Source organism: Lissotriton helveticus, chromosome 7 (genome assembly GCF_964261635.1).
Source record: "Lissotriton helveticus chromosome 7, aLisHel1.1, whole genome shotgun sequence".
NCBI lineage: Eukaryota > Metazoa > Chordata > Amphibia > Caudata > Salamandridae > Lissotriton > Lissotriton helveticus.
In genome coordinates, this window is record NC_136068.1 from 722586038 (window position 1) to 722658126 (window position 72089).

The following is a 72089-nucleotide window of genomic DNA, read 5'->3' on the forward strand; positions in this document are numbered from 1 at the left end:
TACACCCTTTAGATGTACTCAATGGACATGCCAGTTCATGACCCCCCTTACAGTCACATTGCATCATCCACCGTACACCGGCCGGAGCGGCCAGGCCTAGGACGGCCGTGCCCGGCCATGTCCACACCCGCCGTGCCCGGCCATGTCCACACCCGCCGTGCCCAGCCATGTCCACACCCGCCGTGCCCGGCCATGAACACAACCGCCGTGCCCGGCCATGAACACAACCGCCGTGCCCGCCATGCGGTTGTGTTCATGGCCGGGCACGGCGGTTGTGTTCATGGCCGGGCACGGCGGTTGTGTTCATGGCCGGGCACGGCGGTTGTGTTCATGGCCGGGCACGGCGGTTGTGTTCATGGCCGGGCACGGCGGTTGTGTACATGGCCGGGCACGGCGGGTGTGGACATGGCCAGGCACGGCGGGTGTGGACATGGCCGGGCACGGCGGGTGTGGACATGGCCGGGCACGGCCGTCCTAGGCCCGGCCTCTCCGGCCGGTGTACGGTGGATGATGCAATGTGACTGTAAGGGGGGTCATGAACTGGCATGTCCATTGAGTACATCTAAAGGGTGTCTAGGCCTGCACCTCCCCCGCTGAGTACGTGCACCGCCATGGAGGCGCCAGTGATAGAACATTGTTGCAACTGAAGCATCCGTGCCTGAGGCTTGCACGTGCGGTTGCCGATGTGTGCCCGTGACGGTCCCCGCACATGCAGCCAATGGGAAGAGGGCCGCTGGCCGCGTCTGGCCTTTGGGAAGTAGCGGAAGTTGAGCACCGCCATGGCGGCGCCAATTATGTTTCTTGTCAGACGCTGCACCGTGATGTGTTGTGTGCAGTTGCGTCATGAGGGATGTGAGCGTGATAGGGAAAGGTCATATGTCATACAATGTAGCATGTGTGTCCATGCAATGCCCATCGGTGGGCACACAGTGGGCAACAGATGTGCATTTGTACGTGTTGACGTCGGGTGTGACCCTACATACGTTCTTACATCTTCACAACTACACAGTACATCACGGCTGTGTGCCCAAATTATGCATCTGTTGCCTGTGTCTTGTTCTGGCGAGGTGACTACAGTGGTGGTGGTACACATGCATTCCGTGTATGTGTTTTGTACGTTGTGTCACCATGCATGTAATTACCGTATGTACATCATTCTTGGTGTTGGCATGTGTGCTTGATGACATGGCGTGTGTATAATTATCGTTTGTGTGCATGCAGTTGCATGTGTGTCTGTGATGTGGCAACTAAACATTAGGGTGCAGACTGAAGTATTGTCAGTAAGGTTCACATGTGATGGAGTTGTACACGTATGCGTCGTTTGCAAGTTGACCTAAGTTACATCTCTCTCCCACACAGGAGGGCTACAAATGTGCATCGGCCATACACTGTGCTGGAGGATATGGTTGACGAGGAGGTGATTCGGAAATTCAGGCTGGATCGACGTCGGTTGCTGGAGCTTGTGGCTCAATTGTCTCATCTGCAGCCACGTAGGACGTATCCTGGGTCGATTACACCCACTGCAAAGGTCATGGCGGTACTCCATTTCTTTGCTACTGGCACATTTCAGTATACAGTTGGACATGCCGGGGGGATGTCACAGGCCATGTTCAGCACGGTTCTTCGGGATGTCTTAACAGCTATGATGCTGTACAAGGATGACTACATCCATTTCCCACGTCCGGAAGAGTTGCCAGCTGTCAAAGCTGATTTCTATGCCCTGGGCCACATACCTCACGTTGTGGGCTCAATTGATGGCACACACATCGCAATCATTCCACCACGGGCACGGGAACAAGTGTTCAGGAATCGCAAATATTTCCATTCGCTGAACGTGCAGGTGGTGTGCCTGGCAAACAACATCATCTCACATGTGTGTGCAAGATTTCCTGGATCTGCACATGACGCCCACATCATGCGGAGCAGCAATGTCCCACGACTCATGGCTAATCTGCGACCCGGTCAAGCGTGGCTTGTTGGTGAGTGTGCAGTGGGGACTCTTGTGATCTCTGTGTTGCATGGGGTACCCACCATATCTTGTTGTGATGTTTGTCTCTGTCATCCCCCTACATAGGCGACTCGGCTTACCCAAACCGGCCCTGGCTCCTCAGTCCCCTACGTAATCCGAGAACAGCGGGTGAAATGCGGTACAATGATGCACATGGAAGGACACGGAGAGTCATCGAACGTACCTTTGGACTGCTAAAGTCTCGGTTTCGGTGCCTCGATAAGACCGGAGGGGCCCTGCCTTACTCACCAGGAAAAGTATGCAGGATCGTGATTGCCTGCTGCATGCTCCACAACCTGGCAGTACGCAATGACATAGAACTGCTGTTGGACCCTGAAGACGAAGGAGTTCCTCGGCCTCCCATCCCACCCATGTCGACTGATGAGGATAGTGGTGAGGAGGAAGGTGTGGACCAGAGGCGCCAGCTCATAGATCGCTACTTCCCTTGAATGTGAGTTACTACCTCTAGTGGCGGTTGACAATGCCTCATGTATGTTTGCTGGTGTTGTGTGGATGTGGGGTTAATCAGCTGGGTGTTCTTGTTTGTGATGGTTGCTTATGTGTGTCTTCATTTCTTTGGACATACAAGTCTCCATGATGTGTGTGCTCTCATCCCATGCTTTTGTGATGGTTGTCGTTTTTGTAATGTTGCTGTGCATTGTGTTGTGATGTGTGTGAATCTGTTTCCTGACGTGTGTTTGCTGTCTCTGATTTTCTCTAGGTCACTCCCGCAGCGCCATGATCATGTACGACTGTCATCCCTGAACCTGTTTACGTCTGTTTCTGAAGGCAATCATGTGAATAAACATGGAGGCAAAACATCATTGTGTGAGTAAGTGCTATTTATTTACAGGTTGTGCTTCTGTGCTGGTGAATATTTACAAGTAAGTGGGGTGGAGGGAGTTGGAGTTGAAGGTAATGGCAGATGAAATGTCCGTGCTGACACCACATTGGGGGGTGTCAGGGTAGTCCAGCAGACCAGTGGGAATGATTGTCTGTGGGACAGGATACTTAGCTGGGTGAATGTCTGGCACAGGCAGTGACATAGTCATGGTCGTCCCCTCTTGGAGCGTGTGGATGGCGCTCCAACACTGCTCTCAGCCACTTCCTGCCTCGGCCGGCCCCTCCGTCTCTGAGGTGGTACAGAGTCAGCTGGGAGGGCAGGTTGTTGAAGGGCCACATCCGTCGCCAGGGGCACAGGTGGTGGTGGCGGCGGTGGAGGCGGAGGTGACGGTGGCGGTGGAGGCGGAGGTGGCGGTGGAGGCGGAGGTGATGGTGGCGGTGGCGCTACGACACTTGGTGGAGGGGGGGGGGTTGTTCCGGGCAACCCATTCCCTCCACATCGTTGCCTGCTGGCCCATGATCTGCAACATCTGGCCAAGGATGCCACAGATTTCGCGCTGGATGTTGTTGTTGTCCACCGAGTCCTGGTGCGCACGATCTGCGTTTGCCTGGGACCGGTCGTATGACGCCTGGCACCTGGCAAGGGCTTGTAGGGACTGTGCCACTGGCTGGGGTAGCTGTCCTTCCTCTGCACGGCGGTGTGTGGCTCGCCTGATTGGCTGATGTCCCGTTGCCTGTGGCCCACTCACCCTGCTTGTGTGTGGGGCCGATGGACCAGCGTTGTGTGCTGGGTTATGCTGGGTGGCACCGGCAGGAGTGGTGGTGCTGGTGGTGCTGGTGGTACTGGTGGTACTGGTGGTACTGGTGGTGGTGGGGACTGTGCAGATCACAGAGACAGGTGTCGCTGGTGTGACACTTGCGACGTTGGTCGGTCCCGGGAGTCCCTGTGAGCCAGATGGCCCTGGCTGCGTGCTTGGTCCCGCTCCATCCTCCGCACCGGAGCTGCCTGTGTCCTCGTCAGCAGAGAGTCCTGTAGGTGTGGGAGGCGAGGCTGGCAGCCGGGTACTGGTTTCCCCAGTCAGTTGACGATCACCTGAGGGACAAGATAGAGCTGGTCAGTGATGTGGACATTACATGGTTATGTAGATTTTTAGACATTTCTGTTTCCTGTCGCACACACCCCACCCTCCACCACCACCACCACCACCACCCTCCCCGTGTGCATGGGGGCCTGTTGGGAGTTGTAGTTTGGGCCTCTCACACACCCCAACCTCCACCACCACCACCACCCTCCCCGTGAGCATGGGGGCCTGTTGGGAGTTGTAGTTTGGGCCTCTCACACACCCCGCCCTCCACCACCACCACCACCACCCTCCCCGTGTGCATGGGGGCCTGTTGGGAGTTGTAGTTTGGGCCTCTCACACACCCCACCCTCCACCACCACCACCACCACCACCCTCCCCGTGAGCATGGGGGCCTGTTGGGAGTTGTAGTTTGGGCCTCTCACACACCCCGCCCTCCACCACCACCACCACCACCCTCCCCGTGTGCATGGGGGCCTGTTGGGAGTTGTAGTTTGGGCCTCTCACACACCCCATCCTCCACCACCACCACCACCCTCCCCGTGAGCATGGGGGCCTGTTGGGAGTTGTAGTTTGGGCCTCTCACACACCCCGCCCTCCACCACCACCACCACCCACCCCGTGAGCATGGGGGCCTGTTGGGAGCCATGGACATGTTAGTGAGTTGGTGTCCAACCTGCATGGGTTGGGGCATAGGAGATGTTTCTTCTCAGTTGTGTTAGCCTGACCATGTCGTGCTGATCGTGGTGCTTGGTTTGTACTCACCAGTCTCTTCTCCTTCGTCAAGTCCGTCTAGGCTCTCTGGGTGTAGTATCACCAGCACCTTCTCCTCCCAATCGGTGTAGGGTATGGGCTCCGGGGGTGTGCCACCGCCAGTATGATTGGCTCGGGCAAAGTTTTTGGCTCGGATGCCCTTGACCCTGGTCTTCAGGTCATGCCACCGCCTCTGGATGTCATGCTTCGTCCTCGGCACAGTCCCCGAGGCATTCACCCGAGTGACGATCCTGTCCCACATGTGGTTCTTTTGCGCCACGGACGTCTGCTGGACTTGGGCCCCGAAGATGTGGGGCTCAACACGGAGTATTTCATCTACCATTACCCTCAACTCTGTCTCCGTGAATTTGGTTTTTTTTTTGGGTGCCATGGTGTGTGGTGCTCAGTGTGTGAGTTGAGTGAGTTGGGGGGTGCAGGTGTGTGGTGTGTGATGTGTAGGATTTGTGTGGTGGGTGTTTGTGTGGTGGGTGTGGTAGGGTGGTGGTTGTGTGTCTTCTATGTGAGTTTGCAGTATCTCGATTTTGGCCTCTTGCTAGCAGCAATGCTGTGATGCAAAGGATTGTGGTAGCGTGTGTGTGTCATTTTATAGTCGTGTCTCAATGGTTGTTGGCAGTCAGGTGGTAGGTGGGCGTGTTGACTAGTGTGCATAATTGGATAATTGGGACGTGTCATGGCGGCTTGTGCTTGATGTTGGGGGGGGGCCTTGTCAATGTTGGTATGTTTGCTTTGGACTAGCGGTAGGCTTCCTGACATTTGTGTGCCGCTAGGGATGTTGTGCGTGTTGGCCTTCCGCAGTGATGCTGTGGTTATCGTAGCATTCTTTCCGCCGCGGGCGTGGATTGCTGTGAGTTCCGTGGACCGGGCGGATTAATCCTAATTGCGGCCACGGAGTATTCACAGGTATGGCGGTACATGTGTTATTTTCCGCGGTCATTTCCGTCCGCGGCAGTGGTTTTTCATTGGACTCCGTCCGCCGCGGACGGAGTTGGATGTGTTCCGTCCGCCGCGGACGGTGTTGGTTATGATCCGTCCGCCGCGGTCGGAGTTTCGTGACATGAATATCCTAATCCCAAACGCGGAATCTCCGCGGCGCGGCCGGGAGTAAAATTTCCCCCACCATGGCGGACTGTAGCCATTTCCGTCCGCCATCCTAATCGACCCCTATGTGTACCTGCAAATAGTTTATATAACTGGCTTTTCGCATCATATTAAGCTAGCAGATGACAATGCAAAACCAATATGTAATTAGATCTATGACTATGAGCTGTTGTTTAAAGAATTAAGCCACAGTATTAAGGTATGCTTAAATGAAAAGTGCCGACAGTAAACCTATGCAAACAGCAGAGCCCTAGGTAGGGGTGGGTAGAGATGAGGTATCAGCACACTACAGAAGTACTGCCTAGAGGAATTAAAATGTAGGAATTGCCACTGGGGCCAGTTCCCTCAGTTTGCGCAGGCACACGCCAGACATGGACCATGGCACACACGGGCCGTGCACACTTCTCACTCAACACGGAAAGCTCTCATACCCCAACACGCACATTACACCCTACTCCCGCCAGTGCACCACTGAAAGGGGAAGCAGCAGGCAGCAGGACCTGTCCTCTGCAACTCTCCCTGGCCAGGCTCCAACTTCACTTTGCTGGCTGCGCGCACCAAACATACTTCGTGTATCTATCATGGTATTTAGGGTACTTTACCACTTTCTTCGTAATTCTGCACTTTTTTTAAGCATAAAACCAAACGACAATCAGTCGCGGCTGGGGGGAGAGAGGGTGATGTCGCGGGGGAGGGGACGGGGGTGGGAGAGAATTAAATATTAAATATTTTTTTTAAAACTTACCTAAGTCACCGCCGGTCCTGGTCCACGCCACCTCTGCTCACCGACCTCTTGGCGCCTCACGTCACGCACGAATGGGGACTGGCAGCCCCTCGCAGCCAATCCTGGCGCTTGGGGCACAGGTTTCTCTTCGCCCGGAGCACGCCCATTAGGAGCCCAAAGGGCTCCTAATGGGCATGCACAAAAAAGTACAAACGCAAGTGCGCATGAGCGGACACGGGTAAAATATTCACCCTCCGTCCCCACTCATGCGCACTTGTGTTGCTTGCCCTGGTGACATGACATCATAATGTCAGTCAACATGACGCCACCCCGCCCACCCCCTTCAGACTCTGAAGGGGGTGGGCGGGGTGGCGTCATGCTGACTGACATGATTGGAATGTCAGTTCTACCGAGTCCCGCCAGCCTTTACTTTGAACTTAACGCCGAGGGGGTGCTGCGCGCGGCTGCGGGCGGGTGTGGGGGCTACGCCCCCATGCCCCAATGAACGTACCGTGCCTGCATGTAGAAGGTAGATAAATGTGCAAATGGAAAAGCACCCTTGCAAGGGAGCTCAAAGCTATGTTTAAATTTGAAGGTACCGAATGTGAAAACAAAGTATTACGTCCTTATATAAAACATTTTATCTCATGAGCCAATAATGCAGAAGGAGGTAAAATGTGGATGAGTGTCACTATGCCATTGGAAGCCAGGATTAAGGGTCTATGGCATGAGAAGACCACAGCCACACTCTCTGTGTGCCATTAAGGACTAAGGGCTCATTTCCTCCATGACCCCCTTGCTTTAGTGACTTACGTTGTGAGGCAATCCTGCCTCTTTAGACAGCCAACTGTTAACTCCGCAAAAAAGGGCTGCTCCACCCAACAATCCTCCTGTTTTATCCTCTCTCCATAATGAAGACAATTTCACCCGTGCACAGAGCTGTGGACACCTCAAATATTTTATTAATAATCAAGTTTTTTTGTTAAAGTTTCGTTGATGGCAGTGTTCCTGACGCTCCAGCTCTGATGTGGTCTGGTTGGCTCACTGTGGCAGGGTGTGTGTTTCCAGATAGGGAGCATCACGGAGTGACTTAGAGAAGCGGCAATGGCAAGCCCTGTCAATAGTGGAGGATGAGAAAGTCAGTGGGTTGCACACAGGGGCCACACACTCCTTCTTTTTATATTATTTGCCAGTCTTCAGTTATCATTTTAATTGGATACTTTTACATGGGGGAATCTCTGCACACTCATTTGTATTTGTATTTGTGGGTATTTATTAAGCGCAGCCTTTCGCTCCGAAGGGAGCATCTTGGCGCTTAGCGAGCGTGTGTAAGATTGGATGATAGAGGATCTAGATGGCTGCCATTACATAGGTATCGGATTGCTGATAGACCCAAGTCTTCAGTTGTTTCCTGAAAAGACTCTCAGTCTCAATCAGTCTGAGGTTTACGGGCAGGTTGTTCCAAGCCCTTGCTGCAAAGACTGTGAAAGTTTTTCCACCCCAGGTTTTGTATTTGTACCTGGGGATCTTGGTGAGGTTGGTCCCTGAGGATCTCAGACAGCGTACGGGGTCATAGTGGATGAAACGGTTGGCGAGGTATTTAGGACCTATGTTTTTCAGGGCTTTAAAAACTGTTAGTAAGAGTTTGAAAAGGATTCTCTTATGCAGAGGCAACCAGTGGAGACAATTTAATGCTGCTGAGGCTGAAGATTTCCTGGGTAGTTTTAACACTAATCTTGCAGCAGCGTGCTGTACACTTTGCAACTTCTTCAGAGTGGACTTATTCACTCCGGCCATCAACCCATTGCAGTAATCGAGTCGGGAGAGTATTAATGCAACCACGACCGATTTCCTAGAAGCAATGGGGAGGAAGTCAAATTTTTTTTTAGAGATTTGATGAGTCCAAAACAGCAACCGGCCGTAATCCTGACGTGATCGTCGAAGGAGAGGGTTGCATCAAATTGCACGCCCAGGTTGCGAGCAGAAGTCACTGCACTAGGCGGGGCCTCTGAATCTTTGGGCCACCAATCCTTAGGGCAAAAGAGTAAATCTTTCCCTAATGGTATGATTTCAGTTTTACCGCTGTTGCACTTCAAGTGGTTTGTATTCAACCACTGAAATACCTCCGTGAGACAATTCTGAAACCGCAGCTCTGTATCCGTGCAGTTTTTGTCGATAGAGACGACGAGTTGGGTGTCGTCAGCATATGACGTGACAAGGATCCCATGAGACTCTATCACAGCCAGGAGGGGTGCCATATAGATATTAAAAAGTAATGGGCTTAATATGGACCCCTGCGGTACTCCCGATGTAATGGTTTTTTCGTTGGATAGGTGGGGACCCAAAGACACAGATTGGGACCTATTGGTCAGGAAAGATTTTACCCATGCCAAAGCTGTGTCTGTCACGCCAATCTCACGCATCCTATCAATCAGGATGACATGAGAGATTGTATCGAACGCTGCTGTGAGATCGAGCAGGATGAGGACGGCTTTCCTTCCCTCATCCTGCAGGAACTTGATAGAATCGGAGAGTTCTATCAGGGCCGTTTCGGTAGAGTGGCTGGGGCGAAAGCCAGATTGCTGTGGGTGCAGAATGTTATGGTTCTCCACAAATGCTTTTAGCTCCCAGTGCACTATCTGTTCCGTGATCTTTCCTAGAACAGGCAGGAGTGAGATGGGGCGCATGTTCGTCAGATCTGAAGGGGATTTATTCAGCTTTTTCATCAGGGGTTTCACGATGGCCTTTTTCCATTCGTTAGGCACTACTGATGAAGCAAAGCTTCGCATATTTTGCGGCTTGCCGAAATCAAGAACCTCGTTTATGTGTAACAAGGTAACCCGTGTATGTTTTACTAACATTTTTATTTAGTTTGGAGAAAGACCGTGAAGCTTGCACATGTGTTTTACTAAAATAATTACTCGTGTCCCCTAAAATGGCCGCTGCTTGTATTTTAGTTACTGCGCATGCGTCAGCCACACTCACGTGTCCTGACGCGTCTGCAGAAGTGGAGGGAAAGTTATGCGCATGCGTAATTCATAGCTGTGCTTATCATGTGGTACAGCTCGTGCCACTGCTCTTGTGTCCGTCTCAATGTAGCTAACATTTAATTGCATAAGTTTATTTCTTGATGATGAGTTAAAAGTACAAACCCTGTGATGTGTTTTCCTAATGACATTATTATGTATTAATTTGTTTTCGCTTACTTTTCATGTACCGCGGGAAATGGGGGTCTGAGTGAGAGGAGAGCCATATTGGAGGTCCCTTCTGCGCCTGTGCGACATTCGGCAGCACGAGGGACCTTGGCTGATGGAACATAGCCAGCTGGCAGTGATGGGCGAGATGCTCCTGAGAAAGTCACCTCTGCCCTGCGAGAACAGCGAATGTGGCTCCTTATGTGATACAATGTAATGTTGCGCTACTGTTAGCTCATGGGAACCCCAAATCTGCTAGGCGGTACCCAAATATGTTAATGAAGGCTACAATTCGCGTATTGTGATTGGTGTGTTACCCAAACCCTACCTTAGGACCAATTGAAATTGAGGGATTCTGACACTTTGCAACATTGGGGGGTGGTACACTGTCCCCAAACTGTATATCTACCCTGGGTTCACCTAGGGAATCGTCCGACTTGTCTGGTTTAGCTGACCTGTCACTGACCCAACGCACTCCAATTGGAGACCAGAAGATACAGAGCGCTGCGGAGCACTCTGTCCGAATTTGACCATAGACTGAGGTTCTACTGAACCTTAAAGTGCTGGCAAAGCACTTAGCTGGGAGTTCGCTGACCCAATCGGGGTCTTGATCGATAGCTGCAGAGCGGGTGGAGCGCAGGCGTTGCTTCCGAACTGTGGGTTCCGGTCCTGTCCTGAAGAGGGTCCTGTCCTGAGGGTTTGCTGTCCTGTCCTGAGGTCCTGTCCTGATTCCTTTTTCCGAGGGTATCCTGTCCTGTCCTGGGTGTCCATTCTGCACCTGCTGTCCTTTGAGGGGTATCTTCCTTGAGGGTTTCCTGTCCTTAACTGACCCGTGGCCAGGGTTTGGTTTCCACACCTTTTCTAGGTAAATATTACTCTGAACCTCTTGAAATTCTTGCACCTTCTGAATTTCTAACTTTTGCTTTAATAAAGTTAAACATTGCATATGTTATATTTCCATGCCTTTTCCGCAACTATTGAACTATCATTTATAATTTTGCAAAGTTATTCCTATGTCTTCTCATTTGTTAGAAATTATATTTTGCATAGCAGTGTGTCATTTTCTGATATGGTCTAGAACTTCGTTGCCTAGGTTGTTCAAAGGCCCCTTCACCTTAAGTGAAGCGTGTTATTCATTATAAACTCTTCTATAGTCACACACACTTAGTCTATCCTTGTCTAGATAAAACTGACTTACATAGTATTTTCTCGTTACATTTATTTTGTACCTTGATGATTACTCTGTCATTATTTCTTTCTGCCTATGTGATTTACGTTATCTTGGTTATTGATTGCCTTATTTTACTGTACCTCATGCAAGAAAATATTGAACTTTAGATAAACATTTTAAAAAAACTTCCAGTTGTCCGTGGTCATTTAAACAGTATTTGAATGTTATTGGTTGGGTTTGTATTTTGCTGCCTTTCCTTTACAGCTAGCTCTCTGATTCATTGTGGTCATTAGGCACCCGCATCGGTGGATGGTAAGTCGGGTGCACTGAAAATTGGTAGCAGGGAACACACACACCAACTTGATAGAGCTCGTGAAGTCACCCGATCGATGTATATGGTGATTTGAAAAGTATATGGGCCCTGAAGCCGGAAACGGCGAAAACTATTGGCCGGGTGGCCTCGCGCGCTCTATCAGTTTTCTGGTAGCTAGAGGATGGTTAGGGACTAGTTGAGAGTACGGCAGGGATTAGTTGGACTAGTTAAGTCGGAAGCTGCTATTATATTAATGCTGCTATAAGAGCGGCTGTTCTGAGGGAACTGATCACTCTCTTGTGAATACGCTGCTGAAATTCATGAATTACTGTATTGTTATTATTCTTGTTCTTATATTGTTATATGTACTAATCCATGCAATTGTCAACCGTCTTGTTTCTTGTTGTCCGAACTCCCCGGGGAATTGAAAGGGCAAGTGGTGAATAGAATCCATTGTCCTGAGGTCACAGGTTCGAGGAAAGTTAGGTGCAGGTTAGGATAACCGGGAAGCACTAACTAGGGTCTTCTGAATACATGTGTGAATAAATGACAGTAACGGGGTTCATTGTCAAAATTCCCATAGTGGCGTAACCTAGTAAGGGTCACATCGGAAAAGTAGCAGGTTCCTCGGAGCTAGCGTGAAAGCAGAGGGGTCCGCTGAGAAACCTTAAACTCGGAATATATCCCGGAAAGAAGTGGATGAGTTTAGGGGAATAACAGGTTCACCGATGCTAGAGTGAAGGGTAGGCGGAAGAGATCTGCCCGCAGCGAGTGAAAAGTAAATGGAAGTAGTTTACTTGCTGTAAAAGAATTCTTTCTCTGTCTAGACACTTGAGCACTGTGGCGAATGTGTATTTGTTGTAAAATAACCAAGCACTGAGCACTTTAAAAGAAAGAAAGTTTCCGTTACCTTGTGAAGGGAGGGAGTCAGTCGCGAAGCACCTCTGACGTCACTCTGTGCCGCGCTGGGATTGGTAGAAGCAGCGGGCGGGTAGCGGAGCTGAAATTGTAAAGGAGGGGTGAGCGCCGGAGCGTGGGAACTGTCTCACGAAGGGGCCGCGCACCCATTGGCGGAGCTTATTTTGTGTCGCGCACCCATTGGTTGCACGAATTTTCTGAAGCGCGTTCTGATTGGAGGTAGTTTGTAAACAAAGTTAGCGCAGAAGTCGTATGTGGCACTCGCGGACTACAGAGACTCGACCTGATCCAAGGCATCTAGGGTTTGGAAGGGATCAGTGGAAGGCTAATAGATACGATATTATGTACGGAACCAAGAGAAAAATGTCCCTTGTAAATAAGGTGAAAAATTATTTTAAAACGGACAAACCGATTAAATCTAGGGAAGGTGTTCTTGTCCCAGCACCCAATACTCCCGCCTCATTCATGATGTTTGACCGAGGGTACAATACCTGTGTGTGGTTGGAGAATTGGGTGAAGTACACAAAAGATGACGGAGTATTGGCTTTTCCGTTAGATGGTACTTTCAATGGTAGGATCTTATTTAATTTAAGAACCCGAATGAATGAACTGCATCCCAGACCGAGACTAACGCAGTATGAGGCATTAGAGGAATGGGAAATTGAGGCTTTTGAAAGAGAAAGACCCCGAATGGACAAGGGTTTGACCAAGTGGTACCCCAGGCAGAAACAGGAATCCAGGGATAAAAGGATGAAACAGTGGAGGCAGAGCATGATTGTTGAGGGTCTGTTTCCCATGATGCCGGCATGTCATAACATTGGAGCGGGGGAGAAAAGTACTGAAAAATGTAAGCATTGGGGGGCCCTGGGGGATTCAGATGATGAATTAATAGATGACATCTGTACCAGAAGTCCGCCACCTTACAATGAGGGAACCCGACCTTCCAGTGTAGGAGATGTTCCCCGACGCCCCTTCCTAAAGGAAGAAGACAGGTCCCTGGGACTGGGAGGGGGTGGTCAAGTATTACCCTATCCTGAGAAACCCGAACTGGCGGAAACAAGGGATATATATCCCAAAGTGCCCGCAAGTCAGGAAGAAAAATATCCATGTACGAAAACCTTTTTTCCCAGACCCTTGTATGAAAGCGAAGAGAAACCATCGAATTCAGGACTGCCTTTTGTTCAACCTCCATATGGGGAAGAGCGCAAGTCCTTTAATACTGGAACTTTATTCCCGAAACCTAATTATGGGGGAGGACCAAGTGAAACGCATCCTACTGCCCCGAGTTTTACTCCTCCATTGACCCCCCAGATATTACATGACACAACTCTAAGAAGGGTACTAGTGGAAAAGGAGCAAGAGGCTCTAGCTAGACAAAGAACAGAAATAATTCAGAAAATTTCTCAGATAAATACCAGTCCTGAGGCATTGACTATTCCAGTAACTATTGGACCGGTGGTCCCGTTATACGGAAATGGTAAGGGAAATCCGATTACTCCAGTTATGACCCCAGTCATGGCAACCCCGAGACAGGAACCGATCATTATAGATGATCAGTCCAGTGAGTGCGAGTCTGAAGTTGCGTTTTTGGAATTGCCAAACAAACAGACTGGAAAGGGAACACAGCAGAGGTATAACCCTTTTAATACAAAAGAAATTAAATTAGAAACAGCAACAGGTACTAGGAATGTCTCTCTGGTAACTCCGGATGAAATTGAGAATTGGAGTCGTGAATTAGAGAAGCAGACTCCGCAAACAAAGCCTTTAGACCTCTACAAGCTGAGGGTTGAAATAGAAGAATTAATGGCAGGAAATGTGGGGTTGGATCGATTGAATACCTACTCTGAGGAAGAATTGTCGTTCATATGTAAAAGCTTTACAAGGAACACCAGAGTGCTCCATGAAAAACTGACCGAAACAGCAGTTAGTATGGGGGTAGATATCTCAAAATCCAAGCCCTTACAGAAACCGTACAGAGCAGACTTCTCAGACAAAGATATAGAACACCTGAATGTGGCAGGGAAGAAGTTGCAGATTAAAGAATTAATGGGGGTACTGCAGAAATGGGGAGATGTGGAAAAATGGAGAAGCAGGTGGGCGAAAAAGAGGGAAGAGGTTCGCTCCCGACAAGTGACTCCCGAGTTTGCTTTAAGAGAGGTAGAAAAACCTGAGCAGTTATGCCCCATGCGCGAAGTTCCAGGGGGAAAATATGTGCATGTCCCCTGGTCTAGGCAGGATATTGTGTCCTTCACGAACGATTTTCCAAAGTTACGAGAGAAACCAGTTGACTGGTACAGGCAGGTGGAGAGGTTCGTGAAGGTACAGAAATGTCTGTGGAAAGACCTGGATGGGTTTTTCGACATTGTGGTTCCAGTAGACTTATGGACCCAGTGTAAAATAAACATAGATTGGCCCAGTGAAGAGTATCCCAGAAACAAGGAAACAGGGGAGCCATCAAAGGAAGTCATGCGAAAATATGAGCAGGTAATTCAGCACTTGAAAGAAAAGGTGCCCGCCAAGGAAACTGATTGGACAAAAATAGATAGAACAACACAGGAAAGGGACGAAACAGTGCACTCCTTCTATGAGAGGTTATTGCAGGTATTTAAAACATACAGTGGTATTGATAACATCGACCTGAAGGATATGACGCACTTTATTTACAGGTTTGTAAATGGTTTAAGACCTGAAATTTGTCAGTGGATAAAAGATAATAAAATCTGTTGGCATACTAAGAAAATGGATGAGGTCCTGCGGTACGCTAAGTACTGCGAGGATGAGATGGCAGAAAAGAAAAAGGCCCTCAAGGAAAAGGTGATGTGGGCTCAGGTGAAGCTCGCAGAACAGCAGGAAAAACAATTGAGTAACATGGTTAAAAATGCTGAGAACAAAGGTCCTGGGGGAGGGGGTGGAGGAAAGCCCCGGCCCAAATTTAGCAGGGAAGAGGCTATGAAAAAATTTCCCTGCCATCAGTGCGGCGAAATTGGACACTGGCGAAACGAGTGTCCCCAATTAGTCGATGTTAATGAGAAAACTCCTGATTTAACTCCACAGACGCAGAAAGAAAGACCAAGAAAGACTCAACCCCAGGTAAAAACAGTTCAGGTGCCTCGAGCACCCAAGCAGGTATACAGGGGAAGACAGGCAGAAAACGAAGAGATAGAGGTTTGGGAAAGCGGGGAGAACAGAAATACAGCAACTTCGCAGTATCTGCTGAATGATACCTTCCTTTGTAATGATCAGGACTGACGGGGCCTGAGAGGGGAGGACGAGGAGTGCGTACTTGGCGCTTCCTTGCCGGTAGACCAGTCTGGACCATATATTGAAGGAAAGGTTGACGGAAATGATGTCACTTTTCTGTTGGACACTGGCGCTACCCGTTCTACTGTAAGAACAGTGGACGTTCCAAACCTACCCCTCTCGGGAGAAAATATCCAAGTAGTAGGTGTATCTAATCAATTGATTAGTACTCCTGTTACCGAACCAATGGAGATTTCAATCGGAAATTTTAAACAGATGCATAGATTTGTCGTCTGTGACACCAGTCCAGTAAATTTACTGGGACGTGATTTGCTGTGCAAAATGAACTGTACCATCTTTTGCACACCAAAAGGTGTTGAAATACAGACCCCAGATGAAGACGGCATTTATAAATTATTATTGCTTAGACCTGACTCAGAAATTAAAAGATTGACCCTGCAGGACTTGCCCCAAGAATTACAGGAAGCCGTAAACCCAGAGGTGTGGGATTTCACTGGAAAAGATGTGGGTTTGATGAAAGATGTGGACCCCATACAAATAGCCATCAAGGACAATGCAGTATATCCTAACACTAGGCCCTACCGAATGAATGCTGAAGTGAAAGCAGGTGTCACTCTGGAAATACAAAAACTATTGGAAGGAAACATCATACAGGAAGTGATGAGCAGCCCATGCAACTCACCGATTATGGGCATTAAAAAGCCTAGTGGCAAGTATAGGGTAGTGCAGGACCTGAGAAAGGTTAACAAAATTGTAGTTCCTTGCTGCCCTATTGTCCCGAACCCTGCTGTAATTCTGTACCAAATTCCTTGGGATGCTGAATGGTTCACTGTGATTGATTTGTGTCATGCATTCTTTTCGATACCCCTGCACCCCGACAGCAAATTTCTTTTCTCATTTGCCTTCGAGGGTCACGTGTATTGTTGGAACAGGGTCCCTCAGGGGTATACAGAGAGCCCCTCTATCTTTAATCAGATCTTGAAAAAATGTCTAGAGACTTTGATCTTACCTGGGAACTCTGTGTTAGTCCAGTACATAGACGACCTTCTACTGGCGTCTAAAAGTCATCGGGACTGTGTAGTTGACACCATTGCCCTCCTAAATCACCTGTGTGAGAAAGGGCATAAAGTGGCCCCTGACAAACTACAGTTCTGTGCAAAATCAGTGAAATATCTAGGACACCAGATAGAAAAGGGTGTCAGAAAAGTCACTTCAGAAAGAGTGAGAATAATTCAAAAAATGCAGTTGCCCCGTACTCAAAAAGATGTCAGAATGTTCCTGGGTGTATTAGGGTACTGCAGGCAGTGGATTCTGGGATTTGCAGCCTTAGCCAGGCCCTTGATAAAAATGACCACGAGAGGAATGCCAGATGTTGTACAGTGGGACGATGAAAGTCTAATGGCTTTCACAAGATTGAAAAACTGTCTGTGTACAGCCCCTGCGTTGGGAATGCCAGATTATTCCAAAGAGTTTGCCCTTTTCTGTGACACTCGCGATAATTGCGCATTGTCTGTCCTGACTCAAGAACATGGCACGACCAGAAGGCCTGTGGCTTATTTCTCTGCCACACTGGACCCAGTAGCTGCTGGGTTACCAGGCTGTCTAAAAGCAGTAGCTGCTACCTGTGCAAGTTTGGAACAGAGTGAGTCCATTGTCATGGGACATCCTGTGACTGTGTATGTTTCACATGGAGTGGTAATTCTATTGACCAGAACTAAAACACAGTATCTCACCCCTAGTCGGCTGACTAAATACGAGAGGATTCTTGTGGGTGCAGCAAATGTAAGCATTGTTAGGTGCGGTATTCTGAACCCTGCCACCTTACTCCCCGACCCCTTGGAAATGGAAGGTGGGGATGATGATGAACATGATTGTATTGATCTGACAGAGTTCAGTACTAAGCCACGCCCTGACATAAAAGAAGTACCATTGCCTGAGCATGATAAAGAACTATTTGTGGATGGTTCCTGCCTAAGACATAAATTAGGAGGCTTGAGTGCTGCTTATGCAGTAGTGTCTTTCGCAAAAATTGAACAAGCAGGTTACCTATATAACATCAAGTCTGCACAAGTAGCCGAATTGATAGCCATGATAATGGCTTGCAAAATTGGGAAGGATTTACGCATAACAGTGTATACTGACAGTCAGTACTGTTATGGCGTTGTGCATGACTTTGGCCAATTATGGCTACAAAGGGAATTCATGACTTCCTCAGGTACTCCCATTCGGAATGCAAAAGTTGTTCATGACCTTTTAGAGGCCATCCAGTTACCCAAAGAACTGGCAGTGGTAAAATGTACTGCTCATCAAAGGAGCATGGACAGAGTATCTCTGGGAAACGATTATGCTGATCGAGTGGCTCAATGGTGTGCCAAAGATCGGTATATTGTAAATCCAAAACGAGGGGGGCCAGGAACCAGCTGCCAGCTTCAGGTGTTTGAGGAAGTGCCTACATGGGATGAGGTGAGAGAGTGGCAGGAGTCGGCTCCTTGGCAAGAAAGAGAGAAATGGAAAGAGGATGGATGTAGACCGAGACGTGTGGATGGTGTCATCATAGGTCCAACTGGTATGCCTGTGTTACCCCGACACTTGCTTGGCACAATGGCAAGATTAATACATGAAGGATCACACATTGGTAGGGATGCCATGATTCTGGTATTTCAACAGACTTGGTACAGCAAGAAGTTCAGGAAGGTAGCAGAGTCCCTCTGCCAGAGGTGCCTGTCATGTCAACAGATGAACCCAGGCAAGAGGACAATGGTTGAACTGAGCAAGATTGGGAGGTCAGGGGGTCCCTTTATAAAAATACAGATTGATTTCATCACCATGCCCCATTGTGAAGGAAAGCGATATGTCCTTGTCATTGTGTGCGTATTTTCGAAATGGGTAGAAGCTTACCCTACTCCCAAAAGTGACGCACTGACAGTAGCGAAGTGTTTACTAAAAGAACTGATACCTAGGTTCGGAATACCATGCATTATTGAATCAGATAAGGGTGGACATTTCCAGAATGACATACTGGCTGAACTCTGTAAGGCCTTTGGAATAAGGCAGAAACTCCATTGTGCATACCACCCAGAGGCTTCTGGAATAGTGGAACAAGTAAATGGAACTATCAAAAACAGACTAGCAAAGCTGACAGATGCTACTGGCATGAACTGGGTGAAGGCCCTGCCTCTGGTCCTGATGGGGCTGAGAAGTGTTCCAGACCGCAAGACAGGCCTAAGTCCCCATGAAATCATTATGGGAAGAGTGATGAGACAAGCATGGGTGCCAGGAAGCAAACTGTTGAGTATTACTGATGATTTGGTGCTTGAATACTGCAGAAGATTGGGTGACCAAGTGCGTTCTATCTCTCGCCAGATTGGAGACGACGGCATCCTCAATCCAACGACTCCTCTCCACAACTTGGTTCCAGGAGACTGGGTCAAAATAAAGAAGCACACTCGATCAAGCTGTCTGGCACCAAGGTGGGGAAAGAAACGCCAAGTAATCCTGGTGACAACCACTGCAGTGAAAGTCGCAGGTGTTCCCCAGTGGATCCACGCCGGACACACCCAGAAGGTATTGCCAGACAAAGGATTTGAAGAACCAGGGCAACCAGCAGAGGACCCTGAAGAAGCCAGACCAGTAGCAACTGACAACGAGCAGCCCAGCACCAGTCAGGTTGCAGGAACAGCAGACGTTGGCCCAGGAGTAGTTGACTGCGAACTGCCAAGAAACCAGCCTGCTGAAGAGGTCCAGGAAACTGAGCCAGGAGTAGCTGAAGACGAGCTGCCAAGCATATGGCCAGAAGAATGGATACCGATGATTGATCTGACCGAAGATCCTATCAGAACAAGAGAACGACTTAGTGAAGGTAGAGAGTGGACTAGTCAGGAAAAGCAAGGCACAGGCGAAGAACCTCAGCCACTTGAGATTCAAATCAAAACTGAGGAAGGAGAAGGTCAGACAGGGACAGAGCACGTGATTGATACAGATCAAGTGAATAAGACTGAACAAGTACCCGATACTGAACAAGTGCAGGATACAGAGCAAGTGTTTGATACTCCTCCACTAACTCCTGATGTGGATAAGGGACAGACTAGACATAGAGTAATAGTTCGAGCAGAAGAAAATCAAGAGATCGAAGTGCTTGAACAGGATCAGATAGGGTTAAAAGAACGGGTTCAGGAAACAGAAACAGAAACAGAGACAATCGAAAGCCAAAAACAAAATATTTCTGAACAAGGCCAGATTAGCAACCAGGCAGAAGAATTTGATGTTAGCCCTGGAACTAGTCAGATAAGGGAAGTAGGAGAAGAAAGTGGAGAAGAATTACCACAAGACAAAGAGAACAAGAGAAGAAGAAAAGAAAGTGAAGTCAAAGTACCGACTAAGAGACTAAAGAAAAGAAACAACCTTGAGCCTAGGTTCGTAAAAAGACTGAGACTAAGGATAAAGACAGTGGAAGAAAAACGTGCAGAAGCAAGAAGAAGTGCTCGAATAGCAGAGCAAGAAGAAGACTCTTCCAAAAGAAGGAGTGAGCGAATAAAAAGACAAAACAAAAAGTACAAGTCTCCTGAATGGACACTGGTTTTGGAAGAACTTGAAGATCTTGATATAACTGACGTGAGCGACGGAGAACCTGTCCCAGAGTACTCAGCTGAAGAGGAAGACGAGCCACCGTGAATTTGCACAAAGTAAGCTAGTTGTGTAAAAAGTAAAAAAGAGGGGTGAGAACACTCCTACTGAGCTAAAATGTCTGATTCAACAGTGAATGGTAGACCTAGTTGCAGCCGTTTTAAGACGTGTTGCAAGGTGTGTATATGTAGTGTAGTAGTACTGATAGTTATCTGGATAGGATTAACAATTTTCATTCCCTTTGCTGTAAGTAAAGATACTAACATTGTCCCTACTGAAGTTGTAAATACTGACAATGAGGAGCTGACAACACAGAGTGTAGAAAGACATGAGAGAGCATTGAGACAAACTAAACGAGACTTAGAAGCATCAGATGAGAAAGGACTACATTATCATGGAATGAAAAACAGGACACATTTGAATGTTTTCGCAAACTTGTTAATACATTATGTAGAGACTATGGAAATTGAAGATTGCTATGTCTGCATGAAGCTACCTACTTCGGTGGCTGAAGGCGTGACATACCATCATCTGCCATTGACATATGGAATTTCCTGTAGCATTTTAGCTAGTTTATTTTACAAAAGGGGACCGTTACAGTATTATTACTCTAACAATGACGTGATCTTTTCTGAACTTCCTATACGTGGGAACCTGAATCCTGTACATACCAAAACTGACACCATAAGATATATGGGAGACTACTTTCTGACTATAGGGAACATTGACATAGCAGACGCACACAGAGATAACTTGACTTGTTCTTTGCGTGAGCAGGAAAAGATGTTCCTGAACATGGCAGAGAAAAGGAGAATTAAAATTCAGAAGAAGGCTAATGACGAAAGTCAGAAAAAGCCAAAGTGGGCAGAAAACATGGAAGGCACCTCATCTGGTGGAGCGGGTCCTGCTCTGTTGCTGGATTTTGAAAAGAAAGGCAAGCTATGTCTTCACCGCGAGAAGACTAGCTACTATAATAATGTTTTCATTGGTTCCAGTGAATGCGAACATAATTACAAGGTAATTGGAGGTTGGGGTTTCAAAAATGGGTCAGAGCCTGTGTTTCCTGGAATTTATTACATTTGTGGGGACAAGGCTTATTTCAAATTGCCGGATCACTGGTATGGGAGCTGCTACTTTGGCATTGTTTTCCCGAAAATATACCATGTGAATGGAAAAACTGGAAGCAATGAAGATACTAATGGCTTAGTGCGTAGTAAAAGAGAAAGTATAGGTGAAATTATGGGTAGTATTTTCAGTGCACTGATACCTGGAGTGGGAGTGGTTCTGAACACTCACAGAATTTGCAAATTGTCTACTATAGTGGATGTGCTGTCTACTGAAACAGCTCATGGATTTCTGCTGGTCAATACCGAAATGGTTGCGATCAGATCAATGGTTTTACAAAATCGACTTGCTCTTGACACCTTATTAGCGAAAGAGGGCGGAGTCTGCCGGATGTTGAAGGCGCAACATTGTTGCACTTATATTCCGGATAAAAGTGTGCAGATCAAAAGATATGTGAAAAACATTACTAATTTGGCAAAGGAACTCAAACCACTCGAGGTTGATAGTGCCTGGAAGAGACTGGTAGATGGTCTCTCAAATGTAGGTCATTGGCTTGCTAGCATAGGTAAAAGCTTATTATTCAAAATTCTGATGCCAATTGGTATTATAGGTCTTATTATACTTTCCATTTTCTTATGCTGTAAATACCGCAAGCGCACCAAAAAGCACGAGGTTAATGCAAGAGGAGTGAAACGAAGTGTGGATGAGATTGAATTAGAGGAAGTGAATGATCAGATATACAAAAAGGTGAAGACTTCTCACCCTGCTAAAACTGAAAGAGAAAAGCTAGAACGGTTGCTGGAAGAAATAGAACTTTATAAAGTGTGAAAGAAAGTTGGCATCTGGTTCCATTATAATTTGTGATGATAGTAGATATCATCAAAGAGGGGATTGATGAAGCAAAGCTTCGCATATTTTGCGGCTTGCCGAAATCAAGAACCTCGTTTATGTGTAACAAGGTAACCCGTGTATGTTTTACTAACATTTTTATTTAGTTTGGAGAAAGACCGTGAAGCTTGCACATGTGTTTTACTAAAATAATTACTCGTGTCCCCTAAAATGGCCGCTGCTTGTATTTTAGTTACTGCGCATGCGTCAGCCACACTCACGTGTCCTGACGCGTCTGCAGAAGTGGAGGGAAAGTTATGCGCATGCGTAATTCATAGCTGTGCTTATCATGTGGTACAGCTCGTGCCACTGCTCTTGTGTCCGTCTCAATGTAGCTAACATTTAATTGCATAAGTTTATTTCTTGATGATGAGTTAAAAGTACAAACCCTGTGATGTGTTTTCCTAATGACATTATTATGTATTAATTTGTTTTCGCTTACTTTTCATGTACCGCGGGAAATGGGGGTCTGAGTGAGAGGAGAGCCATATTGGAGGTCCCTTCTGCGCCTGTGCGACATTCGGCAGCACGAGGGACCTTGGCTGATGGAACATAGCCAGCTGGCAGTGATGGGCGAGATGCTCCTGAGAAAGTCACCTCTGCCCTGCGAGAACAGCGAATGTGGCTCCTTATGTGATACAATGTAATGTTGCGCTACTGTTAGCTCATGGGAACCCCAAATCTGCTAGGCGGTACCCAAATATGTTAATGAAGGCTACAATTCGCGTATTGTGATTGGTGTGTTACCCAAACCCTACCTTAGGACCAATTGAAATTGAGGGATTCTGACACTTTGCAACATTGGGGGGTGGTACACTGTCCCCAAACTGTATATCTACCCTGGGTTCACCTAGGGAATCGTCCGACTTGTCTGGTTTAGCTGACCTGTCACTGACCCAACGCACTCCAATTGGAGACCAGAAGATACAGAGCGCTGCGGAGCACTCTGTCCGAATTTGACCATAGACTGAGGTTCTACTGAACCTTAAAGTGCTGGCAAAGCACTTAGCTGGGAGTTCGCTGACCCAATCGGGGTCTTGATCGATAGCTGCAGAGCGGGTGGAGCGCAGGCGTTGCTTCCGAACTGTGGGTTCCGGTCCTGTCCTGAAGAGGGTCCTGTCCTGAGGGTTTGCTGTCCTGTCCTGAGGTCCTGTCCTGATTCCTTTTTCCGAGGGTATCCTGTCCTGTCCTGGGTGTCCATTCTGCACCTGCTGTCCTTTGAGGGGTATCTTCCTTGAGGGTTTCCTGTCCTTAACTGACCCGTGGCCAGGGTTTGGTTTCCACACCTTTTCTAGGTAAATATTACTCTGAACCTCTTGAAATTCTTGCACCTTCTGAATTTCTAACTTTTGCTTTAATAAAGTTAAACATTGCATATGTTATATTTCCATGCCTTTTCCGCAACTATTGAACTATCATTTATAATTTTGCAAAGTTATTCCTATGTCTTCTCATTTGTTAGAAATTATATTTTGCATAGCAGTGTGTCATTTTCTGATATGGTCTAGAACTTCGTTGCCTAGGTTGTTCAAAGGCCCCTTCACCTTAAGTGAAGCGTGTTATTCATTATAAACTCTTCTATAGTCACACACACTTAGTCTATCCCTGTCTAGATAAAACTGACTTACATAGTATTTTCTCGTTACATTTATTTTGTACCTTGATGATTACTCTGTCATTATTTCTTTCTGCCTATGTGATTTACGTTATCTTGGTTATTGATTGCCTTATTTTACTGTACCTCATGCAAGAAAATATTGAACTTTAGATAAACATTTTAAAAAAACTTCCAGTTGTCCGTGGTCATTTAAACAGTATTTGAATGTTATTGGTTGGGTTTGTATTTTGCTGCCTTTCCTTTACAGCTAGCTCTCTGATTCATTGTGGTCATTAGGCACCCGCATCGGTGGATGGTAAGTCGGGTGCACTGAAAATTGGTAGCAGGGAACACACACACCAACTTGATAGAGCTCGTGAAGTCACCCGATCGATGTATATGGTGATTTGAAAAGTATATGGGCCCTGAAGCCGGAAACGGCGAAAACTATTGGCCGGGTGGCCTCGCGCGCTCTATCACTACCCCTGAGTCCAAGGAAGCATTTATGATAGCGTTGATGTTAGGATTGACTACCTCAATTAGATGATGCAGTATACGAGGGGGACAGGAGTCAGTTGGTGCTCCTGATTTGCAGGCCAGAATCGCCTTGCGGGTCTTTTGGAGGGAGACAGGTTGGAAGCCGCGAAGGGAATGATGGTGATCGCCTACCTGTTTCTGGGGTCCAAGAGTGGGAATGGTCAGAGAGGGCGGGAAATCCTTTTGAATGATTGCAACTTTTTCCCCAAAGAAATCTGCAATTTGGTTGCACAGAGTTAGAGAGGGGGGATTTCGGGCTGAAGAGCTTTGGGGTGAGTGAAGGATTTGACGATAGAGAAAACCGTTTTTTGCTTCTGATGGGCGTCGTTGATAGCTTTTGTGCAATACTCTTTTTTGGCAGACTTTATGCTTGAGAGGTATAATTTCCTCTGCTGAACATAGAGGGCTCTTGAAGCCTCATCGTATGTTTTCCTCCACTTCCTTTCTTTTATTGTACAAAGAAGGTGGATCTCAGTTAAGGCCTGGGTGTACCATGGGGGCTCAGTTTCTTTCTGGGACACTTCACACGGTCGCCTTTGGAATTAGAGTTTTCAGAGATAATTTGATCCATCCAGACGTGGAAGTTGCGAGAATCAACCGATACGTCTCCCACCAACTTAGGGGCCTGGGCCAGTTGCTGGGAATCCAGCTTAATACGGTCGGTCACCTTTCTCCAGCTTACCGAGAAGGAGGGTTGGGAGCGCTTTATTGTTGATGAAACTGGGACTTGTTGCTCAATGTCAAAGGGAATGAAACAATGGTCGGTCCAGATTTGTGGAATGGGAGGGGACGTAGTCATTGTACTTAAGTTGGAACAGATACCGTCCAAAATGTGGCCGGCTTGATGGGTAGGAGCGGTCACTAATTGAGCCAGTCCAAAGATATTTAGGGTATGTTGGAAACAAGTGGCATGTGGGTCGACGCACGATTCCAGTTGCATATTCATGTCTCCTAATAGAGTAAAGTGGGGGTAGCGTAACATGAGTGACCCAAGTACTTCATCTAGGGAGTCCAGAAAGGAGGTGGCATTGCCTGGAGGGCGATAGATTAGGCCTCCCGAGACAGAGGTAGAGGCATTGAGTTTGATCGAGAAGCCGATACTCTCGCTACCCTTAAGAGGGCCTAAATCAAATGTGTGGCACGAGGAAGACTTTTTTACAATGAGAGCAACCCCACCTCCACGCCCGATTGGTCTGTCCTGCCTGAAGATGGTGAAATCAGGGGGAAGGGCAGTAGCCAAATCGGGATTAGAGGAGTCGTTGAGCCATGTTTCTGTTATAAAAAGAGCATCAAGATCATAACACATGATTAAATCGTGTATATCTTGGCTGTGGCAGCACAGTGAGCGGGCATTGATAAGACCTCCCTTGAAATTATTGCAGCCATGCTTAGGGGGAGCGGAGCGATTGGGCATTTCTGTGGATGTCCAGGGAGACGTCCATTTACAATGTGAACATGAAAAGGGGCCCCAAATTTGATCAGTGGGGAGACAACCCGCACATAGATCACCTATCCTAGGGCGAAGTGCCAACAATTCCCTACTGTCATACCTGGTAGTGGATAGATATTGCCCAGCATGCCCCGCGCCCTGCGCGATCCTGGCGCGGACGGGCGCAGACGGGCTTGGCTTAGGCGCGGCTTCGGCGCGCATCCAGCGCGCCCGCTGCGCCAGCCCGCTGCGACGTCTGGCCGGTCTACACATTATATAGGGAGAGAGGAGGGTGGGAGGACGGCGCGACTAGAGCGCTCCCCTAGCCTCACCAAAGATGGCGCCCACCGCCGCCGAGTATCGGCTGGAAAGCGGCTGGGCGAGGAGGAAGGAAATTAAGAAATGGGTAAGGGTGTCAGTGTGCCTGGCTAGTAATTCCCACTTAACACTGTTAAAAGCCCCCAAGTTAAAAGCAGTACAATATTAAAAAAACCCTAAAGTGCATTCAAGATCGGCACCACGTTCTGATACAGGCAGCTCGCAGCCCCAGTCACCCTCACTAGGGAGAGCTCCGTTGACTAGTCGGTATCTAGGCACTTCTCATTTATTTAAGGTGTCCAGATATTTGGTTGATCTGTCTGTGTGTGTGTTCAGTATGTTGGTGAAGTGTGTGTGTAAAAGGAGGCGTATCTCTTCTTATGATGATGATGAAGGGCATATTCCAGCAAAATTCATCAGGTCTCCTGAATTGCTTCAGCCCGCACTAATGGCTGCAGTGGAGGTGTGCGCTATGTTTAATACTGCAGTGGCTGATTGTCTCAGGTAAAGAGAAAAACAAAAGCATTCAAAGAAGGGGGTGGAGCAGGATTCCTCTACTTCAGATGAGGAATTACCATCACCATCCTCAGGGAAATAAATATGGAGAAAAGAGGAACCTGATATTTTAGGTCATATTCAGCATAATTTCTGGATTGGAGTCTGTGTCTCAGATTCTGCAAAAGCTCTGTAAGCTGGAAGAATCCAATGAGTCTTTACCATAAGGTAGCAGCTAGATGAAGCATATGGATGCAGGATTGGAAAACGGATCACTCAGAAAAGTATTTATTGAAAATGTAATCCGATGGCCAGAAACTGTTTAGAGATAAGCTGGATGAGATGATCACAAGGGCATTCAAGGATCAGAAACACGCCCTTCTTTAGGGTGAGGCTTCTACATCCACTTCTTCTCAAAAAGCAAGGGATCAGTCGTTCCAATCTCTTCCTAAGAAGGATTGCAAATCTTCATACCGCAGCAAGATATTCTAGCCTAAAATTTCACTGACCAACCGGGATCTTCTTAAAAGAAACCCTGACTATTGAGACAATTCAGTATCTTCAGCTCCGTTGGGGGCTGGGTTTGTCTTTTTGCAGATCTTTGGTATCAGGATGTCAGCGACAAATGGGTTAAATATGTAGTCAAACATGGCTACCAAAGAGAGTTCATGAACACCCCGCTTTAATCAAAGTTTATGCCTGCCCCAATTCCCAAAGTTATAGACAAACACAATTCTCCTTTTTCCAGAATTCTGTAACTCTTTGAAAAGAAGGCAATTGTAAGAGTGCTCCCCCCCAGGCCATAAGCTGGAATCCTACTCCATTCCCTTCTTGGTTCAGAAACCTTCAGGGATGTTTTGTCCAGTGTTGAATTTGAAAAGAGTACACAAAATGATAAAGACAATACATTTCAGAATGGTCACATTGCAGACTGTCATTTATATGGCCAAGAAGACAGCCTTTCTCACAACAATCGATTTGAGAGGTGCCTAGCTCTACCTTCCTAATGCTTTGGCAGACAAAAAGCATTTGTGGTTGTGGTAGGAGATAAACGGTTTCAGTTTGTGGCCTTTCCTTTTGGGCTGAAGACTGCCCCAAGGGTCTTTACAAATGTCATTGCACCTTTAATCGACTTATTACATCTTTGTACACCCTTTTGTAGACAATCTACTCATTCATGTTTCCTCTGGAAAATTGTGTCAAGCCCACAGGAAGTCCTCAGGTTGTTGTAACTTCACGAATTTCTAATACTTGGAAAATGAGATCCTTCCATCTCAAGATAATATTTTATAAGCGCTCAGTTTCTTATGGATCTGGGAATAGTGACTCTTCCTCTAACAATGCTGGTGAAGATTCAGTCACGCTTGAGAAACCTCCCGGCACAAGAACAGGCCACTATTTTTTCCAGCCTCCAGGTTAAGTGAGATTTATTGGACATCATTTCCCTGGTTCCATGAGCAAGATTCCATCTACAAACGTGTGTGAGATTTCTCCTGGCAATGTGGAACTCCCCTCTCACTCAACTTGGCTTTGAGAATTTCTTCCTCGTCACAATCCGGAATCAGCTGCAGATATGGCTGTTGCCAGTGAATCTTTTGACAGGAGTTCCTCTTTCTCCTTCTACTCCCATCATCATCACGACAGATGCCAGTCTCCTGGGCTGGGGGGCAAGGCATGATCTTCACCAGGTCCAAAGAGCTTGGTCTTTGGAACAAAGCAGGAAGTCTTCAAATTGAAGGGAGTTGGAGGTGGTGTATTAAGCTCTCAGAGCTTTTTACTCTCAAATATCAGGTTGGTGGTGTTAATCCATACAGACATCACTGCCAAAGTATATCTGAAAAAACAAGGAGGGACAAGATCTCCTTCTCTGGTACAGATTTCGTGCAAGCTATTCCAATGGTCAGAGATATCGCTCTCTCAATTTCAGCAATTCACATTCCAGGGTCCACCAATGTCATGGCAGATTCTCTGGGCCGAAAGATTCCTTTGTCAATTAAGTTCTAGCTTCATCCAGTTGTCTTCGCCCAGATTGTGCTGAGCTGAGGAGCTCTAGTGATCGACCTGTTTGCAACCAGGGCAAATGTGATGGTAGACAGGTACTGCTCCAGGGGAAAAGAAAATCATGCCTGTGCAGAAGATGTATTGACTTGCAGATGACCTCCGGGTCTTCTGTTTTGCCTCCCCCTCCCTTCCTCTTCTTCAGAAGTTTCTGCTTTGGGCAGGACAGAGAATTACAGTTTTTCTGTCCAGACAAGGGCACACTCATGTCTATTTCCTCTCCTGGCCTCCCTGAAGACGGTGCAGAAATGGCAGCTCCATCACCTCATCCCTCTTGGTTTTTCCTGTTCTCCAGCAAGAGGTCCTTCTTATGGTAAGACTAACGGTCTGGAAACTGAGAGGTGTTCCCGAATCTCTGATGGACACTTTGCAAGCTTCTAAATGTTCATCCACCCTGAGGTCCTACTCCAGACATTGAGCTTTATTTAGTAACTGGTGTAAATTTCGACATTTGGAACCCTCTCAGGTGGATCTGTTTCAGGTAGTGTCTTTCATTGCAGGATGGGGTGACATTGGGCCAGAGAATTTTTAATCTTGGATTGCAGTGTGCATCAATTAGAGAGTGTAGGACATCATGGGGAAACCTCCTTAATCCTTCTTGTCTTATTCCTAGGTTTTTTAAGGGGCTGCTCCCTCTGCATCTAGTTTCACAACATCAGTTTCCATCACTGAATCTTCTTTTGGTAATGGAGGCGCTACAGTCACCCCCTTTGAACGAATAGACAAAGTCCCCCTCAAACTTTTGACACTAAAAATTTTCCTTTTAGTGGCACTTACTTCGGCAAGGAGGCTGAGTGTATTGGCTGCCCTGTCAAACAAAGACCCATTGTGCAACATTTTGAGGGGAGAGTTGTCTTGTATCTTCTCCCTTCCTTTTGCTCTAAGATTAATTTACCTTTTTATAAGGAGCAGGGGGTCATTCTTCTACAGTTCTGTTCTTCTCCAGCCTCCAAGGAAGAGGAAAATCTTTATACATTGGATGTTAGGTGAGGCCTTCTAATTTATTTGGATTGAGTTGCCTTCTTTAGGTCTTCAGAATCTTTATTTGTTAATTTTGGCCCCTCACTTAAGGGTTGCAAACCAGCAGTGGCATCCTTAATTGGCTGGGTCAGGACCTTGATTTTCATGGCTCATGCCTTAAGGGGTAAGTTTCTCCTGAAGGGAGTGCAACGTAGACCTACCTGCGCTATGTCAACTTCTGTGGCAGGGGGTAAACAATTTCGGAAATTTTTAGGGCAGTGACCTGGGTCACTCCATGTACTTTCTGATTATATTGGTGTCCTATCTGAAGCATCACACTACAGTTTTCCTGACTTTCTTGGCTTGGTACATCTTAGAACGTAAGTCAGGAAAGCAAGGGGGACATGGAAGTAATGCATCTATTACCGGTAATCGCATTACTCTTTGTCCTTCCTTGCCTTCTTGACTGATGCCTCTGCCTCCCTTCTGTGTGTCCAAGCTAGCTGCAGACAGATGCAAATGATGTGCTTGGGACTCACAGGAGGATTGTTGGGGGTTAACATTTGGCTGTCCAAGGAGGCAGGACTGACTCACAATGTAAGGACAGAAATTGAGGAAGAACCTAGAGTAATGCAATTACCAGTAAGTAACAGATACATACATGGCTATGTGGCTCTGTCTCCTGCATTCACCTCGAGCTAGAGTACTGGAAGCACTAGTTTTTCCACTAAAATCGGTGTATCACTTACATTTACTATGTTGGGCAATGGAAAGACTGCTGTTCCAACATGACATCGTCATATAAGACAAAGCATCATGCTGTCATTCTCCAATTGACTCTTTATCGTTCATGCAGAGCAACAGAAGCCGTTCTACGGTAAAGGAAGGACATGTGACGGATCAAGGTACTTTCTGATAAGTAGTGCATTTTTTGCTTACACCACTACAATAGTTTTCGACGGGTCAATTTAAAGCTTCACTATGCTGAAACATAATGGATGATGGGTCTAGACTTGATTTATCATGCCAGTAAAAGCTGCACATGTCTAGAAAAACATACGCTTGCCATCAAGTAAGGAAGTGAACTCACAAAAAGGTGAACATATCTAGGCCCCCTTACAAGTCTAGTGGAGCAGTATCACAGGAGGGATACTACTCCGCTATATGATATGCTCCTGGAACATCAACGAATTTGGGCAGGAAAAACAATCTCCCGCCTACATGGACTTTCTAAAAAAATATGACATCCGCCTTTTACAGGAGATATGGGCAGGAGAAAGTATCCTAATAGTGGGCTTCCTGGAGTTTATGACAACCGCCACCAGGCAGTCCAAGTTCGGTAGACCAAGTGACGGTCTCTCGATCTACGTATCAACGAAATTATCCAAATGCATTAAACAGATTCAATTTGAGGAGGATTGGCTGTGTGGAATAATTCTGGGAAGTTCACTCACGGACCCTCAGCTGCTCATCCTCAATGTCTATATCTCCCCTTGCACCACCAAGAAAAAACCCAAAATGGACATCTTTGCTGATTAACTCCATTTGTGACCTAATTGGCAAGTATGGCAGCATACCAAGTATCATTGCAGGTGATTTCAATACTAATCTCTACTGCAATCTTGCAACCGACACAGGACCAGACCCTCCAAGAATCTCTTCACACTTTGCATCCCTGTCAATTCCTGTCGGAAACAAATCTTCAACATTGGGTGAATATGTGGCAATGCAGTTCAGCAGCTTAGGATTTACCTTATTGAATGGGCGCTTCCCCACCGACATCCCACCCGCATCGACCCGGTCAGATGGTAGATTCTTCTTGTTTTTGGAATTTGCTCTTGGAAGTTGAGAAATACTGCCCTGGATCAAGAGTTATCAAATTGCTCCACAAGGAGAGAGTGATCACCGGGCACAAATAATAACACTATCCATCGGCACTTCACACCATCAAGAACTGGCCCATACCCACTCAGGCAGCCACACAGAGGACCTAAAGGGGATGAAGTGATCAGATTCCACGGCCCCATTCTTGATGGAAAAAAACAGAGCCCTATTACATCAATCCTTAGAGCTAAACACTCATGTTGTTAGTGGCTGGAACTCTCTTACAAACCGCCTTCTTAACAAACTGCCAATCAGGAGGGGCCCGAGAAAACAAATCCCTCAATTTTACATCTCAAAAGCCACAAGGAAATTAAGAACCGAGAGGAATCGAGCACTCCGTCTATCAAGAAAGAACCCCAGCAATAAAATGAACTTCAATAACTACAAGCAAGTCCAAGCAGCTTTCAGAATCGCTACACAAAAGGAAAAACTAGCGACCTCGGATCAATTCTGGCTGAAGCTCATCTATGAAAGTAAAAATCCTAACCCAAAGCAATTCTGGTCTCTTGTAAATAGAGACAAACAAAGTGCAAGTGGGTATGGCAGTGCAAATATAAGCGAAGCAGGCTGGAGTAAGTTTCTATCTCTTCACTTTGGAGACACCAACAAAAGCGAAGCTTGCACCAATTCCTCCAGCCCTGTAAACCTTATGATCTCTTCCCCGGGACTGGAGAGTCCGAGGCGAGCCCGGCCAGTAAACACCTCACCTGATGATCCAACACATAATGAATCAATGAAAAGGAACGATACCTCACCAGAGCCCACGGCGACGCCGGATGTCTTAAAAAACAAGATCTCACTCTTCATGAGGAAAGCCAGAGCCGAAGGAGCCCCAGGCCCGAACGGCCTCCCTCAAGCAATGTTCAAATCCGATGTCAGCCTATGGTCAAAATACCTGATCCCCTTGCTTTTCCATTGTAGTCTAAATAAACGGTCCCAGAGTCCTGTTGAGGTGCAATCATTTACCCAATCCTCAAAAGTGGGAAGAGAAATGAGCCAAAAAATGACCGAATGGTTGCACTTCTCGACGTGGAGTCTAAGTACTGTGCAAATATTCTATTGGAGGGGCTACAGGCCTGGGCCGAAAGAATCGCGCGCCTTCCTTTTAACCAGACGGGCTTTGTGGCTAACACTGGTACTACAACCAATCTGTTAACGCTAACCGTCTTGATGGAGAAAGCGACAGTCTAACATATCCAGCTGCACTTTTGCTTTGTAGACTTCAAAGCGGCCTTTGATCGTGTGCCCAGGGGTCTGTTATGGCAGAAACTAAAATCGTGGTGCATACCCCAGCCTCTTCTTCAAGCAATAATCGAACTCCATACGGAAACGTGGATAAGAATCAAGCTGGGTGAAGGCTGCCATGTCTCCAGGAAGATCCGAAATTGGCGTCAAACAAGGTTGTGTATTGGCCTCACTCCTTTTTAATTTGTTTATATCTGACCTTTCTCCAGTTCTCGACAGTGTAAACTGCCACCCTCCTCAACTAGACGGGACCCGCATCACCAATTTGCTTTACGCCGATGATTTGGTGTTGTTAAGTCACACAAAATTGGGTCTCCAGAGGCTACTGGATGAATTGCTGCCTTACACGATAAGAACCATCTAGAGCTTAACCTGTTAAAAACCAAAACTATTTCTTTTGGGAAGCAAAAAAGGTCAATAGAAAGCTAGATTCAACCCCAAGTTATAAATACTTGGGCATCTTTCTTTACACAAGTGGTTCTTTTATCAAGCACAAAGAAGCATTGAAAACTAAAGCTCTGTCGTTAGAGGTGGCCGCTGCAAAATTGGCAAAACAGCTACTAGGTCCCAGCCTAACTCCCATGTTGAAAGTAATGAAAGCTAAAGTAATCAACTCCCTGACGTTTGGACACGAGATCACCAAGGGCATAACCAGTATATTAATAAACAAGTTAACAACACAAATCTTTACAAGAGCCTTTCGGTTGTCAAAATCTGCCTCGCCAGCCCAAGTGAGACTCGAATTGAGACTCCAAGATCACCATGGAGAGGAGGCAGGCGCATTCATTAAACTATGTCACAGGCCTCGCCACACCCACGCCACGCCCGGGAGGGTTCCTTGGAGGCCCGACTCTGGCAGGAAATACACAAAAACCAGACCAGCCACAAGCATCTGCAACTCTTGGATTGCAGTTTACAGCTACTAGGTTTAAAAGACCACTGGGATATAAATCCCTCTCACCCGGTGTTAAAGTCCGCCATTAAAAAAAACGTTAGATTGTGATCCTTTCACTCGGACAGAGCAATACTGTCAAAGAGGAGACACGCTTGGGCCTTAATCGCCAATTTTAAAGTGGATGTTCAGCCGCTTTACCTGTCAAGCACATACGCACTTTATTGGAAGCACAAGTTTTTAGCCTTGAGGATGGGTGAATGGCCCTTTCTGAAGAACCTTTCAGAATGGCGCCGGCCGGGTAGTAGCACTGAATGCAGGTTGTGTGGCTACCATTCTGAAACAATGGAACACTTCGTCTATGCATGCCCTGCACTGCTTATGGCCAGACGGTCACTGCTGCAAGGCCAATGTATTACGTTGGGAGTTCGATCTTGCCACCAAGCAATAATGGCCCCTCTTAACCATGACAACACCATGCTAAACATTGGGCTTATGAAATTCGTCCATAAAGTGTTAAAACTACTTGAAGCCACAATCACATCCAAACCCTCCTCACCATAGCAAGGCGGCCAAGTTAATAGACTCAACAACCAAATCAGAGACTACAAGAAATCCAGAGCGATGTCTTTCATCAGAACATTATTAGACCTTAACGGCTCCCCGAATTTTAAATGATTTTAAATCCACAGTTTTTAACATTTATCACAGTCATTTTTATCATTCAATTTTGTCATGTTTTAAATTGTAAATGGTTTTTTACAACCAATCAATAAAGAGTATATACCAGTTACTCCACTAAACTGTAAGTTGCCTTGTGTTCCTTCACCTGAGGTATGGGAACACCAGACCTGGTTTCAGCTGGTAAGATTCAATAGCGGCCGCTATTAAGCACAAGTGGTGAGGCGGGGGGATCTGAGAGGTGATTGAAACAAAAAAAAATAAACAAATTAAACTCATTTACCTGAATGCCCCCAGGTGCTGCCGCCTCTGGGCCGTCACCGCAACAGGAAGCTCTCAACCTCCCAGAAGCCCCTGTCCAGTCACAACGCTACCGTAAGCAGCGATGTGATTGGGCTGAGCGCCGTGTTTCGGTGCTCAGACAGGGTCTTGCAGGCTCTGCATTTCCCTCACCAGGCTGTGTAATGAAACCTGGTGGAGAAGATGAAAAGTGCACATGACGGTTTGACCGACCCTCTTGGGCCGGTCAAACCTCCATGTGCACTTTAGAATGAGCTTTACACTTGTCCCCTGCCCCCTGCACTGGCCAGCCCGGCTTGCCCACCCTGCCCCACACCCGAGCTGAAAGGAAAACGATACTAACGTTAGTTATTATCATTTTCCTTTTACTTTTTACACTGCTCGCAGAGCAGTGAGGCGACACTCCTCCGCCTTAGTGGAGGAGCCGCCACTGGTAAGGATATGTACCCGGTCAAAATGAAGGAAGTCTGTGGAAGGCATTGCAGGACAAGGCACTGATCAGCTCCCACTTGATCCCTGCAATACCACAGGGGGAGCATGCAACACTCTCCCCTAGTACACCAGGAGCGGCCCTGCCATTTTCTCAATCAGTTGGCAAGCATAAATGACCTTCCGTACCTTTACCTAGTGACAGGCCAGCTACTGCACATTACACAGTGAATATTACCAGTACAAAACACCCAGCACACTTCTGCTTTCACAGTCTCTGCGAGACATTTCTGCTCAAACAAACGCTCCCATGAGAGAAAGCTATGTGGTCAGTGTAAGTGTGAGGAACACAGGAAGTAAAGAACACTATTAGTAGCCTATAGCTGCGTAATAAAATTATATACAGGCCTTCTCATCTCTAAGATGTTTTGCTGCTCAGTTAGAAAAGTCACCTATATAAAGGTACATCAGAGTGCAGAAGCAGACTGGATATGGTCTTCCCTGCTTATTTAAAGCGAAGAGCCAACTAGCTGGTCAAGGCCCAGGCTCCACCATTAATGCCGTAAATTCTTGATCACAGACTAGTAAAGTAAAGTAAGTAAAGTCCACATTTGTAAAGCGCACAATCACCCGTAAGGGTCTCTAGGCGCTGGGGGCCGTTGGGAAGATTAAGCGAGCTATTGCCCAGAGTCACGGAGCCGGGGATCGAACCGTGGTCCCCAGATTCCAGCGTCAGTCGCCCTGGCCGCGGCGCCACACCTCTCCCTTGGAACTGGAACGCCCTGCTGTAGGAAAGACCTGTAACATATTCTAACATATAAGGTTAACTCTTCACATTGGAGACAACTATCTTAAATTAGAGAAATCTTTATTTGGTCTTCATTACAGTTGACTGAATTTGTTCCAGTAAAAGTCAATATGTACACACATATATATATATGTGAGCTCGGCAACTCTAGGGCCATTACCTGACAATCCCACAGACGTTCTTCATGTGTACATATTTCACGGTCTTAGGTGAAGAGGATTTAAATGCATGTTTGATTTATGGGAGTGTAATTTGTGGATTTGCTGGCGTTAGTATGAAAAAGCGCATTTCTAGACTTGATAAACGCCCATCAAGAGAGGGGAGGGGATGCGGAGATTCAGCGGCTTCCACACACCTTTCAGTTCATGGCGCTCGTGTTCCCTCTGACAATGCGGTGTTTTCAGACGAAGCACCTGTTCTCACAGCGCCCCGGGAAGAGCACGGTGATGATGAGGTGACTGTCGAGAGCGCGAGGACGAGGCAGTAATCGGCGCTCTGGCGACCTCCCTGCCGCGAGAAGCTGCACGTGACGAACACCAGGACGCCGATGAGGCGAGGGCGCACCTGCTTCCTTCAGAAAATCAGCCCCATTGTGCGCAGCGCAGGGGCCTCTGGCAGCCATTAGCGCACAGCCGCTGAAGGGAATCGGCAAACACCTACGCCACATTTATGGATTGTTTAAGGATGTCCGTAGACAGCCGTTTTAATAAGCTATCCAGCTTTTCATATATATAAACCGTTATTCGAGACTTGAGGTTCGTTCGCCGTCTCAGTATTTGAAGATAAGGGAACTAAGGCCTTGTGAGAAGAATCGACTCGAGCCTTGTACCCAAAGACTCCTGGTACAACAAGGAGAAGACATTATGAAAAACAAGGGGGGGCTGAACTAAAGGGCTTCTCAGGGTCCCACTGATAATTGCTTGGTATAGTTTGGAGTTATGAGTACCCCGTTTTCAGTAACCTACAATGGAGCTACCTCCGCCAGGCTGGCTCCAAGTTGTTTGCTGAATTAGGGAGTGGGTGTTAATGTGTGGTGGCAGGGGATGAGAGACAGATGGGAGGGCAAGGAAGGGGGCTGATAGGGTGCTAAAACTCGGGGGTGGGTAATAAACTCCACTCCGCCGACGGAGTTTGCAGAGTTTTGCACATTCTGCCCTCTGCTTGGAGAACAGAGTTGTGAAAGCTGCTGCTCGAGTAGAAAATCTGCTCGAGTGGCAGAAAGAAGCTGCGCCTTCTGGCATGCCAGGTGGTGCTGTTTATGCAGATTTTACAGCACAAGTCAACGCCTAGACCATAAAACAGTTGTGGCCGATGCAGGTAGACGCAGTGGAGCGGGCGGTGGATTGGGGTGCGAGGAAGTCGACAGATTACTGCATTGGTTTGATTTAAATTTGACCTTTTCTATCATCTGTCAACTTCCCTCCTCCTACCCTGCCTCACCGCACATACCTGCGCCAGCCGCTGCTGACAAAAAACTCAGCATGAGCAGCGCAACTTATTGAACTTTGCCACTTGGGGGGACCCAGGGAGAGCCGTGCGCGAGCCGGTCTCTCCCTGGGCAGGTTTGCGCAGACGAGGTTGCCACAGGTGGAATGATTAGTGAGGGACAGAGGCTACATATAGGGCTAGCGCAGGGATTCTGAAGGGCGATTACCAGCGGGAGGTGGCGTTTGTTTTGCGGTGAGTGAGGGGTCGAGTGCCAGCTGGTTGGTATTGCCCCAGCGTCGCTGGGCAATACTCCGTAGGTCTGATCTGCCCCCCCGATGGGGCGGGTGGCCGCTGGGGAGCGTCTGGTGGGAGGTGGGGGTGGTCCTTTGGGCGGGCTGCTCTGTCCAGGGGTGGGGGCTCTTGGTGGTGTGTCCTAAGCTTTTCCGGAGCTCGGGGGAGGTGGGGGTGGACCCATGCCAGTGTGAGCAGCTTTCAGTTAACTGTTTCCCCACCCCCAATGTCTCTGCTTCACCGGTATGTGTTGGTGCTGGACAGGTTTTTGCTCAGGCCATTCAGTGTCATGTCAGGACTTCTGTATTGTCTCCTTCACCACAGCAGGCTCAGTCCTTGGTTTTTGGTCCTAATTATCTGTAGGAAGACCCTTTCGTATAGAAAATTTCTATTTTCCATGACTATGGAAGTGCCTTCCCAGTGTGTTCGTGTGGTTTGAGAGACTGCCATTTATTGCAGTAATGCCCCCTTTTACCTGTGTTTGGTACTCTTTTGTAATGTGCACTCGCCTCTGTTCTCTTGTAACACACTGTTTGCTACCTCTTATTATTTTGTTTGCTTTAGATACTTGCACAAGTGCCACCATTGCCTAAGTAACGTTTGTTGTTGTGTTTGAGTGTCTTCCATTTAATGCAGTATTATACTTCTACTTGTACTTTGTACGCTTTTGGTAACCTGCACACGTCACTTTTCTTCCTGTAATGCACCGTTTGCTCTTCTTGTATTTTGTTTGCCCACGATTGTCACTTTCGCCTCATGTGATGTAACTTTTGTTTTTGTGATTTGTTTTTGTAATGTTCTAATTTTTCAGTTCTGTTCCTATGGTGAGGTGCTCTGACACCCTCGGGTGGAGTCCGCGCTATAGAACCACGCATAAATAAATGAATAAAAACTCTGTTTCCCCAGCTGGCTTGGATGTGGGGCATGGGGGGGGGGAGTTTTGCCGCTTCAGGGTGAGCCTATTCCTTTGGGAGGGGTGGTAGGGGCTGCCTTTTTACCGCCTGCGGTGACGTTGTCAGTTGGTTCTATGCACAATTCTGAGCCCCCAGCTGTGCTCACTCCCTCCGCCCGAGTCATACCCAGGTGCCACAGTTTTTTGGAGGGTGTTGGGACTCCTGTAGAAGTGCAGCTGTTGTCCCCCGGCGTTTTTCCTTGGTTCTCCTGGTGCGGGCCGGGACCTGGCTGTTCAAGGGGCAAGCGTTGCGCAGGAGGGTGGAAAATGGGTGGGGGCACGGGTCCAGTGCGGTTTCAGCGGCTGATGTTTCTGGCGCAGCGGGGGGCTTGCGGGTCTCTATTTCGGGTGCGGTCTGGCTCGTGCGGCTCTACAGGAAAGGTCATCAGCTATGGTGAGACGGTCCTCGGCTGCCAAGAAGAAATTGCGGACTGCACATGAGGCTGTTCAGTCTGGGGAGCGGGCACAGGAGGGGGATCTGGAGCGGATTTTTCTTCTGGGGTGTGAGGCGCAGTGTGCAATGACGATTTTATGGCACTTTTACGATGGTGGAATTGATGGAAAATGGTCCAGTTGCAGTGGGGTTTCTGCTGGGCATGAAGATGAACTGCTTATGGATGTTTATGATGGTGATCTGGAGGAGGGTGCATTATGAGATGTGGAAGTTCCACTTGTGACAGTCATGACTCTGAGGGGAGTTTTGGGGCAATCTGGTTCACTTAGTCTTTTGCAGGAGTCAAGTGCGGACCACGCAAAAGCTCATGTTTCATCGTTCTCTTCGACCAGCAAGCCGCGACAAGGGGACCCTGTGGTGTTTCGACAGAAATTGTTTGACAAGGGAAGAGTCTCCCAGTTAAGTGTACTAGATCTATTGGTATTGGGGATGGGTATGTTGGGGAGCAAGTTGCTATTAAACCACTGCTGTGCGGCAAGCTGATGTGAATGATAAGCCGGACGATGCCGCCGTTTCAAATGGGCGGACAGGGGACTCTGATCAACCCAAGGCCCAGGAGAAAGAGGATACGAGCGTACATAAGAAATGGCCTTATTCAGGTATTGGTATGCCTCTGGGTTCTCAATTGTCAGTCAAACTAAATCTAGGATTTGGAATAATGAAGTTGTTGCTGTGGCACCCTCTCACACACTGCTTCCTGGGACAGCGTTTGGAGGTCAAGGGAGGGGACAAGGGGGCAGAGGCCAGTCCTTTTGGTTTGTCCCAAAGGGCTCCTACTCCTTTTAAGGTGACGGTCTTGGAACAGTGGTTTCAGGATTATCCGGACTCTGATGCAGCAAAGCGCTTGTTATGGGGCTTCACGGTGGGTTTATTGATTGCTTACAGGGGACTCGGCAGGGTAGGTGGTCAGATAACTTGCAGTCCGCGACAGAGAGTCCCCAGGTTGTCGGGAATAAATTGGAAGCTGAACTTGATGCGGGCAGGATTTGTTGGTCCTTTTGTGCACTGTCCGTTGCCTGATTTGATTGTTTCACCTCTGGGTATGGTACCTCAAAGGCAGTTGGTGATTTCTGACTTATTGCGGATGAGGACACGATTTGGCAGGTACGAATCTACACGGATGCGTCTGGTGCTCTGGGATTTGGCATCTTCTGGGTGGGGCGCTGGTGCGCTGCAAGCTGGCCTGTGCACTGCAACGTCAGGGTAGCAGTATTGCATTTTTGGAGTTGTTCCATTTGCTGGTGGCCCTGTACACCTGGGGCAAGGAATTCAAGAACAGGACCGTGTTATTCCAGGTAGATAATTTGGCAGTTGTGGAATTGGTTAACAGGCAAAGAGCAAGGGATTTGCGTGTGCTGAAGCTGTTGTGTGCTTTCCTGTTGAGGTGCCTGCAGCTGAATATTGTTTTCAAAGCACGACATATTCCGGGGACCTCTAATTGTATGGCAGACGCCTTATCTCGATTTCTGTGGATGGGTTTCCGCAGACTGGCTCCTGGGACAGATCTCGAGCAGACACAGATCCCACGGTACGTATGGGCATTGGGGGTCGTACAGTTGGTCGAGAATTCAGTGGCTACTTCTACTCGGCGGAGTTACTTGCAAGCATGGCAGGAATTTTTTTAATTTGGTGAGGATTTCCTTTTTCCAAAGAGGGGGTTGTCTGATGAGCGTTTTTGTTGAGTTTTGTTTTACACTTGGGGGACAGAGGTATTTCGCACACCACTATCTCTGATAAACTGGCCGGGATTTCTTTTTATGGGCAGCTCAGGTGGGGGAGGGACCCGGTGGGGGGTGCTCTGGTTAAAAACGTTTTGAAAGGTTTGGGTAGGCTACAGGCTGGTTCTAAGCGGCTGCGACAGCCTGTCACTTTTGATTTACTTCAGCAAATGTCGTCACAGTTGCCTTCTTGCTGTTATGATGATTTTGGGTGCGTTAAATTTCGGTTGTGTTTTGTATGGTTATTTTTTGGGGCGTTTCGGGCTTCCGACCTCTTGGGTTTGCGTAACAGGTCAGGCATGTCCAGTATGGAGGTTTTTGTGGAGGGGGATAGATTGCGCCTTTGGCTTTGTGTCTCTGAGACGGATCAGTTGGGTAGGGGTAAGTGGGTTTTTTCCTGAGGAGGAGTGGTTTGGTTTCTTGTTGCCCGGTTCAGGAATGGGAGGTTTTTCTGGATTACTCTGTGTTGGAACTGGCCCTTCTTGCAGGGTCATCCTCAAACTTTTTGCTTCTTCCTCCCTTATTTTTCCTGACCTTTGGCTGTTGGCAACAGGACTCTGCGCACTTTACCACTGCTGATCAGTGCTAAAGTGCATATGCTCTCTGTGTAAATTGTATTGTAATTGGATATACATGATTGGCATATTTGTATCACCATGAAGTTCCTAGTAAAGTGCACTGGGTGTGCCAGGGCTGGTGATGACAAATGCTACTTGTGGGCCCGCAGCACTGATTGTGCCACCCACATGAGAAGCCCTAAAATTGTGTCTCAGGCCTGCCACTGCAGTGCCTGTGTGCAGTCTAGGAACTGCCATGTCCTCCTGGTCAGTGTCCCCACTGACCAGGCCCAACCCTTCCCTTTTTGTGCACATTGGTCACCCCTATGGAAGGCGCAAGGTACCCCCCCTGGGCAGGGTGCAGTGTATGTGAAAGGTAGAGCATGTACTTGTGCAGGTGACATGCTCTGGTAGTGAACGGCAGCCATTTTCGTTTTTCACTATTGTAAGGCTATCTTGCTCTATAGATTAACATGGTGGATGCTGGCTACAGTGGTTGCCAGCATTTCCTCTCATAGGAACAAGATAGGACATAAGTATCTAGTATCCCTGAACTCAGAATTTAATAACACATCTTTTAGGAAAGGTTGTTTTTAAATCCTGTGTTTGAGAACAGCACTTTTAGAAAGTTGCTGTTCTCTTGTCTGACCCTTCTGTGTGCCTTGGCCTGTTTGTGTATTGACTGTCTGGTTTGAGAGTGACAGGGGCTGGGGATTCCCCAGGAGGCTGGCTGAGTCAGCCCTAGGCTGAATGACTACATTTGCAACTTGAGTGGTGGGAGAAGTTAGCACCTGGGCCTGAATAGGACTGTGCCCGCCCCCCACAGTGCTGGCTTCACCCCTGTGGTGCGTCTGATGTCTCTGCCCTGCACTGTGAAAGGAGAGAAGGAATCATGTCAACAAAGCGCTCCAGGGCTGTGCTTTCCCTCCACAATGCTGGCTCCACCTCCTGCTGGGCGGCTGACGACCCTGCCCCTCTCTCTGAAAGGAAAGGAGAAGCCAGGTAAACAAAGTGCTCAAGCAACACCCAGAACTGGTTCAGACCAGGCTCAGGGCCCACTTGCACAAAGAGAACAAAGACTTTTAGGGGTATAAGTACAGGACCCTTGACAACAGAAAATTAGATCATCCTGGAATCAAGAAGGAACCTCTGTCAAGTAGAAAGCTGAATCTGAAGAAGGAAGACTGTCCTGCTGTTGCTCTGCTGGACTGACCTGTTGCTTTGCTGCCAAGGAGAGGGGAAGGACTTTGCTGTTGTGCTGTGTCCCCTGTCTTGAAGGAATCTCCAACGGCCTGAGAAGAGCTGGCTCCCTGTTCTGAAGTCCCAGGAACAAAAGGACTTCACCCCCAACTTCCCTGAACTCTGCTGAGAGAGTTCTGTTCTTCCTAGAGTGCTTGATCCAGTTGTGGGGCCTCTGGAAGTTGTACCTGTGCTGGGAAGCTTGAAACTAAGCTTGAGAGACTTTTGCAATTGAAAAGTGTCGCATCGCTCGCTTGCGGAGCGCATCCCCGACAGTGCGAAAAGATTCCCGCCGCTACGAAGGTCGAGATCGTCGCAGCGTCTGTTGCCGCTGCCAGAGCTGTCGCATCCTTCGTTTGCGGGACGCACCAGACCGGTGCGGGAAAGTCTAAAATCGCTGCGAGTGTCGTCGCAGAGCCTGTCGTCGCTGGGTGAGATCGCTGCACCGCTTGCTTGCGGACCGCATCACGTCGCTGCGAGTGTCGTCGCAGAAACCATCGCGTCGAGGAGCTGCGAGAGAGAAGATCACCGCTGGTCCGCGCATCGTCGCCCCGGAGATCGTCGCAACTCCAGAGATCGTCGCATCGTGCCTTTTGCAAGAACAAACTTCCTACGGAACCTTCGCACCAGAATCCATACAAGTGGCCTTCCTCCCCATACAGACCGGATTCGTCGCAACATGCCCCCTGCTGCAGCGGGGCTGTCGCAAACGCCTCCCCAGGGTCTCAGGAGCAACGCATCGCTTGTTTTCCACCGCACCAGCTTCTGCTTTTGGAACTTTGTCGCAACTAAAAGGTACTGTGAGTAAACGTGACGCAACTATGAACTTTTCACGCATCTGTGGATTATTTTATCGCAACCTGAAGAATTTTATCGCAAATCTTAAGAACTCTTTTGAAACCATATTCTTGAACTGTGTATGTTGGATGCTTTTCGTTTTGGTCTTGTGTAGTTTAGATTAAAATACCTTTATTTTTCTAAACTGTTGTGGAGTCAGTTTGTGGTGTTTTCACTGAGTTACTGTGAGTGTTGGTACAAATACTTTACACATTGCCTCTGGTTAGCCTAGACTGCTCGTGCCAAGCTACCTAGAGGGTGAGCAGGGGTTATCTCAGAGGGTTTCCTCCTTACCCTGACTAGAAGCAAGGGTCCCTATTTGGACAGTGGTACCTACCCCTGCCAACTAGAGACCCCCAGTTCTAACACTCTGTTTTTAGGCCGGGAGTTATTTTTTGCCATGTGGATGAAAGCCCAATTTTTTTGTTGCCCAGTTATTGGCCGTTTTAAGGAAGGTACTTTTGAGGTTGGGGTTGAATCCTTTACACTTTGGAACTCATTCTTTTAGGTTTGGGGCGGCGACTGAGGCTGCTGGGTTGTGGTGGAATTGGTCTCAGATACGCAGAATTGGGAGATGGAGGTCGAGATGCTGCGAGAAATATGCTAGAAAGTAGTGCACCTTCTTTTTGTTAATATGTGTTCTTTCTCCTAGGTCATTTGCACAGGATGGTCACAGTTAAACGGAGGGTTTGGATTGTCGGACATTCCTTCGTGAAATGGGCCGCAGTTTCTGCAGAATGCCAAATTTGTGAGAGGTCTCTTGGTCTTAGCAGTTTGACTCATGAAGTGTCTTGGCATGGTAAAGGGGGAATGCGTTGGGGGGTTTGTTTCCTTTTTTGTCTACACTCTGTGAGGGAGGGGGGGTCCGCCGGACTTGCTAGTAATTCACCTGGGTGAAAATGATCTGGTTTCTCTATCTGGTCTGACTTTGATAAAAATGATGAAGATGGATCTGGAAGTCATTAAGGACACCTGGGCGAGCACCATGGTGATCTGGACGGAATTTGTGCCATGTCTACTCTGGAATGGAGCTCGGAACCACACAGCTATGGACAGAGCGAGAAGGAAACTGAACCGATCTATGACACTGTTTTGTAGGGACATGAGTATTTTCAGTTTGGCTCATCCTCATTTACAGGTTTCTGAGCGTCACTTGATCCGTGAGGATGGGGTTCACCTTTCCCAGTTGGGTCAGTCCTTTTATTTATTAGAATTGCGCGATTTGATTGCCAAAGTTTTGGATGTTCAGTTGTGGTGTTCTCAGGGTCATATTTAATTTGCTGTCTAGGTGGGGCAGGAAAACTCTAAAGGTTTTCCTGGATGGCGGGTTTTTAGTGGGGGGTTGGCAGCCTGGAGCGGGTTAGTCCATCCTCAAAGGGCACTTAAAGGACAGGAGGGGGTAGTACAGGAGTTAGTTGCCTTTGGTTTGTGAGGTTTTACTTGGTGGGGGTTTACTTCTTATTAAGGTTGCTCAGTGAGCTGAAAGATTTGGGTTTAATAAATATATAAATAAATGGAATATGTTGAAAGATGTTTTGGTTTCCCACCTGTCTTAATAAAGTGGCCTTTCTTGCTTACTAAGAAGTTGTGGACAGTGAATTCTTGCGCGAGGGGGGACCCAGGGAGAGCCGTGCGCGAGCCGGTCTCTCCCTGGGCAGGTTTGCGCAGACGAGGTGGCCACAGGTGGAATGATTAGTGAGAGACAGAGGCTAAATATAGGGCTAGCGCAGGGATTCGGAAGGGCGATTACCGGCGGGAGGCGAACGGCGGCGTTTGTTTTGGCCCACCCACCCTTCCCTCTTTTTCACTTTAGGCATTTCTTCCTTATCAGTGCTTAAGGTACTGATTTGTTTTTGTAGGTTTGCCACGCTAAGACAGGTTGTAATTTTTCCTTTTTGTAGGCAGGTTTTTAGTGGGGGGTGGGCAGCCTGGAGCGGGTTGGTCCATCCTCAAAGGGCAGGTAAAGGACAGGAGGGGGTAGTACAGGAGCTAGTTGCCTTTGGTTTGTGAGGTTTTACTTGGTGGGGGTTTACTTCTTATTAAGGTTGCTCAGTGAGCTGAAAGATTTGAGTTTAATAAATATATAAATAAATGGAATATGTTGAAAGATGTTTTGGTTTCACACCTGTCTTATTAAAGTGGCCTTTCTTGCTTACTAAGAAGTTGTGGACAGTGAATAATTGCGCGAGCTGAACTTTGCGGAATCTCTCTAAGTTTTGTGGATTTCTGTGGAGTGAAATTTCACGAGTTCCACCCACCCCTACTGAAAACATCAAATGAGGCTCATTAAAAATGATTAGAAGCACTTTACACAGAATCACTGGCGTCAAGAGAGGCATTGCTGTTTGCTGGTCATGTATACAGAACCTTCCTTTTGTCGTCTTAATATTGTCACCCTGGGCCTGGACCCAACTCACTCATGTCGAACTTCAGCCCTGATTACACCCCTGTCATGAAAGACTCATCTGTTCTTGAGTTCACACGTGATGAGCCCTGAGGGATATAACGTTTTTTATCGTGAAAGTAAAATCTGAAGATGCTGATTAAAGTCCTACCAACAGTTTTCTGAGTTTCATGTATTGCTAGGCTCCAGTTTTCCGCGTATATTTTCACAAAGTTTTCTCAACAGTTAATTTATAAAGCATTTTCAAACTGGTGGTGATCTTTTTGTTATCTCAAAATAGCTTAGATAGAGAGCAGTAGTCCTCAGTTTATCAAAATGTTAAAACAAGGAAATGCATAATACCATGTAACTACGACTTGGTATATCAAAGCATTTTTGTTGATTACTTTGAGAGAAAAGGAGGGGCAAAAGGTCTCACAACAAATAATTTTACACTTTAACACGAAATATCATGTTTTACCTTTACTGAACCTGTGACAGCTCTGGTTGAGCCACAGCCAGGCAGCATTTGTCATTTTTACAGTCTATTATCAGTGAACTGTAACTCACACATTTACAGTCAGACTGTTCGTGCTTGCTAACGGGACCCTCTGTCCTGAATTAATCAAGCAAGGTCTCTCAACCTCTTCTGACAGGTACGTCCAAGAATACTTTGAAACACGAGTCGGTGAGATCTGTGTTCTCAGCAAGTCTGGACAAAATGCGAAAAAAAAGTAATAGAGATGAACAAGATGTATGCTGCCACTTTTAAGGGCTGTACAGGAAAAAATGTGTTTGTAAGGTAGACAGTGACCTTACCCTGTGAATTTAATAAGTTCTTAAAACAGCATTTCATGAAAGACATCCTCTTGGGGTGAAGCTTTGCAGGCAATTTCATTGTGGTACAGGGCCATAAACTGTTGTCCAAGATCACACACTGCCAAAGTAGAGATGTTTCTGAATAAAGATCTAACTTTGAGTTCACTTGGGATAATTCTCAGTATGCCTAGTCTCCTCTACCTCAATACAATATTCATTCATTCATTGATAACTTTATTTCGGTCAATGACCATAAAAGTGCACATAAAATACAAACCAGCACAAGTTATTAAAACAATAAATAATAATTAAACATTTAAGAAGAGAATTAAACTATGAGTTAGCAATAAGAAAAAACAGTAACATTTCATAATTACTAACAATTAGATTAAAAATATTTGTCTCCTACGCCACATACTGAGTAGGTATCGAGATACAGCGAACACAATGGGGGGATGAGTGTCATAAGTCAATATTCTACATGCCTGGAAGAAATGCAGAAACTTAAGGTTCTTGCAGATTGGAATCAGCCAACAATTTCTAATTGCGGAATAAGCAGGACAAAAGAACAAGACATGTGGTACATTTTCAATTTTGTAGTCACAAGCAGGGCAAGCTACAATATTAGTTTTGGACCATTTAGTTGTAAATGACCTAATAGGTAAAGTGCCATGCCTTAACTGAAGGTACAACTTTCTGGCAAGAGGGGGTTCAATTACATCCATGAATTCCTCAATTTTAGATTCCGATTTAACTAAGAGGAACTCAGACGTTAGCCTGCCCACAGTTGCAGAGCTCAGAAGTGTTTGGAAATTCTGCATACGTATCAGAGCATGAAGTTCTCGTTTTGGTATCCCAGGGCAAAAAGTCTCCGGTTTTTCCCACAAGTCCGGGAGACCCAGCCGGACACTGTCTGCCCTAATATGCTCCAACCAAGGTATCTTTTTGCTTTTAAGAGAAGTCTAGATCTCAGATAGTTCTGCTCTGTAAGCGGCCAATTCTGGGACTGACCACAACCTCTTCCGGTACATAATTGGTCTTGCACTCGCAATTTCCTCTATTGCCTCCATCCCAAGGTCCATTCTTAGGGGGGTCAGGGTGTAGTAGCTGGTAATCCAACTAGATTCCTCATAAAAGTTTGTTCCACCCTTGAAATGGTCGATATTTTTTTTGTGCCTCCAAAGCTCCGCCCCATAAATTACTGCAGTTCTAGCCTGGCGACAATATATTTCCAAAGCCGGGGACACCGGCTTGAATGTTGACCTCTTGACTACTTTACTAATTCCCCCCACTAACTGTGATAATTTTAGTTCTGACTTGGCAATCTGTGTGTTCCACTCAAAGTTCTCTGTAAGGGTAACACCCAAATAGACAAATGTCTCAACCCTAGCATGGGGAATACCATGTAGGACCGGATTTGGGCGTGTCCGCTTAGGGGGATTGAATATCATAAACTTTGTTTTTTCCAGATTGATTTCCAATCCCCGGAGCGCGCAGAACTCCACAAAGCCATCGAGTGTTTTTTGGATGCCCGACGATGTTTTAGGAAACAACAGAGTGTCGTCTGCAAACATCAGAGCAGACACCCTCCCCGTGGCCAGTTTAGGGGCATCGTTATCCGCCACACGGTTCAGATGGTCCACAAGCCCATTAATGTAGAGGCTGAATAACGTAGGAGCCAATACGCACCCTTGGCGAACCCCTTTTTGGACAGGAAATTGGTCCGTGAGATCGCCATGCCTACCACACCTAACCTGGTGTTAACAAAGACCCATTAAAGACCTCAGCTGAGAGAAAAGCTTACTTTTTCTTTCTTCTTTGCATTCCTTCACCTTAGCTGGGTGTGGTTCCAGCTTCATCCCATCAGTACCTTCCCAAAAGTGCCAAGGAAACCTCCTATTGTATCCCAATGAATGAGATGCCACAACGACCCATAAATCAGGAATGTAACAAATAGGGGTGTGGGAAATTCAGGCAATTATGTGAAATTTCAGGAAAATTATGTGAAGCAACGCACAATTACGTGAAATGCAAACCTGTCATTTAGCACTATGTGTTACCACAAAATAAATTCTCACGTAAGGTTTTGATGGAAGGATGCATTTCACGGTAAATAATAGTTCAGAAAACACTAGTGGCGGGAGCATCAGTCGCTTGCCCTTTGCTCCTGGGCACTCCCAGTTAACTTTTGCCAGAAGAGCAATGCCCAATTACATGACATTTCGTAATGGAATAATTTAGAGACTTTCGTGTAACAAGCGCAATGCGAAATACCTAATAATATGCAAAGTACATTATCGTAATTTAAATTTTGCCTGGGCTGATTAACAACAAAGGGTACACTTGGAGTAATGCAGAATACTACAAGTAATATACACATTTCTGCTTAGTTCATTTTATGAGAAATATTCTTCTTTTTTTTATTTTTTTATTTTTTGAGGGGTTATTACTTTTTAACAACAGGCCACTTCTGATATAGAAGGTAGTCTGTGAGTGCACTACTCAAAGGGAGATGTCTTGTTAGGAACGTAAGGTTCAACATATAGTATACACACATGTCTATGTGATTGAAGCCTTACATCTTCCCACTATGATTGGAATCAGTGACTCATATTCTACAGATCCATCTCTGCAATAGGTGCACAAACCCAAGTAAATTAGTTTTTTTAAATTGAAATATGTCACCATCATGAAACACAGCGATTTCAGCCTACACCCTGCAAACTTTCTGACAGAAATTGGGGTCTGCAATATGCAGGATCTACATAGATTTATACTATCAGTGTATTGACCCACTAAGAATTTCACAAGGATGGTAACTAGTGACCTGCAGTATAAACATACAGTTTTACAATCGGTACTTTAACCATAAGTTGATTGTGACGCATATGATAACATTTAACACGGTCTTCATTTGTCTGCTGTTTTTATCCTATTTTCATCTATTTTTGGTCTCAATGTTGGCCACCTCTTTTAAGATGTAATTCTTTCTTGGAAGGCAGCAATCACCCCTTTCCTGCTTACTTTTCTCTCTCTTCTATCGTTTTCTTTTAGGCAAATATTTTCTTTTTCTCTAGCGCAGTCCTCTTTGATTTCCATATTTTAGCTCCTTTCAGAACTCAAGGCTGTGTGTATTTTGTGCCGTTTTCTTTCATTTTTGATGCTTTACCTCTTTTCCCTTTCTGCCCCCTTGGTATACCTCAGCTCTTTAATTGCATTTTCTCCTAATCTTTTTCCAACACTTTTTTGGTGTTCTGCCATTGCTTGCTCTTGACATTCTTTAATCTCTCTCCATCCCTATTTTTTGGCTTCAGGAGTACAGGAGTGACAAGTGCATTGACATGACCTTCATTAACAGATGATCCCAAGCTGAAGAATATCTTTTTGCGAAGTACATTGGTCCCACTGCATCACAAGAGAGGTGCTTTGGGAACAAAGGGTAGCGTATAGTGTAGAACCTTCTTTTGGAATCTCCTGATGTAGACCTAGTTTCCCTCAATGGGGTAGCCAAGCTCTCTACAAATCCCGCTCATTCATTCATATGTAAGAGGAAGGAGAAGCTCCACACTTTTGACAATCTCCTTACATGTTATTATCAAATAGGAGGGTTATGAAAGTTAAGTGAGGGACAAAGGATGGGAGTTTCCATTTACATCCTTAGACTCTGCTCCTGAGGGGGAATGAAACAGGGACTAAAAATGGTAAACATTGCTTCGAGAACCATGTTATCCTTCTATTTATGCTTTTTCTCCAGGGCTTGCAACGCTATCCGTTGGCAAGTACGCAGAAATTCAAAGTGCTGGGGAACTCCATCAGCCAAAACTCTGAGTAGTGAGTCTGCAATGGAAAGGTGGCTTCGCTAATCCCGCTTGACTCGGCAGGAAGTGGTGGATGAACAGTCAAGGGCTAGCTTAAGGGAAGTGGTGTAGTAGAGCTAGCCTATATGAAGTGCAACTCATTTATCACTATTGAACTAAAGATGTCCAGACACAGTTATGAGTAAACACAACTTTACAAATAGTTCAGGAACGTAAAATATGTTTACAGCACAATGCTAAGTCAAATGGAATAAAGTACACAACAGAATACAACATAAACAATGCACAATGAATGTAGCACAATATATGAAAAACCATGACCTTGCACTAAAGCCATCGAGTACTATATGCATTAAATCCTACTTATAGAATTTCTGTTCACAAGATGATCACAATACTAGGCACAGTCTTGCAAGAAAAGGCACCAGACAACATCAAAGCACTTATAAAAGCGTTGGAAGGGTTGAGAAATATTCTCAAACAAACAACACAAGGATCTCAATCGCTAACTGACCACAGTCAGTACCCTTCAAAATGGATGAATTCCAGCCCTCCCAAAAAAGGTAATGAAGTTACTGTGTTACTAATCTGTACTTAATATAGAACACAGCACCACTAATGACAAACAAAAGATAGTGTACCTGGTAACATGCAACAAAGAGGATAGTGTAATGAAGTTCGAAAAGTGTTTGTTACTGGGTCCAGTCTGCCTCTAGAAGTTCAGAATTAGTGTTGTTAGTCACACAAAATGGGTATATCACATTAATTAAGGTCCACAGTCTCTTGGTCAGGGTTGACTCACTCGAATGTCAACCTCGATGAAGAAAGGGAAACGGTCTTGTCGGACTCCAAAAGAGAATGAGCGGAAAGGCAGAAAGAGCTTCTCCCAGACACAACACCATCTCATGATCCAGCTGGATACAAGCCAATTGGGTGATTGACACCCAAAAACAACAGATGGGTCAATGAATGTTTTATTTCTTATTTATTAACTTTAGATCCACTCCTAGAAGAATCTTGGCACTGAAGAGAGCAGCTGCTAATGAATCAGGAGGAGAAGGAAGGCAAATCAAGAGAACTCCTCGCAGGCAGAGAAAGTTATACACATTTTCCTGGTGGAAAGATGGTTTGGCAACCTACAGAGGTGGATGGAAGGCCAATCCTAAGTGTGAGACCTACATACCATAACTACCTGTCTCAGTTGAACCTTTGTAACTGGCAACAGAGGATGAAGTCTGCAGTGTGCCTAGAAAATGCCTACCCCAACCATCTAGACTTACTTTATCCTGATAAGACAACAGCTACGCACCTAGTTGTAGCTTTTCATCCCAAGAGCGATGGGTTTGCATAAAACAACCAGGGATGGTGCAGATGAGATTCCTGGGGCAGCCACGGCCCGTGGAGGGAGTTTCAGTGGGGCGGAGAGGCAGGGCGGGGTAGGGGCAGGGTGGGGGGTGCTAAAAACCGGAGTATGGATAATTGAAGGTAAGTAAACAATTTAATAAATAAAACTAATTTTGTAGCGCGCCCTGCATCGCAAAATGTGATGCAGGGTGCGCTACGAAATTCGTTTTATTTATTAAATTGTTTACTTACCTTCAATTATCCATACTCCGGTGTTTAGCACACCCCACCCTACCCCTCCCCCGCCCCGCCTCTCCGCCCCACCGAAACTCCCTCCACGGGCCGTGGCTGTCCTGGGGTCTGCCCTCTTGAGATTTCATGATGGTTAGACGGAGTGAGGCTCTCCCGTCTCAGGGTACACCAAAAGGATGGCCGTTTTAAACACCATTTTCCATTTTGAGTGTTTTTCTGAGGGTCGGGGGTCAGGGGCCACACAACCTGTTGCAAAATCAAAAAGACGGGAAAGCTTTAATGGACAAGGAAAAGTAGTGGGTAAGTCACAGCTGCACAGGTTATTGGAGACATTCGTCCTCACGTTTTCTGTTTATAATGCTGCTCTTACATCATTGGAGGACAAGGAAAATAAGTGCAGCACCTTGGGTAGCAAACAGCAAGTTAGGGGTAGTAGCTGCTAATTAATGAGGTTGATGGGCATGAGCCCAACAAGTCATAGAAATTTAGAACTGCTTGATTTGAAAACATTGTGCTAAGATATTACAAAAGTCGTCCTCAGAGACTAAAAGGATTGACTTTATTGTTTCTACAGCTGGCACGAGTTATTCACGATTACATTTTTATGGCATGTCTGAGTTAGACCCTTAAATCTGACCTAAATGGAATCTTCTTCTAGTGGTGGAGTCCATGGAGAAATAGAGCACATAAAGTGAGAATATACATGATTTCCCAAAAGCTGCACCTGCATTCTAATAAATGTTCTCAGTCAATTGTCTCGCAGACATTTAGGGCTTTGCCAAAGTTTTTGGGAATGCCGTTCTCATCACAATCTCAATTTCAGTAGAAACTCAATAAACCTCGCATCACTGCTGCAAAATGATGGTTAATTTTAGCATTGACCATGGATCCCTGGGTACTGAATAGAGTCTTGAGGTTCAGATGCCTGCAGCACTAGGGTGTTGCCTCTGGACAGATGGAAGCTGGGCACTCTTTAATTAGGCAGGAAGAGGGCTGCCATTCGTTTCAATGCATAGGGAAGGACAGAAAAAAGTTTGAAGATTGGATTTAATTGTTTCTACAAACATTTAATGATTGTGCCTTTGAGTTTCCAAATGCCTTGATGGATATTGATATGTCCTCCAGCAACACTACATAATGGTCACCTTTCAATTTTGACACAGAACAAAATGCTTTCCGGTCTATGTTACAAAAGCGCAGTGGTGTTAGAAATGAAGTTACAGGCTTGTGCTCTCAGCAGCGTTCTGTCATTTAAAAATGTCTGAGAGTAGCAGAAATCCACTGAGATATCCAGCACAGAACTTTCTTTTCATTCTGTAGAAAAATGCCTGTGAAATCAAAGAGGATATTAAATGTAGGGCACTCTGTGCAACCATCACAGTGGTTTTAAACTGCTCTGGTAGATACTGAAAGAGTTTAAGTAATATTTTGTTGACAGTCTAATGGGTGCCTGGTGATGAAAACACATTGATCTGTGGTCTCTGCATGGACCTGGAAGATTGGAGGAGAGTAACACTTTTTTTATTATGAAAAATCTTATCACTCACAAGCCACTGCTTGAAGCGATGTTTTGAAGAATCTCAAGAAAATAATGGAGAGTTACACGGATCAATTTAGGGGATATTTTTGTCGTTATGCAATGTCTACACAACCTGTGCGGTAATACCGAGACAGTCATTGTCCTCCAAATAAGGTTTGTCTTGTTTGAATGAACATTTTACAACTTTTGCCACTTTGATGATATTCTAAAGCCTGCATTTTTACACCAAATTACACAATTCATTTCTTTGAGAATGAGATATCGGAAGCGCTGACAAAAAACTGAGCAAATGTGCTATCACCTATAATGGAGTTTCATAGTTCACTGATTGGTACTCCTAGATGATACACAGGACATGTGTAGTATACAGCAGAGGCCCATTGTTAAGGGTGGAGGGACCGAATCCCCTCACACTTTTTGGCAGACGTGAATAATGTCTGTCAGGCTGAGTAGAGGTCAACCTAACAGACACTCTTTATGTTCAGTCGAGGCAGCCAGATTTATTTTGCGATTTGTAGAGCGCCTGGTGACCCGTAGGCATCCCCGCGCTGTAAATCTGTGAAGACCAAGGGAGGGGGAGAAAGGAAAACTATTTGGGGAACAGGAAGGTTTTTAGTTTTTTTCGGAAGAGGGCGTGACAAGGTTCCAGACGCAAGCTGCGTGGAAGTGAGTTCCATCCTGCGGAGGCTTTGACCGAGAAGCGACGGCCACCGGTGCGAGCCTTCTTGAACTTAGGAACCGTGGCCAGGTGTTCGCCGTCAGAGCGAAGGAGTCTGGGGGCTTTGTAGGGAATGACCATGTTTTTCAGGGCGGCTGGGCCAACACCGTTGATGAGTTTATGGGAGGTGCACAGGGCCTTAAACTCAACTCTCTGGCGAACAGGAAGCCGGTGCAGAGTCTTAAGTGCAGACCTGGCTGAGGCTCTGGGTGGAAGGTTCAAAATGAGCCTCGCCGCCGCATTTTGGGTGCGTTGGAGTTTAGCCAAGGTGAATTCAGGTGCGCCGAGATAAACGGCGTTGCTATAGTCAAGCCGGGCTAAGATGAGCCCCTGAACCAGTAGTTTCCTGGATAGGGGGGGAAGGAGAGGGAGGATCTTGCGAATAGAACGCAAGAGGCCGAAGCATGTACCAGCTGTTTTGGCTGCCTGTGTCTTCATAGTGAGGTCCGGTTCCAGCCATACTCCTAGTGTTTTAATTTCTTTTTTTGGTGTGGGGATTTCACCAAAAGCGTCCGGCCAGACTGATGGAGGGATGGAGGTCCATTTATTGCCCAAGAGCATAATTTCGGTTTTAGCACCGTTCAGCTTCAGATGCTAGAAACACTGTAAATGCACAGGCACCTGGGTGCCTGAGCCGAACTTTGCTGTGCTGAAGATGTCACTGTGGGCATGACCTCTTCAGCCTGGCAAATCGCTTGGAGGACCTTCCACTCAAGACGAGGGCGATCACTGATAGACTCAGATTTGGGCACTTCAATTTTAAGCCCTGAAGTGCCCAGGTCTGAGCGTTTATCATTGATGCCTCATCAAAAAGTGGGGTCGGAGAGCAAGTCTCACTGATCCTTTCCCATTTTGTGATGAGGTAGGGACTAACGCTGACTCTCATTGGCTGATCGTTCTAGAAAAAGTGCACTACAGTCAGTGATAGCCTATTATGTGCCTCCCATCCATAAGTGATCAACTGTTCTAGGAAAATAGTATGAATACTGGTCTCTGCATACCGACTGGTGGTCAAATTGACTTTTTGCAACTGCTTAGGTGCTGTTCAGCCAAAGAGGTAGTCTTATGTAATTGAAGTAGGTGCATGAATGCTGCCCAAGTTCACAAAATAGTGTTAGTTCCCTCAGATTTACTTCCATGTCTTTGAGATTTTTTTCTTCAGTACTGAATTGTGAAACACAACCTGCAATGTATTTTCTCTTGTAAACAGTTATGACCACATATTTAGGATATTCATTCTCAGGGGATACATCTAAATTGTCTTTCACTCAAGACTCTACGTGGAAGAAGCAGATGAAATTTAGGGTAGAAAACAGGGGTAACCGAGGATTACTCTGGATAATCTGGACCTGAATTACCAGTATCCTCAATAATTCCTCAATTCTAAGGGACCCACAGATTCCTAGTTAGAATCGGGTTGTAATTCCATCTAAGCCCTTCCCTCATTTACTGCTACCCCCAGTAGAACTCTGGTGGAATTACCATACAAATCACTGACTCTGAGAATGAGAACATTTGTGGTTCATTGAACATACTGAATCACAATCACTGGGCAAATCTTTGGTAAACTGATTTGGATCTCTACAACACGGAGACCCACATACATTGCTTCTACCATTCCCTACAGTTTCTTTGTAGATGCCAACTCTACCTGCACCTTTTTCAAAGAAGAGAAAAAAACAATTTAGCTGAACAGGGTTTCATAAATGCTAATGCTACCCCCAAGAGAGATCACAGTGTTCTCCAGGCCAGGCTACAAACCAACAGCAGTTCTGGCAACAAATTCAGGGCCCCATTTATGACAAGTGTTGTATCACTGGTTGAAAACAGCGATGCAAAACTTTTCATTGCACCCTCCTTGCCACACCTTAGATGCGCCGTATTTACAGTACGGCGCTCCATGTCGCAAGGATTGACCAGACAAGTCTGGAATCCTGACGTATCTGGTGGCGCAGTTATGATGTATTAATGGAGTGTGTCACAAAACAGATGCAACTCCAGCAGTGTGTCATTACACAAGGGCGAGTCCCATGTAGAAGGGCCTGCATCAGTCCTTATGCCTGCTGTGAAGCAGGAGTAAGGATTTCACGCTGTGAACTTGTAACAGTGGCATAGGGAAATCTCATAGATTCCACTGTGCCAATTCTACAAACCTTTTGTATGGGGGAATGCCCACCCTGCACACATTATACCTGACACAGGTATAATATGGCTCAGTGGTTTACAAAGTGACACATCTGCCTAGACAAGTAACTTTGCAAATATGGCGCAGTGTGTCAAATTTTTTACGCCACAGCAGCGCCGCAAAAAGTAATGCAGCGGCGAATGGCCTTTCTTAAATAAGGCCCAGTCAGTGCTTAATTTGTAAAATAATTCGTTTCACTGCCCAAAGCCTTTATCAGTAGTCGTCTGTTAGTGCTACTGAACGTCGGCATACTGAATACAAAGGCTGCTTAGTCTTATTCCACCTCATGCCTCTTTAACCTGCCAGTGGACAAACCGTCCACCTTCATCTCATCCGTGCTGGCTCCTGCTTTCTTCCTTTGTCACATTTTCCCATCTTTCTCTTGCTTCTTCTTCCCCCTTCTGCTTTTTTCTCCACCCTTGCTCTTGATGAAAGTCTGATGCGCAAATCAACAGTCCTAGCCCCAAATATGATTGCTTGTGGACCCACCTGCAACCACAGGTCAAATTAAGCACTGGTAAAATGTTCACACAGAGGCAAGATGGCGGCCGCTTGAGTGGCCGGTCCAGAGCGGCGGTGAGGACACTGACCCAATGGAAGCCCAAAAGTTTAGCGCATGTCGGAGCCTGCTGTTTTTATAACAGCGGATGGTAACGTACCCGTGTTCGAGGCTTTCTGAAGTGCTGGATCGGCTGGATCAAGGGCAATGCTGGTGGCATTCACCCCTCACGACTCAGTGAGGTGGATACTAAGGGCGGTTCTGCAGGCTCTGGAGGCTTTCGTTCCTGGCCGCTACACTTCGGGAGGAGGGCGGAGCCAGCGATTGAATCGTACGCTGAGCTCAACATGGAGACGATGGTCCTGTGGCAACCGCAGGAGTGAGCTGAAGTCGCATACAGAATTTGCCGGTTATTGTAGCCGATTTACCGGCAGAGGAATTGGCTCCAGCGGTCCCAGGGTGGGATGGCACCGAAACAGAATCTGGGCTCGAAGACGGGCAATTCAAGGAAAAAAGCACCAAGAGAGGAAGCTGAATATGCAGCGTCAGATGCTACACGAGGGGTAGAATTTCCCCAACCGGATCAGCACAGAAAGAGGCAGCAAGGAGCTCCCAAGACCCGGCTGGCAACTGCCTCCGTTTTCGAAATGCTGGTCAAAGCGGGTAAGGAGAAAGGGTCTAAAGATTTGGGAGAGGATAATGTTATAGATGAGGCTCATGATCTGGAGGCTCATGCTGTACCCCCCCCGACCCAAGTACACGAAGAAATATCTTTGACTGTAGCTGATGGCCTAATAGAGGTGGTAAAGCCCGCATCCACTAGCAATGAGAACCTGGAGGCTATGGTGCATATGGTGCCCCCCCCGGGATGGAGCAGCCCGATAACGTCTCGCACACACAGGCTAAATGTACTGGGGAGGATAACATTGCTGAAGCAGAAACAACTGGCTCATTAGAGTCTCCAATAGCTGAAGAAGCAGTGTTAGATGGGGCAATAGGAGGAGTTGGTTGTGAAAAAGAAAATGATCCAAGTGAAGCATTCTTCTCCGTCTCGGATGGAGGGGCAGAGTGGTCCGAAGAGGATGAGGAACATAGCTCCTGTGTGGGGTCAGATACTGACCCCGAGGACAATCTGCCTGCCACCGCCATGAAATCAAATAAGGCTGTCTGGGGTCAAGATCTGGTGCAGCGGGAACTGAGTTGGGACTATTCCTCAGCCCAGCCCCTCCTAGGTAGCCCCTTGAAAGAACAGGCTCAAATGTCCCTGCTTGAGATGATACACCAAGAGATTCTGGCACATAGGGAAGAAACGCGTTAAGACAGTCGGAAATCACAGGCTGCGATGAGAAAAATGCAGGGAGTGGTGCGGAAACTCTCTAAGGCTTGCGCCTCCATGGGGGACAGAGTGTCAAATTTGGAAGAGTGGATGGTGGCTACAGAAACCGAGATGGCTAAGGCTGTATCCAAGGTTGATGCTCAAAGCTCCCAAGTGATAGATATACAGTGGAAGCTGGAGGAGATGGAAAATAGGCTTCGAAGAAATAACCTGAGAGTCTTAGGAATTCCGGAGGGAGTGGAAGGATCAGACATCAGAGCCTATATCATAAAACTTTTCCAGCAAGCCTTCCCTGAGCTGTCTAGTTGGGATTGGCCAAAGGAGCTACAAAGAGTGCACCAAACCCCTTTTAAATTAAGAAGGAACGCTAAGGAAGGGGACAAACCCAGGGCGGTGCTGATATTTCTGGGCAATTTTGTACTACGACAGGCGATAGCTGAGAGGGCAAGACCGGATGCCAGGAGAAACTGTGATGGGGTGTCGTTTTTCGTTCGCCCAGACTTTTGCCACCACGTGACCGTGGAAAGACGCTGGCGCCTTAGGGGCTTGATAAAGCCCTTTCAAGACAGGAAACTAAAAGCTTATTTGATAAATCCTGCCCAGATAAAAATCATCGATGAAGGAAAAACAATGTTCTTTTCATCTGAAGTCAAGGCCAAGGAGTATCTTGATAGCCTGGGCAAATAGACACAGATAATAAATTCACCTCTTGGGGTTATCCAGTATGGTATAAAGAGTATAAACGGGTGGAAATAGGCTATTAGATATTGGATAGGGGCTTCAAATGCGTGGATACCTTCTCTGTTTTCCCTTTTCTTTTTACATGGGCTCTTAGTTACTAAAGAGGTGTTCTTGTTCTGTCCTCACCGCAAAAACTGCACATCCGTCACATGCACAGACAAGATCTGTGCGCCTCACTGAGTGGTGGGTTGGTGAGTAGGGGGGGTAAGGTGGAGGGGAGGGGGGGAGGTGGGGGTGGGGGGTATGAAAAGTTGAACATCGAAAAAGGGAGTTTAAAGTACATCACATCGGTTTTGAGTGTATTCGGGGGAGCAGCTGATAATAACTAACAGACTTAAGGTGCAGGGCATGTTGATACGTCAAATCAAAAGCCAGGATGTCAGACATTAAAATCTGTACAGTAAATGTGGGGGGGCTAAATGATTGGAGGAAGGGACAAAGAATGGACCACTTTGTTAAATTTAATAAAATCGATGTTCTCTGTCTCCAGGAGACGCATCTCCCCTGGGCAAAGAGGAACCTTCTGTTTTTAAATGGGTTCAATTTGGTTGCCTGCTCATCGCAATCCTCAATGATCAGAGGGGTAGCCATTTTGGTTAGGAAGTCTCTGGGAGGTGTTAAAAGGGTGAAGGCAGAAAATTGTGGCAGATGGGTGATCGCAGAACTTGAAATGGGCTTTACCCTATGCGTAATATATGGCTCAAACGGGGACGACCCAGAGATTTTCGATTTTTTGGAGGTTGAATTAGCTGGCTGGCTGACACTTGTAATAGTATGTGGAGATTTAAATATCTCAGCCAACTGGGGTGAGAATGTAAATTATGTTGGTCGGAAGCCCCGGGTCTTTAGGGCGATTAAAGCTCTGATGGAATCACTGGGTTTAGTGGACGTTTGGGGTACTAAGGAGCCCCAGAACCCTGGCTTTACTTATTTCTCAAACCCAGCCCAGAAACACTCCAAGTTGGATTATCTGTTTATTTCCTCTTCAGAAATTAATAGAGTCGTCATATCTAGGCTACCGAGGGTGCTCTCGGATCACAATCCCTTGTTAACTATATATCAAAGGATTTGTGGCGAAAGGGTGAGATCTACATGGTCGTTTGAGAGGAGATTATTGGAGGATGTCAGATTTGTTACCCATATCAAGAGCTGGTCCGATGATTTTTTTCTCTGCCAATAGGTATAGCTCATCCCGCAATATAGTATGGGATTCTTTCAAAGCGGCCCTGAGAGGCGAAACTATTAGTTTTTCAGCGAAATTGAGGAAAGAAGACAGGATGGCTGAATCGCAATTATTAGACAGGCTTACAATTATTGAAGAAGAGCATGTCAAGGCTATCACTTTGGGCGGGGATGGTATTACTAGTCGCAATGCGCTTATGGCCATTAAGGCAGACCTACAGAAAATTATAACTCAGAAGGCGATTGGGGAATATCAGGCTACAAGAACCAACCGGTATGAAACTGGAGAACACGCCGGTAGAGCCCTGGCTCTCCCTCTTAGGCAAAAGCAGTCTAAAAATGTTATCACGAAGATAGTTGAAAGGGGTAGGGAATATACAGAAGTAAAAGAGATTTTACAGGTCTTTAGAGACTTTTATCAGAAACTATATGATGAGGAGACAAGAGACGGAGGACAGCAGGTTAATATGGGTGACACACGCCCGCGCCTTGATGCCTCACTTCAAGAATAATTTGATAGGGACATCACCGAAATGGAAGTAAAGGCAGCCCTCCAGGAGTTAGCCTCAGGGAAGGCCGCTGGACCTGACGGCTTTCCCTTAGAGGTATATAAGCGCATTGAATCAGAAATAATTGTTTTGTTGGTAGATCTTTTCAATGGGATTGTCTGCACTGGGTTGACCCCGCATTCGTGGAAAGAGACGAACATCATTATATTTCACAAAAAAGGAAAACCTAGTGAGAACCCGGGGTCTTACCGACCAATTTTATTGATCAACTCTGACACCAAGCTTTATTCTAAGATCTGGGCTCTGAGGCTGGGCAGGATTATTGGCGGTCTCGTCTCCCCTTGGCAGCATGGGTTTGTCCCCGGCCGTGGCACGACGGATCATACCAGCAGAGCAATAGCTCTATTTGACGCCCACGCTGTCACGGGAGACGGGATGGCCATGATCCTGCTCGACGCAGAGAAGGCTTTCGACCGTGTGGTCTGGAGCTTTCTCTGGTGTATTTTGGCAGGAAGAGGATTTGGGCAGAAAACCATTAGAGCGCTCAGAGCGATGTATCAAGATCCAGTTGCTAGAGTTACGGTCATGGGCGAGAACTCGGATCTGATCTCTATAAAGAGGGGAACCCGCCAAGGGTGCCCATGCTCCCCGATTCTTTTCTCTCTTTATATTGATCCTCTTATTCAGGCCATATTAGGGTGTTCTAGACTAAGACCAGTGGTTATTAATGGGTTTGAGAACAAAATTCTAGCATACGCGGATGATCTTGCTGTATTTTCTTCTGATCCCCAGCAGGCAATGATCATCCTGTCCGAGTTGACAAAACAATTTGGTGCTAGCTCGGGGTACTTATTAAATGAAGCAAAGACCCAGATTATCTGCACGAAAAATATAGTTAAACTAGACTCAAGATATGTGGATGCTGCTGTATATTTAGGGGTGACAATTAATGCTGCAGTCGAAAAGATAGTGGAAGGAAATTATGTACCGCTCATTAAATCAATAGAGACCGATTTAAGAAGGTGGGACGGGTTACATCTCTCTCTGATTGGAAGGGTAAACGCTGTCAAGATGACGATGTTCCCCAAGATAATATATCTCTTCCGGGCCATACCACTATTTTTGGAGGAGAAAATAATTTTGAATCTAGAATCTATATTTATTAAATTTATTTGGCAATTTGGGAAGGTAAGGCAATCCACAAACCTTCTGTCTCTCCCAAAAGAAAGGGGTGGATTAGCTTTGCCTAATTTAAGATTATATCATTGGACATGCCTCTTGACTCAAATGACCGTGCTCTTCCAGTCAGTGGCTTCCCATAATGACTTAAGTCCCGAAGCTCATCAGCCCCCTTCTATATTTGAGCTATTGTTAGGTAGAAAGGCAATGGGCTGGATGCTTTGCAAGGTGGATCGAAGATTTTATAAAAAAAACGAGATATAAGATTATTGACGTGTTTGGAGGGTATGGAAGACATGTAGAAACCTGTGTAACATCCCCAAAATGTATCCATATATTCATATCTATAATGTTAGCCTCTTCTCAGGGTTAGGTGCAGATAGGACCTTAAACGTTTGGAGTGGGCTAGGCATTAAGAATTTGTGGGATTTAATGGATGGAGAAGGGATTGTAAGCTTCGAGGCCTTACAAAACGGTTTCGGAATCCCAAGTAATCATTGGTTTGTTTATGTCCAACTTGCTCGCTCTTTGATGGCTATAAAACCAAAACCTCCACCTCCCGATAACAGCCCCCTTCTGGACGCTCTGACTAGTGGTTGTAAAAAAAACAAGACCCTTTATAACATTCTTATCCTAGAGATCCAAGATGATGTCGACAAGACTGAGGTAGCTTGGTCGAGAAAACTGGGAAATCCAGATATAGATGTTGACCTGGCCCTGTTATTGAATAAAAAGATCTTTAGAGCCACAAACTTAAGAGCCCAGCATTATAAAACGGTGTTTAATCTGTACTATACACCGGCGAAATTATTCGCATGGGGGGTTAGAGCAGATGACACGTGCCCAAGATGTGGGGATGGACAAGCTGATTTATTGCATATCTTTTTCAATTGCAGACTCCTGACCCCAGTAAAGAATGAGATCGAAAAAGTTTGGGAGGGGCTGCTAGGTCATAAGATCGATCTATCCCCTACCCTGATGATCTTGGGCACCGACTCTAATTTAAATCTGGGGAAAGAGGAAGAAGCTTTGGTTTTTATATCCGTGGCTGTGCTTAGGATTTTGATTTCAGCAGGTTGGAAGGATGTTGTGGCACCATCCTTTCAAATGTGGCTCTCTAGGTTTTTTGGAATTCATAACATTGAAACATGTCTGTACGAGCGAAAGGGGTTGAAAACACGGGATTTTGGAAGAAGGTTTTGGGCCCCGGTAACAAATTGGAGGCAGACCAAGCTGTAAATGCTTGAGTCGCAACGTTGCACTTTACTTATTTTATCACACGGTTAGGTCTAGTTTTATGAATTTTGAATAAGCTGAATTAGGCCCTGTACAATTCACTGTTGGAGTTTTTATGCAATCTTTTGTATCATCTGTAGAAAATATTTATTCATTGAGCCTTTTGTATCATCTGTAGAAAATATCTATTTACTGAGCCTGCTGATTAATTTATGTTTCTATGTCCGGACTAATTCAATAATGTTTTTTATCTTTGTGAAGCATTTTAATTCCCAATAAAAATATATTAAAAAAAAGGTAAAATGTTCACACTAGCCCCGCACTGTAGCAGGCAGGGTGTGACTAGAATGGGGGGCATGGTTGGGTTGTGCCATGAGGCGTGGCTTGGGCGCCGGCAGGGATGGCCGCGTGAGCTCGGAGCTCCGCGCCTGATCCCCGAGTTATCCTGTTTTTAAGAGCGGTGGACCGAGCTGATAAGCCCAGTTCCACGACAGGGGCGGTTGGAACCATAGTGGAGCTGCCTGGAGCGGAAGCGTTCTCCTGGGAGGCTCTGCAGCGGAGGAACGGCACCCGGGAAGCCCGGAAACGGCGGTGGAATAAAATGGCGGCTGACTGCAGTTCGGCAGCCTATTGACGCCAAGCTCCGGTGTTGAGCTGCGGCCCGAAGTTGACAGCCATGGGAGACTAGGGGCACTGCATTGCGGACGAAGAGCGAGCAACGCTGCAGTGCGGAGAGGAGACTCACCCCACCCGCAGGTGACTAGTGGGACACGGTAACCTCCTAAACTGGCGGCGACGAAAGGCCGGCTGATGGTGGGCTGGACTGCGGAGCCTGTGGCCTGCCTGTGTGCTGAGCATTGCTGAGGGCAGGAGCGACGGAGCACTGCTGCCGGACGGGTGCTGGGAGCAGTGATCGGCACGTTTGCTGGAGGTGAGGAAGCATCCTGCAAGGCGCGACGGGGCCGGAATGGTGTGACACCGGGGAGTGAAGGCTGCTCGGCTGCTGGGGCGGATTACACAGCACACACAAGAGGGCGGTTGAGACATCGACCTGGTCCCCGCCATAGTTGCCGTGACTGCAGAGATCGCCCTGAATGTTGGGGGTGTGACTGGCGGCGGGCCCCGCAGAGTGAGGCCACCCGGAAGTCCTCGGCTTGTGGTGAGGACATAAAGGAAGCTTTCACACGTGAGCCTGATATACCGGCACTGGGCCCTCGGGGACGGTGGAGGACATTGATTGTCTCGAGGGTGGTTACCTGATGGACTGGTGCCTGCGCCTGCCGATAGTGAAGGGGCGGGAAAGACTGGAATACCGAGGACGCCCGCTGGCTATTGATCCCGAGAGGGGCTTTGCTACCTTGCGGTTCCCCAGTGCAGCGCGCAGACCCACCGAGGTGCGCTGCTGGGGGGACCAGGAAACTGACCAGGCTCGGTCTGCGTGGTAGAGTAACGTCCGTCCTGATAGCTACAGGGCTGGGGACTTGACCTACAATGAGTGAAACCCGGAGGAGAGAGGTACAGGCCGCGACAAGGTGCGACTGGGGCTGGCGGAAGCCACGTGCTTGGCAGAGCTGTGCGCGCCTGGGAGTCGCCGCCATCAAGAGCGCACAGGGGACCAAGTCTAGGGAGCGACCTGCGGGGAGTGTTGCCGGTGCACGATCTCCCCTTACAACACCTGACCTGAACTGCCTCATTGCCCTGGGAAACACGCAAGCTCAGTGAGAGAGACAAGACCATGGGGAAACTTAAGGGGAAGGTGGACGGAGCCGCGAATGCGGAAGCGCAGGAGCATGCTACATCAGGACCCAAGGACCTACAGCAATTACAAGACCGCATTCTGGAGGCCATTGCGGCAACAAGGATGCACTGCAGCAGGATATAGCGCACCCGGGCTAGGATTACTCCGTGCGGATCATGCCAAGCTTGCAGATAGAGTCAAACAAACTAAGGATACACTACAAGAGCTGACCCCCGCTCACTCAGCCCTGGAGGTGAAAATGGAGAACGCATTGGCTCGAATACAAACGTTGGAAAGGAGGGCTGAGGATGGCGAAAACAGGAACAGGCGCAATAACATCCGCTTGGTGGGCCTGCCGGAAAAAATCGAGGGTGGGGACATGATCGTCTATTTGGACTCCTGGCTCAAAACGACAGTGGCCCTGGAAGGTCTGTCGCCGTTTTTCACGTTGGAATGAGCGCATCGGGTCCCCGCTCGGCCTCCTAGACCGGGCCAACCTCCTAGGCCGGTCGTAGCAAAGCTGCTCCACTACAAGGATAGAGACGTGTTGCTCCAGAAAGCCCGTGCTACGGGGCCCTATCAGGTGGACAATAGTAAGGTGACTTTGTTTGCCGACTATACCTACGAGACACAACGGCTCCGAGCCTCTTTCCTCTCCATTAAACGAGAACTCCGAAAGGAGGGTGTCCGGTACTCCCTACTATTCCCGGCCAAATTGCGAGTCGAGCTCGATGGCACAACACATTTTTTCCTCACACCGGAGGAGGCCTGGTCCTGGGTTGAAACCTACAAGGCGGGCACCGACCACGCGAAACACCAAGAGGAAGAGTTGCAACGGTCGACGCGAGTGCGGAAATCCCAGAGGCTACGAAGGAGACGGCGGAGCACCCGAACACCATCGATATCCCAAACAGCAGTGGAACGGAGGGCGGATCTACAGGCAGTGGTGGCGCTCTCGGGACTTAGTCCGACCCCATCGAAACGGGTCACGGAATCTGAGGGCCACAACACGGGCTCGGAAATGGATTTTTCGGAGGCGCATAGCGCCAAGGGCCGACGGTGACACCGAAGTCAGTGGAAGAAATTCTGGATGCCTGATGCGAGAGGACTTAGAGTTCCACATTTCGGTGACTGTTGAAGTTTTTGATATTCGGGGAATAGCCGGGCATTGTCTCGCAAAATGGTCCGCCACAAGTCCTTCATGGGGGATCATAGGCGCGAGGGCTGTGGGTTGGCGCGGCTGCCTGTCGGTCCTAGGCCATCCCTTATTGGCCCATAAGGCACCTACGGTGACGACTGTAGGATAGTCAGGAGTTTGAGTTGTATAATGGTAGTTTGGACGGGGGCTGATAGTTTGAAATTGGGTCCTGTTCTGGGGGAGGGACGGGGGAAACAGTTGGGGGCATTCTTAAGTGGCAAATGCTGGCAGTAGTATTTGGGGGGCTGGGAGGGAGAGGGAAGTTGGGGAAATGTTGGGCAAGTTCCGCCACCTATGTAGTAGCAGAATCCAGTCTTGAAAGATATGAGATGGAGCGGGACAATGGCTAATACTAATACTTCAAGATGTATGACCTGGAATGTACGGGGACTGCACACAATGACGAGGAGGCACAAAGTTCACTCTTACCTAGTCCGCAGGGGGGTCTATATTGCACTGCTTCAAGAAACACACCTAACGAAAACTGAGGGGATTGCGCTGCAGCGTAGATGGAGAGGCCAAGTGTTTAAAACCACTTACTCCGTATTTGCTAGAGGGACACTGATCTGGGTTAGGGCAGGAGTCCCATTTCAGGTGACCCGACAGTTCATTGATCCTGAGGGTAGATTTGTGGCGGTGGGGGGCAGACTTCGGGGCCGGGACATTGCATTATGCAGCGTATATGCACCGAACACTGAACAGTTGTCTTTCTTGGCGAAACTATCAGGGTCACTAGCGCATTATCTGACAGGCCCGGTCGTGATTGGGGGGAGACTTCAACTCGGTGACGGACGTCTCACTAGACAGATCTCACCCGCCGCTCGGGGGTTCCCTGGTCGCCAGCTGTCCAAAGGCAGGTTAGAATGGCAGGAACGCTGGGGCTTGGTGGATGCTTGGCGCGTGCAGCACCCGACCGGTCGAGACTACTCCTACTTCTCTGGCATGCATGAGTTGCATGTTCGGCTCGACGCACTGTTGTGCTCCCCATCGGTGATACCGACAGTTGCGCACACCGAATATCTCGCTAGAACAATCTCGGATCACAACCCCCTATTAGCCACCATGGCCTGGATGACTGAGACCCCATGCGTCCCCACTTGGAAGCTGCAACCTGACACTCTGGAGGACCCTACTCTTCCATGAAACACTGGAGGAGGGAATTACTCAGTATTTTGCAGTCAATGCGGGTACGACTGTATCCAGGGCGACCGAATGGGACGCTTTTAAAGTAGTCATCAGGGGGCTCTGTATTGGGAAGTAGTCAGGGATCCGGAAGGTACTTATGGGAGACCTAGATAAGGCCGAGAGGACACTGCGGGAAGCAGAAGTAGCGAGGCCCAGCCACCCTGAATTACAGGAAGACGTTGGCACGGCTAGAGAAGCGGTGGCGGTCGAAGTGGAGCGGCTGCGTAGTTTCGACTACAAGGCCTACACGATGAGAGTACATGCAGAAGGAGACAAGGCGGGCACACTGCTAGCCTGGTTAGCCAACCCCACATGGAGGTACTCCCCCATTCTGACTTTAGAAGGGGACGGAGGGGACTTGTTGTATACACAGGCTGACATTCTACAGGGCTTTACACGCAACTACGAGATGCTTTACAAATGCACATTGAAACACCAGGATCATGTGCCGGACACCTTCCTGGATGGGCTAGAGCTACCACAGGTGGATCATGAACAAGCAGAAGAATTAGGAAAATATATAGCACTGGAGGAAATCCGGGGCGCTATAAAGCGCATGGCCCGCAACAAAACGCCGGGACTCGACGGTCTACCCATAGAATTTTATGGTAGATATATAGACCTATTGGCGCCGCGACTCCTAGAAGTGTATAAGGAAGCTATAGAGGTGGGCCACCTGCCCCAATCAATGCGAGAGGCGCTGGTGATCCCATTGCTAAAGCCAGGGAGGGAGAGCAGCAGCATGGCGTCATACAGACCGGTGTCCATGTTGACTACTGACTATAAAATTCTCAGTAACATCCTGGCGTCCCGACTATTGCAGCATATGACCAAGCTGGTACACAAAAATCAGTCAGGCTTTATCCCCACGCGCAATACCACTCTGAACATACGAAGGCTTATACGACTACTGGACGAAGACAACTTTGAGGCGCCATCGCCCTTGATTCTGTCCGTCGATATAGAGAAAGCTTTTGACAGCTTGGAATGGACATATTTATACAGTGTCCTACGGCGCTTTGGGCTGGGGGAAGGATATATACATTGGACGAGAGTGTTATACACCTCGGCGGTGGCGAGAGTACGAGTAGGAAAGCTGACATCGTGCCAATACCCAGTGGAACGCGGGATGAGACAGGGATGCTCACTATCCCCCCTTCTGTTTGCCCTGGCGATAGAGTCCTCGGCGATTGAGATCAGGACGGGGAGGCATTACAAGGGGTTAGGTAGCAGGGAAGGTCAGCAACTGATATCCCTTTACGCGGATGACCTATTACTATTCCTCGAGGACGCTGATGCAGCCTTGGCTGGGGCAGAAAGCCTGCTACTACGATTTGGAGAGCTTTCGGGCCTAAAGGTTAATTGGTCCAAGATGTGCATGTTCCCTATGCGACAGGGAGAGCCCAGGCCCGACATGCACCCATTGATAAAGTGGGAGCTCACCTGCTTGAACTACCTTGGGGTTTATATATACTATACAGCGGCGGACATGCTTGAGGGTAATGTGGGCCGTTGTATGCGAGCATTGAAGGGTAGTATGGCCTTTTGGGCGACTTTGCCGTTGTCAGTGATGGGCCGGATATCCCTGTTAAAAATGGTAGCACTGCCGCGCCTTCTGTATTATTTTCGGACGTTGCCCATTTGGATACCCTGCTCCTTCTTTAAATTGCTGAAATCGCAATTATCCTCATTCCTTTGGAGCACGGGGAGATGTAGAGTCACCCTGAACACGCTCATTCGACCGAAGGATGAGGGGGGGCTTGCAGTCCCCGATCTCGAACTCTACTATTTGGCGGCTCAGCTGCAGCTCTTCACGCAGGAAGTGGCGAGAGTGTTCCGAGGTCCGGACCATGAGAGGGAAAGAGGTACGCCACATCATGTCTTGGCTTACATAACATTGCAACAGAAGTTGAACTTGCGAGATCTTACCATGGAGGAGAAGACATTCCGCCTTTGTTGGAACTGATCTCAGCGCCGAGCGGGGGTGCGACACCCATATGCGCCAGAGATACCTCTCGGGATGGTGACGGCGTTGCCGCATGGAGGGGACTGGTCGGAGCTGCAGGTTTGGGAAGAAGCAGGACTGCAAGTTGTAGGGGATTTGTACGAAGATGGGGCGCTCTTGCCCTATCAAACACTTCAGGAGAGGTCTGACCTACCAAAGAGAGGATTCCTATTACATGCGGCGGTCACTAGAGCTATGCGGACGCACTGGAAGGAGGGGGTACTGGAACCCAAGACAACTATGGCCTGCCAATACACCATGATGGCGGCAGGTACTTACAAGGCTGTCACATGTCTCTATGCTAGAATGCTCCGCGAGAACTTGCCGCCTCTAATGGCGCTGAAAAACAAGTGGGAAGCTGACTTGGGTAAGGAGATCCCTGAGACGGCTTGGGCGCAGATAATGCGACGAGCCCGTAAGAGTACGAGGAACGCTAGATTCCAACTAGTGCACTTCTTTATACTCCATAGAGCGTATTTAACACCAGGGAAAATTCGCAAATATTTCGGAGTGAACGAGGCAGCGTGCCCTAGGTGCACTGGGGAGGGTGTAGAATTGGACCACATGCTGTGGGCTTGTCCGATGTTGGGAGACTACTGGAAGACGATAGGATGTACACTGAACGAGGTGACGGGGAGACAACTACAGTTTGATATGGCTGTCTGCATTTTACACTGGTTCCCACACCCCGCCAAAAATAAGAACACAAGCAAATTCATTGATATGGGACTTATCTTGGCCAAGCGCGAAATCACTAGGCATTGGAAGACAAGGGTTGGTCCCTCATATAGACGTTGGGTGAACGAGTTACTGAAATGGGCCGCCAGCGAAAGCACACTTAGATACCAGATAGCACACAGGCGACAAGATGATAAAGCACTGGATGCAGCGATGGCATGGGAAGTACTGGTGCAGGCCCTACGGGACTGGGAGACGCACGATGAAGGGGAGGGGCGGGACGATACAGAGGAGCCGCACCGGGACATTCCAGGCACATCACATATCTGAACACTTCAACGCTCCTGGTAACACGAACACACGATAACTGACCGAGACTACATGCGTAGGTGGTGGGACACTGGAGAGGGTGGGCCGGAGGGGTGAGGTTGGGGGGGAGCAGCGGAGGGACTTAGGACCATGCGGTGCCACCTACCTGCGAGACCTGCAGGAGTACCCCTCTCGAGAAGGCATGCTGTATCACATGATTGTGGAGGGATTCTCCCAGACTGTTAATATAGGGGACGCTCCATATAGCACTGAGGTGTGGAAGTACAGTGTGGGTACAGTCCCCACCATACAAGTTAGCATGTATTGGGAGGGGTAGCAGTGAGGCGTGACGTGGGAGGTTGAGTTGAGCAGCTCCTGGTCAGTTGCTATCGTCTAATGAGGTTGGTACCGGGTTCTAAACTGTTGGGTGGGGGGGAAATGTTGGGGACACCAAAATTGAAAAGTAGACATAAGGACTTCCTACTAGGTGATTGCAATTGCTTCTGGCTGTACGATCTTTCCTTATCTCCTGGTTAACGCCACCCGTCCTCTGGGATGTGGGCACATGGGCCGTGTAACGAAACACTAAGTAATTGGTGCAGCTCAATCGCCAGACATGGAATGATGGAATGTGGATATTGTGAATTTTATAAGTCTTCAATAAAAAAATACTTTAAAAAAAAAATGGTTGGGTTGTGCCAGCAAGGGCGAACTGGCCGTAGAGGGCACCGGGCATTTTCCCGGTGGCCCATAAGGGTGGGGACCATTTTTTGAGTGGTGTGGGCGATTTTTGTTACTAGGGGCCCCGGTTTGGCAGCAGTGCTGCAATATCGGCCCACTGTAACAAAAGCAGCAGCAGTGCTTCTTAATAGCACTCCCCCCTAATCCCCTCCCAGGGCCCGTCCAATTGAATTTCCATGGCTGGTTTGTGTTCCCAGTCCAGCCCTGGTGCCAGTTCATCCTGCTTGAAAGTAGCTGGAGGCCCTGAGTGGTACAATGGCCATTGTGGCACTGGTGCTCTCTGGGGAGAAAGGTTTGGGCTGGCACCAGTATGCTGTTGGTAGACCTTGGGGCACAGGGGCATGTGAGCAATCATTTTGGTGGCCTCTGAGCGTGCAGCAACACAACCACGTGGGCACGCAGCTTAGGCCCCTGCACGCCTCTGCTTATCCACGCGCGATAATGAATAGCACTGAACTTTGTGTTAAACCGTACATTAAATGAAGACTCCGTAGCACACGGCTATTGGCTAACTGCTGAACTCATTCCTCACACCCCATCAATTTCCTTAGGATTTGTAATGGCGCAGCCAGCCTGCCGTCTCTTTAGTTAAGGCCAAATACACTAAAGCACTACAATACTAAATCATTGTGTCCAAATGAATAAGACGAGCATTGTATTATGATTTAATTGGAGGCCGGGAGCGTGCATTCGGAATCTGTCTTAGTCAACGCAAAAAAGGACGGTGACAGAGTGGAAATGCGGAGGAAAAAAGCAAACTGTATAATTAAAAGCATTTGAAACCAACCTACTTTGTTCAGAAGCAGAAGCAAATGTATGGGCTTTTTGTCAGCTCTGTGTGAAGTAAATGCGATCACTGATCATATAGACATGCACTGGAATGTATAATAAATGGTTACTTTGAAGGTTTGCACACAGAGAAAAAGTACAAGCTACAGCAAAAAGGAAAAAAAGGCAAACGTTGGTAGCAATTTAATGTGGCTTACAGTGCCAGCAACCACCATAGCAGGTCTAAGGGCTTTTGAGCCCATACAGTCAGCGCCCCGCGCCCTTTATAAAATGACAGGATCAGCATCTTCTGCACTTTCCCATGCCCTGCACCACAAGCTGTTGACGGGTCAGTCTCTTCAGTGCATTCCCAGAGATTCCCCAGAAGTGCTGGGAGCCACATTTGCACAGCAGGAACTTCTACTGCCTAAAGATGCCAGGTCGGTGGGGAGTAACCATTCTGTTTGCAGCATGAGTCATAATGTTGCATATAATGTATATGTGAGTGCAATGAGCATCTAAGATACGATGCCAAGTAAGGGCGGTGAGACACTTAGATGAATGCAAACTCATGAGAAGAGAGTTGGAGGGCTGGCTGCAGCTAAAGCACACTGTGTGGCACAGCCTTGAGGCTCCTGCTCATTTGCTGCAATGT